Here is a 72,089-nt window from a genome sequence, read left to right as displayed (position 1 = left end):
TACATATTACTCATTGCACCTTCAATGGAAAACCAACAAATACAATAGCTTAAGAATTATGGTTACATTTCATAACATAACATCTCTGATCACAGATGTAGTGTATTCCAAAACCATCAGTTCTTCTTTTATAAAATTTGGACAGACAGTTTTGCTTTTGAAAATAAACACATCAAATGCACCATGAAAGTGACTGCTCTTCTATTATTAGTTCTGACGATGATAGTTGTTATTCCGCCCTGTAGGAATCCTCGTCTGGAAAAAGAAGAAAATGCGTAGAGACAGGAAATCCCTCTTGCAATATTGTAGCCTCAACAACTGTCTCATGCTGCAAACAAAAGTATGAAATACTGTCACTGCGGCGCCAACTCTACCGTTTGAACAACCGGGGCGCCCCAGTGTCAGTATTTCACACTTCTTTGCTGCAAGAGACAGTTGTTGATACTACAATATCGCAAGAAGGACCGTCCGCCTCTACACATTTTCGTTTTATTCACATTTCATTTCCGGCTGAGTCCTCAGCATTGGCCCGGGTTCGAAACCAATCCGCAGCCCTTTTCTGTATGGCGTCCCCTCTCTCTCCCCCTTTCCTCTCTATCTTCAGCTGTACTATCCAAAGGCAATGAGCCCAGAAATGATCTTTTGTTACAGCCAAAACGGAAGTACCCTAATCCCCCCAGTGGTATCCCAGTAGTAGTGGTGAAGCTGCTCCCTGTCTGGTCGCGGCTTCTCCAACACTTGTCAATCATGGTGATGGGCCATCTATCTTGAGATGGTGTGTTGCCTGAGGCTGAACTGACTGCCCTCTATAAAGCCAACATTAGCACAGTGAATCCATAGCCAATATGCAAGACAAGCAAAAAGCAACGCAGATATTCACATAAAGTGGTGAATGGTCCTGATCTGCTGCACGTTGAGCCTCTCTGTCCTTTTGCTTCTGATTTCTTCCTACCTCTGTTGATTGGCTAAACTGCCCTGCAATTCACAGCTACAACCAAGCTTTATGGTAACCTGCAGCAAAAGTAATCCAAAACATCACAAACTCCAATGGAAACCAACTGCATGTAGACAAATGATTTAAATAAATTTAAGACCGTATATGGATGCGTATATATTGGCAAATGGACAACTTGACATCCTTTTGCAAATTAGAAATGAGAAGATGTGGGGGAAAGGAAAAACACCCCTAAATTATTCTCATATCATTTCTATAGAGGAAATATTCGGGGAAGTCTCAGAATCTGAGTATTCATGCAGGTTGGAGCTTTTAAGAGATGAGATTATAGTTGGAGAGATGGTATTTGAATGTTGAATGATGAATCTTTTAAATCGCCCCGAGCATTTCTTTTTCCTGCGTAATCAGAGATCACAAAACGCATTATATCACTTCAACTGAAATGGGATCAGCTGTTGTATTGTTGTAGCGTGATTGATGAGTATTGTATTTTGTGTGAAAAGATATGGGTTAAGCCAGACAGCGTGTCATTTCTGCGGTAATGACGGTATTTGTGACTGACACCTTGTCAAAGTCTGGGTATCTCAATTAAAATCCACACAAAGACAATTCATTCAGTTGATAGTGTCTTACATTGTTGTTGACTTGATACTTCCCTACAAAGCCAAAAAGAGTAACTTTATATATGTCAAAATTGAGTTTTGACATCTGTTTTCCCATATAAAAGTTATAATCCCATAAAAGGTGTAATTTGAGGTGGAAAAAAAAGGACTACGAACTGAAAATTGAGAAATCTATTTTGATGATCCAACATCTTAGTAATTGAGCTTGTTATGCCACATAAAATATATAGCTAAATCTAATCATAATGGAGAAAATGTCACACAGGATGAGTTAGGGCTGAATGGTAAGAAGCTTAACAATAAGCTTAAATAGCAGAGAAGCAATACCTGCCATCTCTGTAGCCTCTGACTTCATAGGTTGTAATGAGATTTGATGTGGTTAATAGGCTTGTCACTATGACGATTCAACAAGAATGTCACAATTTTTTTTGCTAACATGATGCGAGGATAAACATTATTAAGGCTATTTTAATTACTTGTTCACATTCTATTTCCGATGTCTAATTATCTTTAAGAATTAAAAGTTCAGCGATTTTTTTAAGTATACTTGCATTATTATGCCATTCATTTATCACTATATGAGTGGCATTAAATGGTCTTAAAATGACAATAATACTGTTTATCGCAATTATGTGTCTGACAATATCGTCCAACAAATTAAGGAACATGTTGAAAGATAATGTCTGTTGTTACATATTTTGATACTTGTCCTGCCCTAGTTATCTTACATTATACACATGCCTGTACCCCTTATCCAAATACATACAAGTGGAACACAGTAAGCGGCACAACTGTTTAATAAAAGATAGTGTTGTGTACACTCATGTCAGCTCACAGAGTATATGAGCCAGCTGTAATGTATAATGTACACAAAGCCTGAAGAAAAGACCATGTGGACAAGTGTGATAAGACATGACAATCTGAAGATACTGAGATGTGCTTCACAGCCGTATTACAGCATAATATGCAAATAACCATCATGGCAGGGAGCAGAATCCCCCCTTTAGCCTTCACTATGGCAATGGAGCTCATCATGGAGCACCAAAGTGTCTAGATAGGTGGGAAAATGCTACAGGGAGGGTTGTGCTTTACCTAATGTAGTACTGAGTGCAAATTATTACTGGAAAAAACAGATGTTGACCTTAATATATGTCTAAATTAGAGTGTTAAGACACTGAACTCCAGGGATGTCTAATTAAACATGATTAAATCCTTGATTTCATTCAGAAATATTTGGGATTTCTCACCCCAAATCCCAAAACACATTGCAAGGCTCAAAGCTAACAGCTACAGCACATTGATCATAAAAGCAAAGCTAAATATAGCTATGTGTTGTGATTTATGCTACTTAATTTGTCACCTAATTTAACATTTTGTGACATCTAATCTTCATTTTAGGAAACCATGCAATCAAACCATAAATGCTGAGTAAATTGCCTGCATTATGAAGAACAACTTATGTCAGTTATTTTCACAAAAAGAAAAAAATGTCCTGCAATACATAAATACTGCCTCTTAACACGATGACTTTAGTTCTCAGTAAACAGGTTGATGTTTTTTTATAATAATACATACAACACAATAATATTCATAAGAATACCTGAAGCCACAACATCATCACAATAATCGTGATCATTATTATTTCTTAATTTGCTCCAGAGGGGGCACTTCACCACACAGAGCAAAGAGGGTAGTGGCTTGAGCTACTATAGAGACAAAACTCTGCATGTCCCCAGTTAAAGGAAACTGAAGACAGAGAGGTTAGTCCTTCCAGGCAAGTCAGAGTTGTGGTACCTGTGATTTGCTCTGTTGCCTTGATTAATTCAGCGCTTGATGGAAGGAGCTATCCACTGCATAGCAAAATGGTTAAGTCCTGGGAAATGGCTAGGAGTCATGCATTTATTTTCTTTTTAGCATGTCTTTGTGTGGGAGAGATTGTGGCACACAAGCTGTGCCCGGATTTCATACTATATGCTAATTCTTACTGGGTGGCTACATGAGAGAAAACCGGTACACTAGTAGAATAAAAACAGGTCGGTTTATATTAAAACATATCGGTTTTATATATATATATATAGTAGTACTGAATCCCATTCTCAGTCTATTTAACCTACATGAGGTTTTCAAGTGTGTAAATGTAAGATTGAAGATAATGCCAAAGACCACACAGTTGGGAAATAGGACCTTTGTGTGGAGCTAAGCGCTGTTATTGCTTTGGTAATTTCATTTTTACAACGTGTGTGTAAAAATAACAACCAATATGAATCGGTTGTTTATGAACACAGTGAGCGCTTGTAAAGAAGTTGGATAGACCCTGAAGAATGAGAAAAGCAGATGAAAGTGCCCTTTTTTTTGGAAGTTTTTACTCCATGAATAAGTAGCAGAACAGCTGATGCAGCAACACACGCAGCACAATAAAGTCCACGCACATTCAGCCCGTCAGACTGTTCATTGAAAATAATTGGGAGGGATAAAGATTGTGCAAGGCTACACACCCAGATTCAGGTCGACATTATAAGGTCAGTTATATTGTAAAATTACTTTTTTGCTGATTTTTCACTTTCCCCTGTTAAAGTCAATTGTGACATAATTACGTGCACGCACCATGACCGAGAGCATTGTAGAAACGTGTTTTGTCACACCTCTTTGGCTCATTCAGTGCCCGAAGCCGGAGAAAACAACTCCAGAGACTTCTAATTCAGTCGGTCAAAGCAATCCATCAAAGAGAACTGAAATTCACAAATCACATTTTTCAACTTTGCATCAGAACACTAATGGGGCATAAACTTCAGCTCCACTCAGAGTTTCATATTAACACACATACACAGCAATATAATGGAGGGAGTGCCATAGTTTGATTTGCTGGTTTGCTTTCCTCTTGGATTATCATTAATTGTTGATTCATAATCTCATAATCTCATAATCCCATGGTTTACCTCTCAAATATGTAGTTATTTCAATTCAATTCAATTCAGTTTATTTTGTATAGCCCAGAATCACAAATTACAAATTTGCCTCAGAGGGCTTTACAATCTGTGCACATTTAAGAAGTCTCCTCATGTCAATCACAACCAAGTCTGATGATCAAATGGAAATACAGCCTCGTATTCTTTAAACAGTAAAACAAAACATACACAAATAAAACAAAAGGCAAATACTGTGTCTCACAAAGTGATGAAAGCCGTACAGGGAAGCAGGATGTAAGAAGGAATTCCAATCACTCTCGAATTTTCCTGTTAATGCAGCGTATAAAAGGCCTTACACCTTGAGTAATAACAGGATGTGCACATTTAACAGAACAGAGTAAACACTCCTGTCCTCAGACAACCCGTGTTAGACCACATTTTTCTCCTCTTCATTTGCTGCTCCAGCTTTGGTGTGCAGTATAGTGTTGATCAAAATGTGCCTCTGATTGATGACATTTCCTGGTGGACGTGATGACATTTTATTTGGTGGTGAAAATGATGTGATGAGGAAAAATCTGCATTTTTACATGCTGTAATTCATCATACAGACGGCAGTGAAATGAACAAACCGGTTTTAAAGTTTAAAGTGAGAAGCATCTTAAAGTCACACATGAGCTGTTGTAATCCAGGTATCTCATGTGTAATACAATCTTGGTCACATTGTAGCAAGGTGCTACAAGGATAGGGAGCAAGGAGCAAGGATAGGAACATGATCAATTCCAAAAAAGCCCTTTTTCTCGCTAGATATGACAATGTGAATATATGAAACCATTAAAATGTAAGGATCCTATTTAAGGAACTTCTTATGGCTTCCAGGAGCTGCTGCTCTTTATACTTGCTGAAGCTGCACGGCTGAAAACACCACATAAGCATATAGTGAGGAATCTGTTCAGCTCAGCTGGCAAGAGAACAGCATTATCCCCATTAAGGTGCAGAGTTCACTGCCTACAATGTGTTAGTAAATTAAATACCCCATTAAGGTCCATTAAGTGGCGGAAAAAACAGAAAAAGCAAGATACAATATACAAACGCCCACACAAATGATAATTGTTGTTTTACGTTACTGAACAATGCCTTTAATCCTCTTTCAACAAACACAAATATCTACTCAAATCCAAAACTTTATGCTTTCTGAAATGACAGCAAAGATTAGGAAGCATCTAGTGTGGCGCATGTGAAGTTGTTCCAACTCATTGTTGTCAGTCTGCACTGAATCTGGTCAAAAGTAGTGCACAGAAAGCAGTAAATGGGTGTTTTAAGCCCACTCCACATAACAACGAAAGGATTTGACCTATTTCAACTTTAAATGACCCTACTTTCATCATTCAAATGAAGATAATAAAAACTTTTAATGAAGTCATTTTAAAACTTTATTCCATTGGAAAGGTTAAAGCTGGGGTAGGTTACTTGGGAGAAACCAGCTAAAATAAGCTAAACGCTAAAGTAAGCATTCTAAAGTATCCGACCGAAAAAAAGAATACCTGCCCCTTTCTTCTGGGCCATCCTCCAAAGCCAAATCTCTAAAACACATGACGGAGACCATTGGGGAGAAGAGCGCAGTCAAGCGTGTCAAAGTCAAAAGCAAGATTGGCAATCTTTTTTTATTTTCTCTCCACCTCTGCCTACTTGCATGCGTCCGCAGAAAAAAAAAAGAAACACTCTTCAAAGAAAACACAGCGTTGCTTACCGGTTGCCTTGCTCTGCAGCTGCACTTTTTCGGGACACCAAGGCAACTAGAAGAGTCAGAGGTGAGAGCGAAACAACAGAACTGTAAAATCGTCCTGCTTCCCTGCAGTCACTGGTGGGTAAAGTATATGGGCAGGTAAGCAAATGATTGGATAGGCTTATTACAGTCCTGTGACAGCCATAGATGCCAGATATTTTTTGTTTTTGTTCGAGCATTTGATTGATTTGATTATTGAAAACAGTTTAAAGTGAATTTCAACAAATAGTCTGGTCCAGAGGAAGCCATTTTGCAGGATTTAATCTGACTTCCCATTTAGCTCATTTAAATTAAGGAAATTGCTACTGTTGTCTAATCAAGGTTTAGTATCGTTACTGTTCTGACAATACGGATTGAATAAATTAACCAAATTGTTTAATGAAAATCATTTTTTTTTACAGAATAACTGTGTGACTAAAAAGTGTTGCTCAGATAAAAAAAAAACTCTGACTAAATCAGAAGCAGCAGATGTACAGTAGAGCTGTAAAAGATCAAGTATGCTGAGGAGATTGGATGCTGAGGTTGGGCAGCAAAGCCAACTTAAAGTCTACCAGGTAAATCAATGTGTTTGTTCATTTGTGGACAGAGCTTAAGGCGAGCAGTAAAGGTTTGTCTAAGGTAGCAGTTAGAGCGGTGAGTGCCTGCCATTGCTGTCAGCAAGTTGGGTGATACAGGTACACTGTAACCGATACTACTACTGGATGTTGTAATTTGTGCTTTGAGTTGCATGTTTGTTGGAATATTGTTTATAGTTTTCACACAGGTTACTTTTATATTTTGTCAGAGGTATTTTGTGGTATAACTGTAACCCAAAGCACTGATTGTAGCCTTGGCTCAGGGCTCCAGAGTATGGCCGTTCTGGTCTCACATGGAACCAAAACATGTTATTGGTCGGCGTGGAGAGCCTGACATTTAGAAGGTCAATCTCTGTGTGTGTGTGTGTGTGTGTGTGTGTGTGTGTGTGTGTGTGTGTGTGTGTGTGTGTGTGTGTGTGTGTGTGTGTGTGTGTGTGTGTGTGTGTGTGTGTGTGTGTGTGTGTGTGAAACCGCGCAAATAGTACCAGTGACATCACAACTTTAAAACATATCGGTAATTTGTCAAGAAAACTGCTCATTTCAGCAGTTGGGAGAGTGTGTGACACACCCACACAGATCGCAGAATTTTAGTGCTTGCTGCATTCACAATGTTATAAGTTAAAAGTACAAAAGTACTAGCATCAAAATATGCCTTAAATACGTAAAAGTAAAGTTATTATGCAGAATGGCCCTTTCCAAATAATTTATTTACTCTAGGCCTATATAGATGCATCAATGTGTTCATCACTTTATTGTTGCACCTGGTAAAGTTGAAGCTAATTTTACCTACTTTATTTATTTATTAATACAAGTTTATACTACTTAATAATACACCATAGTTTATAAGTTGATTTACATTTTGTATTAAGAATCGGAAAATGCAAAGTAGACTAGTTGGTAACTAATATTGTTCAAAGTGAATAGTACAATATTTCCCTCTGAGATATAGTGGACAAGAAGTATAAAGTTGAATAAGATGGAAATACTCAAGTAACGTACAAGTAACTCAAAAATGCTAAATGTACTTAGCTACATTTCACCATTGCTAGAGCAGGGGGTTTACAAGAGCACAAAGTTGGTTTATTTGCACCAGATTGATGCACTTGACTTTAAACTGTACAAAATGTTCTTATTTCTTATTTGCCCGGGCTCCACCCAACAGCCTCACAAAATCCAGTTGGAAACACTGTATGAGGGTAGTTTGTATGCAGGTGGGGTGGTGCACTTCATTTGCCCGCCTTGAAATGACATCAAAAAGTCTGTGATTATTATCTGATCTGCAGAAGCAGTTAGTTTGTGCCATTTTGCAGAATGCTTAATGAATGGTATTTCAGTAGTGTGTTGTTGTTGGAAATAATGACAATGCAAATTGGAAGAGGCGTTGGTTAATGACAATTCAGTGAGACTTTCTTTCTTTACCAGTATCCAGAAGGTAGAGTTGGTCCAAGATCTGTTACTAGATGGAGTAGCAGCTTGCCCTTGTGTATCACATTATAGTGTGTTATCACGTCAAGGATAATTGGAAGTGTGGGGGGAATACCAAGCGGGGAAACAGAGGACAAAATGATGGGGAAGGAAAAACTGTGAAAGCCAGGAACAATATCCAGGATGCTTGCACAGTAGATACACAGTATGTTACATGATCACAATATTAAGTGCATTATTATCCCACGATAAGATCAGATGTGCAGGCTCTATGTGCTGGAGAGTGTAATTAGAGGGAATTTACATCGCTCCCCCCAGCAGAGAGACGAGCCCTGCGGTGCGATGTGTGGACGACTAGACCACCGAGACGTATGTTTCAATTACGTCACTCATCTCTGAAGAGTAGGAACTACTTTCACGTGTTTTGCAGACACGGTCAATGCACCAGAGCCTGGAGGGATGGGACATAAATAGCAACTTTACTTAATGCACTATATTGTATTTTCAAATGAAGTCGTGGCAAGTGCATTTTAGTAAAAAAGTGTTCATTGACAGAATGAGAATACAACAAGCACTTTATTTTCAGTTCAGTGTGTTCTCTGCTGAATGACTATATGCAATGCAAATACCTTATGAAGTAGTTTTGATGCACCTAGTCTGCTGAGTAATCAATATGCGATGTACGTATTAGACTATCCAGGTGGTATGCAGCAAGTTGTACTTTCAGCTCTTTTTTTTTATATTGCAGTATTGCAATATATTGCAATGTGTATTGCGAAACGTATCGTGAGGTGCTTGCCAATACACAGCCCTAGTGGCCAGTGGTCAGTGTTGTCACCAAGATCAAAAAACTGGTGGACAGCTTTGAATGAATTGGACGATTATGATTGTGGACATAAAAAGGACGTGTTTCTGGTCTCATGTTATTGTCAGAATGAATTCACAAAGAGCTGACAGGAAGTTTAAAATGGATAACCTGCACTGCTCATTGCTTTTTCTGTGCTTTATCAACCCCCATGAGAACAATTATGTCGTATGAGTGTATTCCCACATGTAATTACTGTATCCTGTATCTGTATTCTTATAGCATGGTTATACATACAGCATATCAATGAAATGATGTGAAGGGGCTCTTTAAATATTCAAATATCCCTGTGAAATTGTGCACAATGCCCAGAAAATACCACCTTATATAACCACTTTGGAAGCATCCCAGATGGGAACAACCGCAAGCAGCTTGTTATAATTGCTCTACAAGAAGAAGTAAGTTTATAACAAGCCTAAATATGTCTTGCTCACTTAAAACATACTGGAGGCCAAAACATCCCGGGCCTCAGGCGGAGAGGTGAGGCAATGGTGGAGGCCTTGCAGTAAAGATAGAGATTCTCACTGCAGGATATTTGTGGAGTGTTAAAACAATATCATCGTTGCTATGGAACAGGAGCCCCCTGGAAGTGGACCATCTAAAATTAACATATACAGTATGACAAAACTGAAGTGCCTAGTGAAGCCCTGCTCTACGATCACAAAGCCTGGTAGTGGGGTTCCTCCAGGACTGTGGCCCCGCCCACACACTGTCTCTGTGCATATGTGCATAGTTAAAAGGAAACCATAAATACCAGGCTTACAGAAAAAAAAAAAAAAAAAAAGAAAATCACAGTTCCACATGACTGGCTCTGACACCTCGACTGTCATTTAGTTCGGTGTAACTAGGGGAGGGGAAAAATGCAGCAAAAAAAAATAAATGAAGCTTGCAAGATCGTGGCATGATGGCTGAATTCTCCCAGAGCATTTGAGGCGATGACACAATGGCAGTGCAACACTCAGCACTATTTTTAAGATGATCTCCAATGTGGTGTTATGAAATGATGTGCAGTCTTCCCTTTTCTTTGCAATGCTAGTGATGGTGGATCGACACTGCCCCCTGCTGGTCCCATCATGCACAGCAGATCACAGCGATAACCACAATGTGCATGCATGCTGTGCAAAGTAATCAGATGGCTTCTTTGCCATACGAAAGCATGAAATGATAGAACGCACTTCACCAACAGCTGACACAAGAGTAATTACAAAATGAGCGTAGCCGTCCCATAAAGCAATATACTCATCATGTTTGCCTGTTTGCTTTCCTAAACGCCAGCTGGTGTGAACACTTTTGGGCGTGTCTGTGTGTGTGTGTGTGTGTGTGTGTGTGTGTGTGTGTGTGTGTGTGTGTGTGTGTGTGTGTGTGTGTGTGTGTGTGTGTGTGTGTGTGTGTGTGTGCCCATTTGTTGACTGGTCACATATGGTAATTTGCAGTAAATCATAGACAATACAGCATCACTTCTCAAATAAAAAACAAAACAGCCCAATAGCCTGACAGACGCACCATATTCCCTTGTGTTCAATTTCACATTTTCTTTTGTTGTATTGTAGACTAATAAAGTCTCCATTTCTTATGTTAGGCTTTTTTATATTGTGTTTTTATATTGCCTTGTGTTTTTTATATCTTTTGTTATCAATGCCTTTCCGTCTGCCATGTTAAAAGCTGCATTGCAAATAAACTTGCATTTCTAAAAAAAAAACTGCTGACATTGTGGGCTGCAAGCAAGAAACAAATAGGTCTATAAAATAAAGTTTAACCTGAGAAATTTGGTTTACTTCATGGGGAATTTTATTTATTTATTTATGATTTTTTATAACTGATTTTACAAGAAACTGATACAAACTGTGCCGCTCCACCGCCAACCTGATGGTGAACAAACCCCTTACCATAACTCACTACGAGAACTTAAATCAGCATTGCCCCAGTGACACTAATGAAAGTGACCTATATGTTATATTGCTCTTTATGAAACTGAAATAAAGTGCATCAATTCTCCAGGAACCAGCTAGAAACTTGAATTTTAGATGACAATTTTATCTTCTTCGGATATATACTCAGTGTAACAATGACCTTAAATCACCAGCTTCCTTAACAGCAACTAATTTCCTACCAGTAGTAACTTGAAGTAAAGAGTGAAGAGAAAGGTAGCCAGGGAAAGTCAAGCTGCTTTTGGATTATATTTACTAATTCATCAAAAAAGGATGCCTGCTACTGAGCAAATGAACATGTATTATAACCACGACATGCTTTATACATGTAGGAGATCTAAGTTCTGAATACGCTCAGAACAAGCACACATTCACCTTAAACTGCTGACTGCAATTGTACATTTTCACTTACAAGCTGTCAGTTCCCCTGCTGTGTTTCTTTTCTGTGTTTTATCAGTGAAGTCACATTCTCTCTTTAGTCACAGATAAGTGAGAAAAGTGCAACATCCCTTTTATCCTCCATTACCGGCACAGCACAAACAGCCCTTTTTTTTCTGGGTCACAGAGGAAGTGAGAGAGGAGCTGTAGAGCTCTAGGACACATGACTCGTCTTGTTCCGTCCACAAAGGTGTGCTCACTGTTACCAAAGCCCCAATCACACTGCAAGTCTGTTTTTCCCATTACTTTAGCCTTATCAAAGTAACCTTTCCTCTACGCTAATCACAACCAAACTGACCTTGTTCTTGCCTTAGGGAACCTGTGAGTGAACACCAGGCATTTGAGCTGCGTAAAAGACTTGCCTTTTTTTTTTTTTTTTTTTTTTTCCATGTGCATCTCTGATATGCAAATTAATGCAGCAAGGTGCTCTTAAAATCTAATCAGATCATCGGTTCTCCAGGGGAAACCTTTGGAAATGTGGAGTTTTCTATTCTTAATTGTTCTTGAGTTATTGTGTGCCGAATAATGTGTCTGCAGACAGACTGAGGAAACACAGAGAGAGGGAGAGGAGAGAGAGAGAGAGAGAGAGAGAGAGAGAGAGCAGAGTAACGTGTCAAATATCAAATCAGTTTCATTCTATAGTATTGTTTTTACGTCTAATACTTTTCAGACATCTGTATTTTTATGAAAAATGACACTGAAAAGAGACTTACTTTGTCTACAGTAATGTGATGTGTTCTTCCCCCCATAGGGAGAGGGTATGAAGGGGTGAGCCTCTGGGGGGAGCAGATATCCAGACTTCCTTTTCCCTGCACTTCTTATTGTTTACACTACGATGAGCTGAGATGTGAGACTGGATTTGGAGTTGAGAGATGATATGTATGACCAGATTGTTTCACAAATAGCCAGTTTACAAGCTAATTTCAAACAAAGAGAGAGCTAAATCATTGTCAGACCATAGCCACTGGGTTCTGAGATTGCATTTTGGCCAACGCCTTCCGCCTCTTATGCTCTCCACATGGACTGTTTACCTGCATTCAAACCAAAGCCTGCTCAAACATGATTGGTCAATAATACCCCGGCTACGAAAAGAAACCATATTGCTTCCGATACTAAAATCTTGTCCCGTTGACGACAGATTCTACATGTGAATCCAGAATTTATAAAATGTATAGAGATCACACAGCGAGTGACCCACAGCAGACACAGTGGGTCGCAGAAACAATAACTTACACTCACCACTCTACAGAACAAACAGAGAACAGGTAAATAATATATGATATGGCTCACAGTTGTTTTCCTACAGGAATAATATATATCCCTGTGAGGACATAAATTCAGGAATTAAAAATAACAGAAAACAAATCCATTGTGGCATAATTTTTTGATTTCACTCCAGTTATACGCATTTTCTTTATTATTTTTAGAGCTAGGTCTGTGGTTTGTGTGTTTGTTTGTCTCTTACTAGATGTCTCAAATACATAACATGTATGTTGTGTCTTTATTTTGGAACCAAAGAAGACTTCATTCTCAGAATAAAGAACATCTGCAATGGCGCAATATTGTACTTGAGCTGAAACTATAAACCAGAAAAATAAAACGTAAATTTCCTCTGAGAGCATGTCTGAAAAATCAACAGTATGAGACCAAATTTTAATTGTAGAAGTTATAACAGCAGACCATGATTCAGCAGGAAAGCTGGTACAAGGTTATGTTATTCCACTAGATGGTACTGTAGTCTCTCTGTATTTCACTTGGGGCTGCAAGATGTGCCATCCTTCCTATTCCTCCAGCATGATCAGGGATGCTTATAACAGAATAAGCTTGTTCTGTAAATAACAACTAGCAAAATCTACCTTAAAGGGGAAAATAATAAATCCACCAATCTGTAACTGTGGCAGAAAGAAAACACAAGAGCTAGGCTTCGATTTTCAATTTAAAAGACTTCATTCAGAGTCTCGTGATGGTTATATAACATAAAATAAGAAAATAAAAATGATTCTGATGCACAAATGGTTTGTTGTATTTCTTCAGACTTTTCTATAATCTTTGCATTAAGAATTATAAAACCTGGCCAGTTTGCCTTTTTCAAAATGTCACAATATGGCAAATCTATGAAAGATTCATATAGACTACACTCTCATAAGATTTAAGTTATCATTTAGTATTGCTTAAACAAGATTTGGTATGCAAAGGCAAAAGATACAATCTGCTATCATTGACAGTCTGTTATATAAAAATGAACAATAGTCAAAACTAGTTGATGTGAAGTGGCAATCCAAACTCTAAAAATCTTTGCTATCGAGTCTTTATTTTGCTTCTTCATCGAGGACAGCAGTTGTAGTCACCTTAAATCAATGCAGGTCAGAACTGATTCTGAAGGTGACCAGATTTCACAATGGGGGGGGAAAAAGAATCAAAACATCCCTATGAATACAAACATCCATATGAATACAAACATCCATATGAATACAAAGATCCCACCAGGAAAGGACACAAAGTTCTCACAAAGCTCTCCCTTTATATGGAATGAAACACACTTGCAATGTAACCAATTCATCCATTGCCCATCTTTTTTTTTTACCATACTGTTGATTTGCCATATTTTGGAAAATGAATGAACACACATATTGTCCATCCATATGCTCAGTGTGTTGGGAAATCTGGAGATTTGGCAAAAAGATGGGTGTTTGGATCACACTGAGCCAAATCATGGCTAAATACACTGCTTCCACTCTTCTATTTTCATGGTCCTCATGCACATCCATGCCATTCACATTTTTTGGCATAGATGCGAGCTGTGTATTCAGCCATATTTTGGCACAACTGTGGGTGTTTGCAACATGGTGAGCGTACAGATGGACAGTGGATGGGGTTATGTAGCAGGAGAGGTTTGACAAATTTTGACTGTATGTTTTTGTTCTTCTCTGGGTCAGGAAATCTGATGTAACCAAAGTAAACTGAGCTGAGCATGGATCAGATTTTAGGGAGAACCTAACAACAATATACATATTATGGGTTTTATTATTTTCTAGTCAAACTCTTTGATTATTTATATGAGTATACCTGTGTTTTCTATTATCAGCTAAATGACTGGCTGGGCCATAACAAGAAATGAATCCTTTTAACATGAAGTGAGTTATAGCACCCTGTCAGAGGTGCAGAGATTGACCTAGGGACCCGGTAATTGGTTAGTGTTGATCTTGTGATATACACAGAATAATAATATTGATTAGCCCCTTATAAATCTCATCCTGCACGTGTTCCGGTGCAACGAAGGCTTCAGTGATCTTAGGGGACGCATCAAACGAATGATCACCATAAAGAGCGGGAGATGGAGATGGATAATGCTGAGAGAGAGCTTTTGCAAGGTAATAAAGGGTCCTGGCATGAATGAGAAATGGCCCGCGAAGCTTGAGCCTCTTCCTGTTACCGACTCCGTATAGATTTTTCATTTGTTTAAGTAGGACATATCATATGCAGGAAATACAACATTAGCTACTGTCACTGGAAACTCAACAACTGATGGCTTCCTAACCTCCACTGGGGCTTTAATGAACAGCAATCAATCACATCGTAAAGCCATAACACTATATCATTGTATGCTTATTTAGCTACGTTATATAATAAATATGCTTTAACTGAGAGGTGATATTGCAAGTTAACATTTCATTCAGACCAAGTATTGGTGTGATGCATTCATTTTTTCTTTACCAAGTCAGTCAAAAATCCTTGTACATTTGAAATGTGAACAAAGATTTGACTTTAACAAGCCCAGCGTGTAGCAAAGACATATTTAATGATTCGAAGTGACTGTGAGTTGAAGCACTTATGCAGCTCAGGCACAGTCATTGACTTATTGGTCTAATAGCCCAGTGCATTTACTAGGGGCCATCCAATAATCTCTAAACACTTCATTAGAGAGGACAAATTGCCATGTGGTTAACAATACAACGGAATACAAATTGCACAAGAAAAAACTCTATTGGGACAGTATGAATGCTGGATGAAGTCCACAATACATCTCTACACAATACAGAGACAAATCAATGTCTTTATTGCCTGTCTTTTACTTGGGATGGGAAATGTGACATGAATTACATCTGGTCAAATGAGTTTTTATTATGATACTAATGTAATCCACTGGGCACTCACAATTAATTAATCAGTCATGCTCCAATCGATCCAGTTTGCTGGCAAACAGACACTCAGTTAGACTCTCCTCCTTTATAAGGGCCATAAGCAATATTGGATGGGTCAAGTTTTCCTCTTAAATCCTTATACGTTTCCCCAAATATTTGAATTTCAAAGCATCTGATACAATACGTTAGAGGAAGAATATGATGACTATCACAGCGAGCCTTAATTGCAGAGGAAGTCTAATAAGTTATTACAAAGCACACAATATCCTCAGGACAAATCATAACAATTAGTCTTACAAAATACAGTTTATTCTCAGCACCTACTCCATGCTCAGCAGTCTTGAGTCAGAACTCTTATCCTTAATTATATTTCTTTAATATTCAGAGAGGGTTATACGGATTTCAAGATGCTGCAGCTCAGCCCTTTTCTACAGAATAAATAAATGAACCTGTGATTGAACTTGATATAGCTGCACTGCTCCTCTCTATACTTTGGTTTTTATACATGAGGAAGTTGCTGCTCGGGGGTTTCAGAGTGGCCTGAGGCAAACTACAGAGAATAAAGACGATAATAAATAAATGAAAGGTGGTTTGGCACTGAAAGGGCTTTGCTGTGTAAATTTGACAGCATGGCAATACAGCATGAAACAGACGAATCTATATTTTTTTAATGGGGTAAGATCCTGACACATCTTGAATTGTTTTTTGATCGATTCTGGTGATGTTTTATTTATTTTAATATTAGCACAGGTGGTCTTTTTTTCAGGTTGCCCACTTCATCTATGACATACAGGGCGCAAACCTGCAGAGGTGCCTTCAAGCAAGGCACTGTCCATTATAGATGCATTTCAAGTTGAACAGCGTGCATCTGTGTTCAAAATGACATATGATGTCTATAACAAGCTACTTTTAGTCCCATACTGCAAAATACTGCAAAATACTGTTATTTTACAAGCCCTCTTCTATAGATTTATGTATCTGTACAATCAGAACATCTTAATGTCGCATTGAAACGCAATATTACATTACATTACATTACAGTCATTTAGCAGACGCTTTTATCCAAAGCGACTTACAGTCAGTAGTATATTACATATCATTCACCCATTCACACACTGATGACAGGCTACCATGCAAGGTGCCACCATCAGACTCTAACTAACATTCATGCAACATCCAGTCCACACCGATGGCAAGCCTTCGGGAGCAACTTGGGGTTAAGTGTCTTGCCCAAGGACACATCGACTGCCGAAGCCGGGTATCGAACCACCGACCCTCCAATATAAAGTGCAAAACAGGTTGAACATTGATTTATTTTTTAATGATTATATTGGTACCTTAACGGTTTCTGCAGAATATCTGGACAACTGTAATATCCAAAAACCCTATACCCAGTAAATTCCTGAGTGCTACGTCTAATTTTATCACTAATTCACCGAACCAGTTTTTTTGGGGGGGGGGATTCAGAAAAACAAACTTTGATAGAAAAAGTTTTGTCAAGTTATCCCATTTTATATGTTAACTGCAATTCCAGATAAAGAAGCAGAATGATTTTGTTTGCCCAATGCCCAATTGCACTTCTCACTTTCAATCTGAGGGATTGAAACACCTTGAAACTTTTAAACATCCTACAAAAAAAAAAAAAAAAAAAAAAACAGTTGTAAGCCACCCACTCTCTCAAATTAAAGTGCTGGATAGATTCCATACATTTGAAGAGTTGAGCTGAGAGGAGGGGAAAAAAGACCTAAAGTGCCTTCAGGGAGGTACTGAGACACTTAAAAATCTCTGCAATTTAGCATTTCGATAGGAGACACACTTAAAACGTGTTAAATTCATACTTAGGTCACATACATACATAATAGCTATTATAAATGTTGATTTTTTTCCACAGAGTTAATAACTGGATCGAAGCTTAAATGCTCTTACTGGTGTAACCTGCTCGCTGCTGGCCATCTCTTGTAAATGGAGGCTGTTAATGGGATTATTAAGGCTACTGTGCGCATATGACGTCACGCCCTCACTGGTTGCATCCCGACTCCTTTCGGTTTGTCATCAGAGTGGAGGACAGACCGGATCACACAGGGGGGGTTTGCTTTTTTGTCTTTCCACCTCCGAAAAACGGGATTTTTTATTCTTTTTTCTTTCCAGTTTTTGGGGATGTATCATTTAAACAAAGTGCTTTAAATGGTCATTTAAAGTCAAATTGATTTAGTAAGTTGGACTGGTTTGGTTAAGTTTCACTGTGATTCCCTCCCGAATCTATCTATCTATCTATCTATTTTTTTTTTTTTTTTTTTTTTTCTCGGCTGTAAAGTTTTGTCCTTCAGTCCCAGTGATCGGCTCCGTTGTGGGTTCACAGCCCGCCACGCCGCCTGTGTGACCGGAGGAGGCTGATGATCGTCTCAGGTCTGCACGATGCGGTCTTAGCTGCTGGACTCGGGTCTAGACTCTGGATCCTCACTGCTGGATCTACAGGATGCATCAGCACATGAACTCGCATTATGTCCACCTGTGTAAACCCCAACGCGCAATGATTTTAACTACTTTTTTCATGATGTTGTCCTTCCCGGGTAAGTGATGCATTCATCTGTTGAATTTATATGTTCAGGCTATATATATATATATATATATTAAAAAAAAAAAAAAAAAAAAAAACTGCTTCCTTTACAGTTCAACTTAATGCAAGCAGCAAAACACAAAACACATAGTGCAGTGAGGACACACATGGCTAAACAGACATGTAACACATGGTTATTTGATCTCTTCTGATTGTTGTGGCATATATATATATATATATATATATATATATATATATATATATATATAATATGCCGCAGACTTCAGTCTCTCTCTAAAAGCATCACTATGAGGTGAAGTGGTAGCAAATCATCAGATGTCAAAATCAGAGAAGAGATGAGGAGTTTAGTTTTTAAACAAAATTTTGAACTGAGCCATGTTGGTTTTTAAAAAGCTGACTTTTATATGCAGAAAGTTTGTTTGCATATTATCTAATGAAGTGCTCTCCAGTGGAAACCATGTTAATTGGCTGATCGGTTAAGCCAAATAAGCCAAATGAGTTCACACCTGGAGGGCAGATCTTTGTGACTCTCTCTCTCTCTCTCTCTCTCTCTCTCCTTGTGACTCCCAGACTCGGTGTTCACCTTGAAGGGGGACGGCAGCTCGTCCTCCCGGCCCGCCCGTCTGGACTGCGTGAAGGCCAGCGAGCAGTGTCTGAAGGAGTCCAGCTGCAGCACCAAGTACCGGACGATGAGGCAGTGTGTGGCGGGCAGGGAGAGCAACTTCAGCGCGGTGACCGGTACGGAGGCTCAGGGGGAGTGCCGCAGCGCCATAGACGCAGTGAGGCAGAGTCCTCTCAACAACTGCAGGTGTAGGAGAGGCATGAAGAAGGAGAAGAACTGTCTCCGGATCTTTTGGAGCATCTTTCAGAGTTTGCAGGGTACGCAGCACTGTTTATCCTCATGTGATTGACTCATGGGATCACTAGAGATGGTGGGATTTGTAAAAGTATCCTTTTAGAAGTGCAAGAAGTCCTGCATTTGAAAATGTGTTAGTGGATTTTTACAGCAAAAGCATTGAAACATAATGAAAGTATTAAAAGAAAAAGCACAGCACACTTTATACAGGCAGATTTAGTCATTTTATCTAATATTTTTTTATTATTACATTACATTACAGTCATTTAGCAGACGCTTTTATCCAAAGCGACTTACAGTCAGTAGTATATTACATATCATTCACCCATTCACACACTGATGACAGGCTACCATGCAAGGTGCCACCATCAGACTCTAACTAACATTCATGCAACATCCAGTCCACACCGATGGCAAGCCTTCGGGAGCAACTTGGGGTTAAGTGTCTTGCCCAAGGACACATCGACTGCCGAAGCCGGGTATCGAACCACCGACCCTCTGATTGGAGAACTACCTTGCTCTCCACTACGCCACAGCCGCCCCCAATACAATAATACAATATTAATATTGTGTAATAATCACTTTTGCATTAATATGTATTAGGAGCTCTATTTCCACTAGTAGGTGGTGAAATCTGCAATGATGCTTCATTTTTAAAAGGTAATCACAATATATGCTTTAGGTATTCAATCTAAAACTGTAAATAAATGGTCAGATTTATGCATAGGAGTGAAATGTAGTCAAGAGTAGATCAAAAAGTGAAATACATTTTTAAAGTACAAGTACCTAATATTTGTATTTCCCTCGAGCGGTGGCATACAGTTACTTCCACAGTGACTTATTCCTCCTTTTCCTGTAAATCAGTCAAATTGCAGTAAAACACATTGTACTGGTTCACCTATGGGAGACAGAGATAAATGTACTTGTAACACAGTGAACCTAAGCTCTACCTTTCACATAAGTCCTATTTAGTAATTACATGACAACACACCGTTTAAAATGTCAATACGAGTAATTAACCATGGATACCCATTTAGTGTAATTGATGGGCTACTGTTCAAGTATCAGATGACATCCACCCACACCACATTTACGTTTACACAAACGTACACACACCATTTCAAGCACGTATTGTTGACAGTCATTTTTTTTTTTTTTCCCATGCAGGTAATGATTTGCTGGAGTACTCTCCGTACGAACAAGTCAATAGCCGGCTCTCGGATATCTTCCGCTTGGCCCCCATCATCGCTGGTAAGACGCTGCTTTTGCGCTACCGACATTCCTCAGGTTTGAGTCTGGACATTGTGGAAAGTTAAGTCCTTGCATACATAGAAGCCATTACTTCTCAGTCGTGCTTTAAACCCAGCTCAAGTCACCACATCACTGCTAAAAATCTGTCACTATTTGACAACCACTCTTTTCTATTGCTGTGTGGTTTCAGGCTGCAGCTTTCAACACCCATTATCCATCACAAAAGCTTTTATCTGCCGCTGTGACCCGCCGTACACAAAGCAGTGTAATTTAGTATATTTCACATTCAGCTTTCAAAGCGATGATGAGGGGTTTTGCATGTTGTGCCACTGTCACAGTACTAATGCTGGATGTAGCATCTGTGAGTTAGTTTTCAATTTATTATCCTTTCAGAGTAAAGTCTGTGAAATAAGAAAGTGCAAACAGAAATGTCGCTCGCTGCTTGTTGTTGCGAATCTAAATGCCATATAAGTCCTCAAATAGCCACGGAGTGCAGGTGGACTTGGGAGCGTACACCTAGGCAGGCCCATATTTAGATCTCACACACATTACATACACAGAGGAGCAATTAACCATCTGTCTACAATCAACGGCACTGATAGAACAAGAGCTGTGTGTGTGTGTGTGTGTGTGTGTGTGTGTGTGTGTGTGTGTGTGTGTGTGTGTGTGTGTGTGTGTGTGTGTGTGTGTGTGTGTGTGTGTGTGTGTGTGTGTGTGTGTGTGTGTGTGTGACAAGTGCAGCACTCTCTGGCACCCTTCAGTGTTGGGCTTTCTGGCTGGAGGAGGGCATCTGCCGGCACTAGCCAGCTACCATTTCAGTGAAAAAATGGTCATTCGATTTCTCTCCCTCTCTCTCTCTCCCTCTCCCTCTCTCCCTCTCCTCTCTGGCTCTCCCTCTCCCTCTGGCTCTCCCTCTCCCTCTCTGGCTCTCCCTCTCTGGCTCTCCCTCTCTCTGTCTGGCTCTCCCCTCTCCCTCTCTCTCTCCCTCTCCCTCTCTGGCTCTCCCTCTCTCTGTCTGGCTCTCGCTGTGATTGAATCCACTTAGCGTATCAAAGTGGCTCTGCTCCACATGCGCTGACATAATGGCTAACTGTATTTTAAACAGAGAGTTAGAATTTTTTATTGGAATTCGGATTCCTCTCCTTTGATTTCTCTTCTATCAAAGTCAGTGACTGATGGAGGACATGGCAGGTTAACTTCACCAATCACCAATGTGTATGCAAGTTTGTAGACAACATAAATCGAGGTGCAGAGTTGGAGCTGGAGCTGAATAGCAAGTTTAATGTATAGCAGTGTAAACAGCCAAAGGCTCTAAGAAAAAATAAATCACTTAATGGGTTAGATATCAGGAATCCATTTGCCATAAGTGACCTCATTCCTGTTTGCAACTAAGCCAGGCCTCAGGCAATCTGCAGTGTCAAATAATGCACATGAGAGTCCATACCACGTCCCCTGGGTCAACTGCTGACACACGATGCTCACTAGTGAATGGCTGAAAATCAATGTTCGTTACTATAAACATTAAGACCATTTTTATTCCGAATAAGTTTCAGCAAATCACATTTTATTAAACAAGATGGCTATGAAATTAGCAGATGAAGACTTTTTTAACCCCTCCACCCATCCTGTTTTTGATTTTGAATTGGATTTTATGTAATAGCTTTACAAGTACATATGTCTTGCCAAGTTTTTATCATATTATATTAATGAAATTACTTTACATAAATATCTATCAACACAAAAGCAACAAGACAAAAAAGAAGAGTCTGCATTCAATGGCACTCAATTGCCTTCTGAGTCTGAGCATCAGTGTTTCGAGCTAAATGCTATCGACAATAAGCTAACATGTTCACAATGACAATTCTAAAATGCTTATGTTAAAGATGTGTGTTCACCATGTTCTCCATCTTAATTTAGCATGCTAACATTTGCTAATTAGCACTAAACACAAAGTAAAGCTGAGGCTGATGGGAAAGTCCTAGTTTTGCAGGTCCAAAAGTAAAGTACTGGACAAATTGCATTTTTAAGATGAAGATGAGGAGATCACTTAAGGGATTACAAGGTATTTTCTTTGCGGGATGTCTGCGATTAATTCAAATAAAAAAGGTGTGACATCAAAGCCAGTAACTGCTTGAATATAGTCTCCAGGAGCTGCTGAAATGAAATGCTGCATCATTTATATAAATCAATGAACAAGTGCCTCTCAGAGATGTAACACAATGCCCCTAGCAAAAGGGAAAAACAGCTTCTGTACAACGCATCTCCGTTTATGCCTTTACAAATAATTTACTGGGGTACTTGAGGCCATCAACAAGGAAAACTCAAAGTCTTCTCTTAATTCCACTGAGCTAAAGAAGACTTCAGATGATTTCAGATGGACATGCAGCTTTGTAATCCCGTAGCGAGAGCTAAGAAAAGGACAGACTGCTGCAGGGTATATCTTGTACAATCACATCACCACCTTAGTACTGTAAATGTAAGACACTTTCTAGAGACTAGATGAACTGATTCTGTATTTCCTCATCAAGGATAACCCCAGTGGTAGAAGATCACTTTACATCCCAAAAGGGTCTTTGGAGTAGCACATACTAAGCTTATCTCATGTGTTCTCAATGCTGACCTTTGAAAATGAAGGAATAGTTGAAAGCACTATATATATCTCTACATGTATATTTGAACGTGCATATGTAGATGTAAATCAGTGTTAGAGCCTTAATGAATACAGCCATGTCTCTACACAGACACACCTCTTATGCTCTACAGTATTTCATTTCATAAATATGCAGCTCATCGTCAGTCTTACAGAGAATCGAGTCGAGAAGAAGAGAAGAACCCTAGCATGATGCTTTTCCGTTGCAAAGATCTCCAGAATAATTCACTGGGTCTAGTTGCCTGAAGCAACAGACTCATCCTCTATAGTCTTTGTCCTCTGCCACTGGCCCAGCCTGCCTGAGAACTACAAACAGCTTCAGCTGAACATCAGAGTATAGAAACACTTTTAATCTTCTGATCCTTTTTTACACTAGACTGCTTTCGGCCATATCAGCGAATCATCCGAAGGCATTTCCTTTCACACACTTCCCCTTTGTTTTCGTTCTGCCCCTCTGTGGCCGCAGAATAATGCAATTTATTGCAACTGAGTTAACCAGAGGGGGCTTGAAATCCAATAATAGACACAAGTTGTGGATTAGAAGTTTGAAATTCAGTTATATGCTGTGTAATCAGATATTAAAACTCGAGCATTCAGTGGCATGAAGTGTAACAAACTTTATCACATTTATTAGCGTGCATATTGTATTTCATAGTATTGCCTGCCTCATAACAGAAAGCATAATACATTTGTTTTACATAACATTAAATATCTGAACAGTGCATAAAGCACTTGTAGATGTGTTCACACAGGGAAACTGTGCACTCAGGGGTGGACACAATAACACCAACATCTGTAAAACAAAATCTAATCTAAGATGTTTAAGGACCACCAGGGCAACATTAATTTTATTTTATTAAATCACAATAGCAAAAAAGTACTTCTCCGGATATGAAGATATCATAGATTGGAAATTTGCATGTCCTTAGAGTAGTTTACTGTGTATTGAGGCTACCGCCTTAAAATATTGAGGGGTAACATACCTGGAGCTTGCTTTGCTAAAGTGTTTGACAATTGGATTTAGCCACATCATGCAAATAAAAAAACAATGATCATATAAATCATGGCGAGAATGTCAAATATTATCATCCAAGTGGATATTCAATCATGATTGATATAAGGGAATGGCTAATCGTGACTTTTAGATAAGAAAATAAAAAGCTGCCGGCTGCAGGTGAGACAGGTTGATGTTTTCGATCAAATATTGAATTATTTGATGGGCGCTAACCACACCCTGTAACCACACACACAACAACACATGTACACAAACACTTAATCATTCTATCTTTGTGCATTTCTGCTGCATAAAGGCCCTCATCTACATGCAAATCACCCTGCAAACAAACCATACATCGACAGTGACATACACATCCTCTCAGTGCCACAGGCCTTTCTTACGTTACTCATAGATAACTGACTTTCTGAAAAACAGAAGGCACCCTGCAGTCATAACCATTGCACTATATGTCCAGTCATCTGAACCTAAACCTTATCTAATATCAGAATCATGGTGAATATGGCAGACATGAGCAATGTAGAGGGTATTGCACTTATGTTTGAATGAATTCAGGATGAATGACTCTGGAGGATTAAATGGAAAAAACAAATCTGCTGGTGTGGTATATAAGTAAGATTTAGCTAATTACATGGGTGCACTTAATAATAAATGGGTCTTTGGTCTGGTCGTAAATACTGAGATACTGGCGTGGATTTAGGGATGCTGGCAGGAAGCCTGATAGAAGGCAGGGTGCCATGAAGGATTGGGCCATGAAGGATTGGGCCCTGACCACGGCTGTTTTCTTTCCATTATGGGAGATGAAGAAGGCACTAAGTGGAGAGATACATTAAGGAGGATTAAATAAAACAGCAAAGAATTTATACCAATAATTAGGGCTGCAGGATTATGGCCAAAATGACATTCATAAAGAAATGATTGATGAATTGTGCAGCCCTACCATTCATTTATACAGCATACATTAATCTGCAATATAGTTATGTAGCAGTTTTAAGTCATTTGGATAGTGAATTTTGAGGGAAATAAAAATGAACTGTAGAATGGACTGGTTTAGACATTTTGTTTAAACATTACATGTCAAATATAAATAATATACACACTTTTGGCTGCAAGATGGTTGAACTCAGGTGAAAAAAGTTTTCATTCATATTTGACCTCTGAAAAAAGCACCTCACTTTGTGCTATATTATAACGATCTGCAAAACATCTGCATAACAAGGTTTGCTTATTGATGCCTGGAGACAATGCTACAGAAAGGGATGCAAGATTAATAACCTTAATTAAAGAAAAAAAAAGATAACTACATTATAACCTCATTTCAGGTGTTGCTTACCTCAACCCAACTCAAAACTGTAACAAACGGAACTTAGAAGGACAATGTAATTCAAAACAATCAATATCATTATGTCTAACAGAAGTCATGTCTGCACAACTACTGGTACCAACTTTGTTCTCAGTGGCCAAAAAATGATGGTCATGTTCACTGACTTAGCTAACAGTTTTAACTGACCCTGTGCAGTAGGCTTCATAGTAATCCACTTTTTAAATCAAGATCTCCATGCACACAGCTGGCACTTGAGGTTTGTTCTGATGGCCCCATTAATACTCTGTATCACTATAAACTGGGTTCCATGGATATGGGAGGATTTACTTGTCAGAAACAGATAAAAAGTGCAATTACATGACCACATGGTCCTATATTCTTGAATTACATTCAGAGAAGAAATGGAGAGTAGGGTTGAGCAATTGCTTGACAGAACACTATCTATAACTACTACACTGGGATTAAACCTTATATAGAGAGGAGGTTTAAGGACTGCACTTACAGGAAATGATGTTGGTGCTCTTTACTCTATGTATCCTGTACAAAGAGATGATTAATCCATCTAAGCCTTCATCTACAAGCAAAATAAATAAGGGGATTGCACACTCTGATTCATGAGGCGTGGGAACTCTAAAGCATGCAGCCTTGTTCTGGAGTTTCTTGAGCTTCATGCCACACAATCTCATGGCCCACCTGCAGTGCTGTTTGCTAGTGTGATATTAGGTATAGTCAAGTCTTTTTGCAATGGGCTTCATTTTGTTTTACAATTAGCGCTACACAGCACACACACAATAACATACACTGGCTCGGTGAATATACTGTCAATCACCAATTGTTGGGCTGACGGTGGCCAGTTGGAAAATTTAAACATATCACCCAACCCAAGTATATACAGTTCTGAAGAGGCCAGACGTTGACCTTCAAAGATACATTTGTCTAGGTCCAGACTTCACCTCAACTATTTTTAAAAGCTCATGGTCCAGTACTCCAACACAGATGCATGCCATGTGTCAAATAAGCTTAAACAATTTGGCTGATGCAGACTGATCTGAAAGATTGTTTTCAGAATTTGAATAGGAAAAATGAAAAATGTTGCTCTGCTAAACATTCACTCATTTCATAATTGAGGGCATGACACACACTGGACATCTTGGCAGCTTTACAATAGAAGTTTGGTTCTGAAAGTCTTGTGTGCACTATAGTGAACACAGCCCCCCAGGACCCCATAATTAACCTATTCTCTGAGAGTCATGTTTAAGCCTACCTGGCGGTCTTTCAAAAGGTCTTTTGTATCAACCTATAAGAGGTCAAAGGGTCAGATTTCAATGTTTGCTACACTTGCTTGTCATTCGGTCTACATCAATGGCAACGTGGTGGCCTTGCTCAGGGGGTGCAACTGAAGAAGGCCAAGTCAGATTTATTTTTTCTTAAGCATGTAGGTCTTTGAACAAGATATGTTCAGACGGACATATAGGATTGCAGTTCTTGGTATGCACTTATGGGTCAATACATTAAGGACACAAGAAACCAAAGTTATGTTTAGTTAAATTAATGAACATATTTTTGTTAAATGAATGAAAATATTGGTTTAAATTATATATTGGAACAGTATTGTCCACAAATCACCTGTTTTGTAGTTGATTGGCTTTTTCTTAGAGATCCTTTTAGATATTTCTGGCATTTCTTGCTGCATTTTATAGACAACACAACAAAAAAGACTGTAGTATTACAGAAATGAGCAAAGATTGTTTGATTACAGTCACAGTTCAAGCAGCATAGAACAAACCACAGACAACTAATATCAATCATCAACAGAGCCTGTTTATTCGACGCATTGCCTAGCAATGTCTCCTTAAAATCACATCTCTATACAATGAACCTGCATTGTGAATTATTACGTTAGCTTTTGACCTTTCACAATTAAGTTTCAAATGAGCTATGGGAGAAGTTTTGCAGCGTTTTTTGTTTTGTTTATGTTTCAATCTGTTATCGACCGTTATCCATGCCAAAATATGTTTCCCTCAAAATGTAATTGAGAGTGCAGTTTATTTGTATGGGAACCTAACAGGGTAGCCTTGCTCATGTTATACTTGTTAAGTGAAGATGGACTTGTACTCCTGTTGGAGATTTGAATAAAGTAATTGTTAATCTATCATGATTCTCCCATGAACTTGAATGTGGTCTTGGAGTCAGTGAAACATGGATCGTGACGAAACGAGGATGTGAACTTTAACTTCGCTTATTAAATGCAAAAATGCTTCTGATAGAAACATTTATGGGGTGTAGGGTCTATAGGGAGTCACACTGTGACCTACAGCTTCAACCCTCCTACTCATACATAGCCAGGCTGTCTGCTGCATGCACACACAAACGTATACATCCATGTTTTAAACCCGGAGTAAGAATGTTTTAAAAGGTGCGGTTCTAATACAACTAAGGTGAGCATTTTGCTCTCAGTTTCTGTTATTGAGGCAGAACCTTCACACCTATGGCTTGAGAGCTACACACATCCACTAAAGGATCACAGTTCACATCTCTAGGCACTTGTCAGATGTAAGTAATGGCTTTGGTAATATGTGATTAACCCTAGGTTCAACAACATATTCAGATTTAATCATGGCTCATTCTGCGGTGCATGAAAGGGTGCAGTGAGCTTCAATTCCACCTCAAAAGGCAGATTTACAGAATTCATTCATCCATGTCCAGGCTGAGGGTACAGTTTGTTTTACTGTGCAGAACTCAGTTGAGCAGGAAGGACTTTATACCAAAAAAATGAGATGTGAGTCATTATGTTGGCCATGGAGTGTTTTTCCTGTGCTGAGATGGAAGGACTGGCATACTGGGATGGAATTGGAAGCAAATATGGGTGATTTGGTTTCAAACTCAAAGTAGGGAAAATGGAGTGCCTGAGCAGCTGTTTGTATTTTCTCAGCGCAAGTTTTATTGTTTTCTGAAAGGCTGAGGGCAACAAGATCCCCTTCAAATTACATGACAAGAAACACACAGGGGAATAAACTAGTATTTGAGCTCTGAATATTAGGGTTTGAGCTTTCTTCTTAATCGGAGAGATCGGTGTGGTCTAACTGTGGTATTTCTGTTGCAAACATAGGTGTAATGACGTCTGAGAGTGGGATCTGATAACAACCTGAACACCATTTAGCATGAGAATTTGAGTTAAAACATGTAACCAAGCAACTGCAAAAAAAATAGAGCAACTGGAGCAACAAATTGGTGCAATAACTCATAATGAAACCTCTGTAAAAGATGTCTATATTCATATAATGGTGTGTCGGCTGCGTTCCACAGGGCTCCCAGCTCTCATACGGATGCATTTTTTCAGTTTCAAAGAGACTTACAGCCAATTATGTAATTCTAGTATAAAATTATGAGGAACTAGTTTTAGATACATAAAAAACAGAAATAGGGGCTATTTTTTTTAATCTTTAAGCAATTGGCTATTGCTTAAAGACTAATTCTGGCTACGACTTTGGGATAAATAGTCACTTTCCATCATTTGGATTATAATCCATGTCAATAATGACATCATAGATTGTATTTTATCTTCATAAGAGAGTATTTTCCAATGCACCTAAGAGACACTTAGAGACTTCCTTTGTACTATGGATAGTAATGTGCATTTCTGCAATGTCATAAAACGGTCAGGGACAAATTAAAGAGGTGAAGGTATGACATAGTTAAACATGATGGTAGAAATGAGGAATGTAACATCCCTTTAAGAAATTGCTGTGCAGGAAAATATTTTTTCATGATTCCTTTCTTTCTTTTCACTTAAATTTACTCTCAAATATTTCTCTCTCTCTCTCTCTCTCTCATCTCATTCAATCAAGACTACTTTCATTTTGAAGAACTGATCATTTAGGATGTGTAAACAACAATGTAACCTGTGCAAGAAAGCAATCATTCTTATACGAGGAAATATAAAATGATGTATCTCTCTTCTTTCTTAGTTGAGCCTGCATCTACAAAGGAGAACAACTGTCTGAATGCTGCCAAGGCCTGTAACCTGAACGACACGTGTAAGAAATACCGCTCGGCATACATCAACCCCTGTACTAGCAGGGTGTCTGCTTCTGAGGTCTGCAACAAGCGCAAATGCCACAAGGCCCTACGACAGTTCTTTGACAAGGTAATTAAGCATGTTCATTTTGAGAGCTGCTCTTTGTGTGTTTGATTTTTGTCTTTGCCGCTCAAATCAACGAAAACAAGATGTCAAATGTCAAAGCCATTACCCGAGCCATTAAAAGGTGTTTTGGGGGATCTGATTGCAGTTGGAAAGTGCTTTACCACATAAAAGTACAGTTCTAAATGCACCCAAAACGCATTCAGGACAGATTGTGACCCAGTTGTCTAAACCACCTCCGGGGGTGGTCTGGGACAAGTTGCGAACCCATTTAACACAAGTATCAAGGCAATTGCATTTTAAATGCACTTACAACAACCATGTGGGTGGAAATACGTAGTGCAAGCCTGAGCATAATGCAGCCTTTCTCTCAAACCTTTCAGAGAGAGCGATCTCAATCAGATCTCAATGTGTTCACTAATAACCAAGTGTTCATTTAATCAGGTAAAATCATATCTGGATATGAGACACATTTTAATGATAGATGTAAAGGGGGTCTATGTTCACGTTTTGTCACTATTTAACTGCAAGGTATCTATAAACCGGGAAAGGTAAGTTACTCAGCTACTCTATTACATGCGGAAGTTGCTTTGGAATTTGAAGATCTCCTTTTAGACAGCGAGGGAGAGGACAGTTTTGCAGATCTAAATGGACACCTTATTTCGTTTTCTTTCCAAAATAAAGGTTCCACCTAAATACAGCTATGGGATGCTGTTTTGCTCCTGTCCAGCGGGGGATCAGACAGCATGTGCAGAACGTCGACGACAAACAATCGTACCCGTCTGCTCCTACGAGGATAAAGACAAGCCTAACTGTCTGTCTCTTCAGAACACATGCAAGACCAACTACATCTGCAGGTAAGAAGGCAAAGAGGGATCCTTTATCGACTTCATCTGTTTTCCAAATATACAGTCTAATGTTCTTCATTCTGGTGTTTGTTTTTACTATTATAAATGATTGAACCATTGCTTATGAATGTGAAAAAGCACTTATCCCTAGTTCAAGCTTGACATCTAATAACAGCACCAGGAAATTAGCATCTATAATTTGTATCTCTATTGTTTTTAGGTCAAGGCTGGCAGACTTCATTAGCAACTGTCAGCCAGAAGCTCACTCCATATCAGGCTGTCTGAGGGAGAGCTACGCTGACTGTTTGCTCTCTTACTCAGGCCTTATTGGTAAGTTCTCTGAAGCATTTTAAAATCACGTCAGAATTTTCTAGATACAATATAAAGCTACACTGGTAACTGGACCTAAAGTTGGACTACTAATGTTTTGGTTTTATAAGGTTTGCTCTTTGCCCGTGTTGTTGCTCTACAATCTGTGGAATCTATTCAGATGAACTGGCTCCAAGGCACTTTTTCAAATCATGTATTGTACATTATTTGTTGTCAGTCTATCGTTTGGTTATCAAACTTGTTTCTATTTTTTTGTCTTTATTATCAGTATGATTAGAAGTGATGTATACACTTCTAATCTGGCAATTAGAAGTGTTTGGACAATTCACTTGTCCACACAGCTCCACTATTTAAAGAATAAATTCACATCTGTTAATGTCAAAAGTTTGTCTAATTATAAGAGAAAGTATGTCATGAATCTGAAAACTTAAACCATGAAAACACACAGACTACACATACTAAGGTGTTATGTACTAGACTACAATGTTACACAGGGACGACTTCCTTCTAGACATGTATGTGTTACCTGCCCTCTTTTTAACAGTTCGTTCACAGTGTTCATTACAGCACTTTGCAGAAGTAGAGCTTTTTTCCTTTTGTTCAAACTTTATTCCATGAGCAGCTTCCATTATGTAGAAAGGAAACCTGTTGAGTTTTAGTAATGAGATTTAACAAAGACCAATTGCAAACTCAACAGGCATACATTTTAATCTATGCCATTCATATTCTACTTTACACAGGTAACACCCTCTAATGTGCCCCCCTGGCTTAACCATTCATCTCTGTCTCTGCACAAAGAAATGTGCACGTACTTGCACAGCTAATAAGTATTAGCCCACTCAATCCCATTCTTGGTATTAAGAATCATGCTTTTCAAAGGCAGTGAATCATGAAGCAACAGGTTGTTGTGTCAGTGTAAAGGCAGAGTGTACCACCCTTTTGCCAATATAGCCTATTTATACGGTTAAAGCCTTTTGTAAAATATAATTATATTAATGCATAACACAGCTCCACAACGAGGTACCCTGAAAGTTCTGTAAAATGTGTAAGTAAAGGCTCCCTATAATAGTGAATAAGCTCACTCTCATTGGCTGATCTGAACATTCAAATTTAAGGTTGAAACCAAAAGAGTCCTGAGACGAATGTAACAATAACTAACATGAGTTCTCTTTTATGCTGCAGGTACGGTGATGACGCCCAATTACGTGCGATCACTTGGTATCAGCCTGTCGCCATGGTGCGACTGCGGCAGCAGCGGGAACAGCAAACCAGACTGTGATAGATTTGCAGAGTTTTTCAGCAACAATCGATGCCTACGTGAGTTCCAGTACTGCATGGATAATGTCCCTTCCAACATTGCACTATTCTTCACAGCATGAGGTCAAATTGACCATTTGTATTGTCTAAATTTAAATTGGCCTTTTGAGATTATAGACTGGGAGATAATGACCACAAACTGTAATAGTACAGTATATGATGGTCTATCATATGTTCTCCCTACATATACAATTACTGTTCTAATCTAATCTCTTGAGCATTTTGTTTGTATTTCCTCTCATATGAGTTGTAGTCAGTGGCCTTTCCACATTCATACTCCAAGTATAACAGCTCAATTTTAATTGAATGGCAATGTCCTAAATAACTCATGCCCAATCGTTGTTTTTTTTTATGATTAAGACTAGATATTACAAAAAAGAGTTTTCACCCACATTTTTTTTTTTTTCCACAGGGAAAGGTATCTGCGATTAAATGTCAAATTAATGATATTTCAGGGGGTTATTAAGTTTCATTTTTGTAAATCATAGCTATTATAGGCAGACACTGCTTTTAAAAACGCTCCCGAGAAAGGTCAAGTAATTTAGTTTCCTACACAATTATCTAAAGTATCAATTATAAGCAGCTTTTAGTTGGGCATGGACAAAATGTTTTGGGCCATGCCACTTGCACTTATTTCCACGGCAAGGACAAAAGACATCTGCTTTCTCGTTAGATGTGCACACTATATTATTAAAAAAGAGGCTCAGAGGGCATGCTGCAGGATAATGCTTCTTGCATGTAATTATACAATTCCACAAACTAATGACATTGAATGCATATTTCTTCGTAAATCCGTACACATTTCTCACTTTCCCTATCATTTAACTATGTACGATCCAGTAAAATACAGATTGTGTAAAAGCATTAAGAATGTCACTAATTAATACACTATATTCTTGCAGGAAATGCTATCCAGGCATTTGGCAATGGTACTGATGTTGGAGTCTGGCAACCTCAACCACCGATTCAGCCTACAGTACCAGAGCCCAGCATCACTCGGAGGGGCAAAGGCCGAACCAGTAATGGACTGGATTCATTAACAGACGTGACCAAACTGGATCTTGATGAAGACTTATTATATCACATCTGTGGGACCTTACAGGTAAAGCTTTTAAAGGACAGAGTTAAAATAATGGAGTTGCAGTGTTGGAATATGGGAGGTACCTTTCTTGCGTGAAGACAAAATCAATGCATCATTTTTGACAAAATTAAAAGTCACCAACTAAATGTCTCTGTGAGAGCTGAGAGCAGGATTGATTGCATTTATCCTAATTAGTTTAATGTATTTTTAATGTTATTCTATTATGGCTCAAAAATACCTCAAGAGAAAGCCCAAACTAATCTAAAGATACAAGCAACAGTATGACAACACTATCTCGTCCACTTAGCAGTACATTTTATTTGACTGCATAGTATTTACTGTATATGCTGACAGACAACAATATAAACTTTTCAGTGGTATAATCAAATCAGGTAGCTCCTAAATTCAGTGATTTCTGACTGTCAGCCAGAGTATACCTTTACTGATCTTATTAACAAAGAAAGTATATTGTTCTTATAAAGAATTCCTATCTGAAACAAAAGGGTACAGCTACATTGCAAGGCCATTACTTCTAATACTGTAATACTTTAAATTATCATAATAACTAGCCTACTTATCTTAATCTGTGTTTGCTGTTAGTGGCTGTGGCTATTGACTTGAAGGGAAATTAAAAGAACAAACACGAAATTCTTTCACACAACAACAAATGTTTTGATTAATTTCCAGACTTTTCATCCCTGTGAATTTTGAAGGCTTCAAAACCTCTCTAAACTTCTGAGAGAAAGTGCCTGAATCTAAATTGAGAGCTAAATATCAGGTAGAGATCTCTTCAGAGCTTCTGTCTGAGTTTTAGACATCTGGCTCTGTCACTTTGATGGATCAGGGATGGTTTTATGATGGCGTGCACAGAATCCCCCCTCCTGGGCAGAAAGATGAGACGTCAGCGTGGAGTCAGAGCCTCCAAAGCTGTCATGTCAAAGCTAATTGGTTGCCACAGTAACATCAGAAATGGCCCGAAGGGTTAGTGTGTCTGCTTTTGTGTCTGTGTGTGTGTCTGTGTGTTTTTCTAAGTGTGCGCGGGGACACAGTATCATTCTTAGGATATACCACATTGTTTGACTCCCAGTTTGTGTTTACTTAAATTCCTGTTAGCTTTGTCACAACAATAGCTGCTCATGGGTAAATAATAAAAAAAATGCTGCATTTGAGCGTAATTACTAGTTAACTGATTTGCTCCGACAGCGTGTCAACAAACATTCAAGCCACTAAACAATTTAGTAGCTGCACTGGAGTTTCTGTTCATATTACTCGATCGACCTCAGAAGATGCAGTTGACATGCATTGTTAATGTCCACATTTTCAGCTCCAAAAACAGTTTTCAGGTTAAGTATGAGGTAAACTTTTATTCTCAAGAAAGAAAATAATCCTGAGTAAACTCCTCATCGGCTGAGGAAGGTTGTGTGATACGATCCAATGTTTGTCCAACAGCTAGCTTCCTAATTGACCTTGTGGTGACATTGTTATGTTATTTAGAAAAAGTAATCATAGTTTTTTACTGTAGACTGACATATAGATATAACTAATTTAACTCAACATGTGTCTAACCATATGCATGAGAACACAAATCTGAAAAACATCGTAAACAACAAATTCCAATGTGATTTTAAAAAGTGCTACCGGAAATGTTCCCAGCAGTCACAGATAATACCATGCAAATTGTAATTAGTTTTGTAATACCAATTGTAGAAAATCACTTCAATGCATTGATTATGACATTTTACATCATAAATTGCATGTTTTGCCTGAATGTGCTTTTAGGTACTCCAGCTCCATTGAAAGTGTTTGGCTTCACCAACACCTTTCAGACCTCTGCTATTCTCTTCTGATAAATACCATGGGGCTATAAATGAGATGATATCAGATATACTTTAAGGGAGACAATCTATCATATTGGCTTTTAATAGCGATAATATGATTTATCACTGGTAAAAGTATCCTCCAGGAGGAAAGACCTCCTATAGAGTAGTTAATCACTCTTCTCCAGAATACTGGTTCATAGAATTCTTTCTACTTAAAAACCAATGCGTTGGGTGTTTATTATATTCCCAAACCACCACAGAGTCACTTTATCATTTTCTGTACTCCATCTCTGTATCTGTGAGTGTGTGTGTGTGTGTGTGTGTGTGTGTGTGTGTGTGTGTGTGTGTGTGTGTGTGTGTGTGTGTGTGTGTGTGTGTGTGTGTGTGTGTGTGTGTGTGTGTGTGTGTGTGAAAATGAAAGTGGGTGTTTTTATGTGTGGCTGAAGAGGTTTGGAGGAGTCTGGGAAAAGTTTTTAAATTTATTGAAATGTCATAACCTTGAGCTGGCACAAACAGGGGATCTAACACAGACAAACTTTTACACAAACACACACACACACACACACACACACACACACACACACACACACACACACACACACACACACACACACACACACCAACACACACACGTCTTGCTCAAGGCGGATGATTATACAAAGAGGTCCACGTAGGTCCAAACTGTGCGAATTGGTGGGCACTGAAAGCATTATCATAAATCTTATTGTTGTGTATTTTGCTGCATAACTTTGGCAGTGGGAGTTTGACTAGACCAGTAATGATTTTGCTAGACCTTGTTTTACTTTGAAGGCAATGTCCTTCCTTTAGACGCAGTTCAACTTCCAGACAAAAAACATTTCTTCATTCCACTACTCTGAGAAATGAATGATACGGTCTGCTCAGCTGTATATTTCAGAGAATATTTGAACCAACGTCATTGGCCAGTCTGTGATCTTGAAAGACAAAAAATAATGAAAGTGGAACACCATGGTATTCATTTAACCTCAACGTCCTGGGTTCGCGTCCGGTCTTAAGACCTTTGTTGCATGTCATACCCCCTCTCTCTCTCTCTCTCTCTCCCCACATTGCAAGTGTTCAAACATGCCAATCTCCCTTTTTTTTCTTCCTTCTAGGCCCAAAAACTGGTGTCAAACCTAACAGTGGATACTGCTCAATGTGTGGTAAGAATTGTTCTACTCTGTTCCATTTGAGGTTCCTATGGGGGCCCAAACAGTAGATTTATGAGGTCGATGAAGATATTGATATTTGAAATTTACAAAAAAATGATATTATAAAGATATTATAGCAAATATTTGAATCTGGATCCCTTAAATTTGGTTATTAAAGAATGAAAATGATGCACTGTGTTCAACATTTTACAGTAATCAAAAAAGAAAGGCTTGTAAATGCTCTCAAACTTTTAATGCAGTTTTATTTTATGCAAATTGCGGCATTACATTTCCCATCTTAGCCATATGTTAAAACCTTTTCTAGTGTTTCAACACTGGAAAAGGTTTTATATGCACAAATTTAAATTCTGCTGGAAATAATAAATGATTTGTGACCTGATTTTGGAGGCCAATCTGTATCACAAAATTTGCTTTGATTGTAGTTATACAAGCTTAACATGTTGTGATCCTGATTCATGAATAAAATCCACAGAAATAACATTATTAATTAAAGAAATCTAAAAAATTGCGATCTTTCCACCCTGTGTAATACTAATACTGTGCTCTTTTCCCTCAGAACCATCAACTGGATGAGTCTAGTAACTCAAATGCCAACGCTAGAAGCTCAGCAGCTGAACTCTCCTGCTTTCACTCCTCAACTGTGCTCCTCTCACTGGCCTTTGCTTTGACGCCAATGCTATCACGGCTTGACAGTTTCCAGCTGTTGTAGGATCTGAGGACTATGGATCAACACTTTTCTCTCAAGAAGTGATTCCACTCATTTTTGATTTAGACATTTGACAAAGTGTGACACCTGCATTTTTTTTTCTTAAAACGGGAATAATCAACACAGCACGCTGCGAGTGCTGACATCAGACAACAGTGGATTATTTCTGAGCAGTCCGTTTTGAATGTTGCTGAACACAGACCTGCTGAAGCTGCTGCTGAGATATCAGCTCATTTGCCTTCCATGCCTCGTGGGGGCAATTTGGTGACTTCAAGAATCAGATCCAATGCTGAGGAACACTCATTTTTGGGGGAGTTAAACTCTGTGATCTGAAAAGCATATGAATAAATTCACTGCTTTGGAATGTGTTGCAATCAGTGCACATTTTACTGAATGGACTGAAAACCAGCGTGCTGAACAGTGTTTTGGGGATAGAGTGGATAATTCCTGTATAACTGTGCTTGGATTTGTCCGGCCAATAAACCTGCTTTAGTTCAACAAAAGAAAAACTGTGTTGTGTAAGTGTTGTATAAAAGTGCTGATCTATATTATGTCACAAGGGACGACTAACACATCTCATAGACACAGTAGATGGAATAATAAATGTTTAACTCATTTAAGATCCCATCACATTTTGTATCATCAAAGGACAAAGACATATCAGCCAGAAGAAAGTAACAGTTTCTCTTCTTCATGTTCGGTACTAGGCATAGACCAGTTTTTGTAGATTTATTTGATTGCTATGGTTGTTTGTGGTTTAATCACATCGCCTCTGAAAGAACATTTTGTACATATGATACATAAAGTGAACACTCTATAACAGTACGCTGCCGTTAGCTTGTAACATATTGTCTGTAATGTTTTTGGGAGTCTTTGTTAGTATCTGTTGACTGAGGCCTGTCAGCATTATCCAGTGTAACTCTGATTTATAAAATGTGACAGGGTATGGTTCTTTAATCATGTGGTTAAAGATATGACTGTTGTGTGGTTTCATTTTGTTATACAACTGCAAAGTGCATAATGTTATCTTAAACAGTATTTTTTTCATGAGAAATAGCAAACTATCTGTAAGAGCAAAATGAACATAAAGTCTTTAATGGCAAAAACGAAGTTAAGTTATCTTTCTGTACTACTGAGAGTGAAAATGTTGTGATGGGTTGATACATTCTTTTGGTAGAGAGATAAATAAAGAATGTCTACAAATTCACAAGCAGAGAAAATGCCAAAAGACAAAAGCCAGTAGGCATACACTGCTAGCGATTACTACTGATGCAAACAAAGGACAAGACGAAAACACTTACATAGTTATTGTAAACTTAATGAAACCCTTATTATTAAATACATTCAAAGAATGTACAACATAAAGACAACAAACACTGAAAACTTGTCTTTAAACATACTTGCCATTTCTTAAAATGTGTGAAATGTGCAATGTGTCTGTAAAATAACTTCAAGATATTATCCCTGTAGACATCTAAATGATGCACACTATAGATTGTATCAGATTTGGGGTTATTTTTTAAAGGTTTTGGTCATAAAAATACTGTATCAGTTGTATCTAATTTGACCTATAGACATGACCAGGGAAAACTTGAAGACATCTCAGCCGGTTTTATGTACAGGTAGCCTTGAAAAACATTAAAAAAAATTGGTTATCTGTTCAGTGTTTCCCAAACAGCTGAAATAAAAATGGTGAACAGTGACTCATGCTGGTTTCTGTAATCAACAGCAAACGATACCTCCTGTGTTTGGCTCATATCCTTCCCTCTCCCCAATGCTAGTTCATCTGTATTTTTAGCTACTACCAGGGACACTTGTAGAGGAGAATCATGAGATAGCAGCAGGCAGACGGGCCGCTATTGTCAGTCAGATCACATCAGTCCCAGTGCGGAGTGACACAGGCGGACAAGGACGCAGCCTGCAGAGGACAGACCGCTCAGTGGACAGGACGGGGACACGTCTCGCCAAGAATATGACACACCTGTTTTGGCACAGTGATAGAGTACTTGACCTAGAGAGAGAGCCTAAGATTTATTAGATGTGTCACGGAACTGAAAAGGGGCAAACTATCGTCCTCATGTTATACATGAGAGGGAAAGGACACATTCAAAGTGATATATAAGGGATGTGGTCATTATAGAGAGATTCAAACATGTGTTTGTAATAAATCCTTGTGATTAATTGTGCACTCATTCGGAATCATTCCAAATTTTGGGTGGGAAATATGGTTATTTGCTTTTTGGCATAAAGTTAAATGAACACCAACAATATATAGCTGCTTCCTCTGTGCCATAGAGCTTTATTGCTGTTAAAAGAATATATGAAAAACCACACTAATAACTGACGTATTACTTCGGCTACCACAACAAATCTGTATCATTCCGCGGCTGAAAATAGGACCCAAAAAATACAATTTACTTGATAAACCGACATATACCAGACCACAAAATGTGAACCACGGTTTCGGGCTTGGTTTCAGCACTGTTACGCTCTCATCAGCAGCCTTATTTATATCAACAATTTGACACTAATTAAGCACAGGGGTTTTACAAGTTTGTAGCAATAGCCAAGACTCAAACACTGGTACTTCTGTCACAATATTCAAACCACTAAGTCATGTATCCTATCCATTAACCAGGCATGTTACACCATAAGCATGTTGTCCGCTTGACACCAAGTTTGACATTCTAAAACTACACACATTTATTTCACACATCATTGGAAACTAAAAGCCTGTGCCTGCGTTGTTTGCTACACACTGCACTCCATCAATTATTAATGACTTGCCCCCAGAAAACACCTGTGAAAACACCTGTAATCCAATAAGAACTTAGAAATCAGAGCTTGAACACCATAAATATAAAGAATTCAGGTTCGCTCATCATGTGAACACTAATAGAGGCCACTTTTGGAAAGAGAGTTACTGTAATTGCAGTGCTGTTTACACTACAATACAGTACATATGTTCACGTTATCTTCAGTTATCTCATTATTTGACTATTTGAGTCTACTCTGATGAGTATATGAGTATTGAAAATAAACAAATTTGTTTGTTTCTCCACTGCATTTGTGTTCATAGAGTATATTTACAGCATGCTACAAATGAAAATGCTACAGACTGAATGCAAGATAATAATGTTTTATACTTACTTATACTTACTTTTATAATCATACACCATCAGCGTGCAGTTGGCATGTGGAAAGTTGTAATGCAAAAACACCATTTTTAATATAGTTTTGAATGATAGTTTGTTTTGCCGGAGATGTAATATATTTTGTATTTTGTGTATATGTTTTTTTGTTTTTTGTGTTTAAAGTCTCAACAAAGATGGCCCTAGTTTCAGAAATTGTGTTTTAGCAATTGCAAAAAAATAATGTGACATAGAAATAAAAATAATGGTGAACATGTTTTGAATGTGCAAGCTGTCAGTAAAAGTTACAAATAATAATGTTTACCAAGCCATTTTTTTTTTTTTTGATGGTTCAATTTCCTTGTGCTTGCTCATTTAAATCATGTTTTGAATGTTTTGGTTTCTGAAAATGGATTTTAGAAAGACACTCAAACAACCAAAGCACTACCTAAATTATCAAACTCTTCTTTTAAATCTGGTACCATTACATTCAGAGATGTGACTGACGTTAAAATGTAACTACTGAGGTTTTTGGAATGCAACTCACATCATGGTTGACTGAAGCCTCCAGACAAGAATAGTTGTCATTAAACCTATGATAAATATTATTGCTCGCCAGGTTTACTGTTCCCCTGCCATAAAGCCCTGAGGACTAGGAGACGGTGTTTAGAGCCTCCCCATCCCACAACCATAAAACCACTGCAGGTCTTCTACTCAATCCAAATGTTCACCTGTGGCGTAGATTAAAGAGAGTGCTGATAAAACGGTTCAATCATAGCAGCGCTGCCTCATAGAGATCACATCTATTTACTGCAACTTTGACCTCTCCTGCAACATTGTTTCAGCACCTCCAAACTACTCTGTGGATTTCACCTTTTCCATTAACCAGCAGAGCAGCACCAATTTCACTTTATTGCTTTTTTTTTCTTGTTGTGTCCAAATGTCAGGGTGTGCCTGACTTTTTTTCCCGCAGTAAACACTCCACGGTATCAGTTATTTTGAGATGCTTCCCCTCTCATCTTTTCCAGAGCAGTGTAGGGGCAAAGATAAGAGATGATAATGCTTCGTTGATTGCACAGTGAGGCAAAGACCATAAGCTCTACTCGACCGAAGAGATGGAAGAGACAGACAACTTTTGCTTAAATGACTTGATGGATTAAGAAAACAGACAAAAGTAAATATGACAGAGCTGGAGATGACCTTTTAAGTAGGCTTGAGAGAGACAGGTTAACATCTTGACCTCAATACGATTTGATCACTTTAGTCTTAATCCTATTTTAAGAAAAGTCAAACTGAATTTGCGGCCGGTAAACTGTGGACTATACAGCAACTAAAGATTATTGTCACAGACCAAGATGACAGCTTCACATGTCTTGTTTTGTCTGACCAACAGTCTAAAACCCAGAGACATTCAGTTAAAATGATAAAAAAAAAAACTGTCAAAAAGTAACAAATCCTCACATTAGGGAAGCAGGAACATTTGGTAGTTCCACTTTTAACCAAAAATGATGAACGATTTATCATTTCAGCACTACTATACAGTAAACCTGCATGAACGGTCAAAGACATTTCAGTTTAAGAAATTCCGCATTCAGCATGAGGTTGTGTAAGATAAATATAAACTATTTAGATTTTGTGATACGGTAAACTGACGACTTATCATCTGACATTGTGTCATAGGGTAGAAGTTGGACTATCATTTGCCACAAACGATCTGAAAAACCAATAACATAATTAACTGTTCAGGTTATTTACTTAAATGGGAACTCAAAGTAAATAAAATGTCCTTCTGTTTTTTTTTGCTAATTTACCCATGACTGATAAAGGTTTGATTCAAGTTTCTAAATTCTCTAACGAATATTACCCACTGTAGTTATTTCTGACACTATCAAAAAATGAGAGTCTGTTGTTTCTCCTTCCAACCAGTAGCTAAACACTTATCTGTGTGCTTACTAAGGTGTGTATAAAGTGTCTTTTTGGTTTAGTCACAATTGGCTGCTTTTTGAGCTTACACCCACTTCATCAAGGAAGTACTAATCCGCTTTAATACTGCATAATGCCATATTAGGAATCTCCTACTCCTACTGCAAATTTGGTCTGTCAAGTATAACAATACATTTACACATCATTTTGCAAAATGTTTCCCCACAATCGTTATTCTTTGTCTGTCAAGAGTGACACAGATTTTGCAGGCAGTATTGCTTAAAGCCATTACATCTGAGACCATGACACAGTGGCTATGTCCTTCATGGAAAGGGGTGTGCACCCAGCTGGTGGCTAATCATTACGCAAACATTACACTTTGAATGATTCTAGTAAACCTTGTGTTTTCAATCTGCTAGCAGACAACTCACATAGCAAAGATATATTTTGTAAAACAATATTTACAGAATTGACATTTGGCAACTAGGCTCTGATGTTGTCTCTTCCCACAAGCAGAAAACAAGTTCAGCAATCAAAAAAGGAAATCAGGCCACAAGCAAAAATATCGGTTACTGTTTAGTGAATGCAATATATAAAATCCCCGAAAAGTCAGATATGAAGCAGATGTTATTAACTCAAACATATTCAACTCAAAAAAATATTGTTCTGATTTGTTTTGTAGCATTGATAAGCAGCAGATGACCATCAAAAAAATGAAGTTATGACAAACTTGGCAAAGTGTGCAGCCGAGTGTAGCAATGTGATCATAGAAAGAAGCAGCTCAGCACTTTAGATGCAATTATGATATGAAAAACAGTAGAGCAAGACGCCGCATAAACCCAGCACATATGATGCGTGTAGAGAAATTGTGAAAATAAAAACGTATCCTAAGAGACAATAGTCATGTTAAATTAGCCATTAAGCCAACACTACAAATAAATAGTTATGTGTATAGTCTCTGTGCAAGACAAACTATTTCGCATCCATGAAGCCAATAAACAATATATCCCCATTCGGTGATACAGATCTGAGTTTGCAGCACAGACTGTAAGCCAACAGACCCCACAAAACAACAGGACAACAGCAAGGGGGGGGTATACTGCAAATCACACCCAACAACACTCACAATTGTCATGATACTTACATGAGTACTCATATTTCACTTTAATGTGAATCAATATACCATAATGCACCTGACAAAACAACCAAAGAGGAATAAGCTCATCCTCAAGAAGAATAGCAAGCAAATAGTGCACACTTTATGTAATGTTAGGTGGCAGAATGAAAGAAGAAATGAACAACCAGCAGATGCCAAGACACATCTGAGAAACATGAAGAGCAACCAACGTTTTCCAACCGCCCGGGGGAAACGAGCAGCTTCCAGATTTTAAAAACAAGTATGTGGCTAAAAGCTGGCAGGAAGTCCAACTCAGACACAAGTTTTCCTCCAAAAAAGAGGTCCAGGAGTGAAAGAAGAGTATTTTTGGAGAGCAGCCTTAGCTTATAATGCCACATGTCCCAGCGTAAGCTTGCAGTCTTTACTTTAAAATTACAAAGGAGTCTTTAAACGAGTAGCTGAGCAGCTAACATGTCAGCTTAACTTTAATGGCAGTTTAAAAGGCCCGCCTTGTCGCAGGCGTGTTGTTCACGTGATAAAATACTGTAAATACGAAAAGCAGGTAGACGGAAATATCCACTTTAGCCGAACATATATGGGGAATATAAAAATGAAGACTCCCAGTTGTCGAAATGTAGCTAGTACACAGGTGTCCACTACCTGGCGCCAAAATTCCTGCTGCCATTGCGCGGAAGTTCAATGCAGATGACGCCCAATATCCTAATGCAGCAATCAATACAGCTATCTGAAGATAAACTATATAGCCAACATAGTTTCTTGGTATCTAGTACACCAACTGCTGAAATATATACCACGATAAACTATAGAGTTTATTAAATTTATTTGGTGTGACTAAAGGTAATGTGATACTCGGGATGCCCGTTCTTCCCATTCTGCCAGCAAGACTTGAATGCAGCATTGATAGTGTTGAACTGTGGGATCAGTGCCACCTGGTGTTTGACTGCTATGACATAGCTACTATATACTTACCGGTGCTATGTACTGTGCTATATTAGTTCAAAAGGAACTTATCCGACGTGTGACAAAGTCAGTTTAACAGTTGCCTAAATGATAAACAAGAATAATGTAAAATCTTGTTATAGATGCCTTAATATCTTCCTTCATTCTCATGAACCACTCACCTATTTATAATTTACCTTCAGCCTCTGTCGAACTGTAAGATTTGGGCCTCTTGGTCTTGTCTCGAAAAATAAACTAAGAGCAACTTCTGCAGCCACGTTCAAACAGTCTTTGCTGCTATTCATAGAATCAGAAATATTGTATAAAAAAAGCAAGAATTAGCCTCCTAAATTAAAGTGGAATCATCAAATTAGTTTTGAAAAATGTTCTTTCCAAGTGCTTTCCAAGTATTATATCATGTACTTAACTGAGCGGACACAACTGACATAATAATGACTTTGAAACAATATTGTACAATGTCTTGTTTAAATAACTATTACAAGATTTTCCTCTTAACTTCTAAAGAACACTATATTTTCCTTACAAAAACCAAAATGTGAATTTCAATAGCTGTAATTAGGAGGCAGAGGCAGTCATGAGCCACAATAAATGACACACACTACCTCACAGATATTAGTTCATTTATTTAACCCTCCCCATTACATAATAAGTACACTTACATTAATATATCCTAAAGTTAAGGCCTGGTCAGTTTGAGCTACACTGTGCACTGGCATCCAAATTCTTCCAGCAGGATTATATCTGTCTCCTGACGCACCCCCATGAATTATATTGCTGGAAGTGACAGATTAATCACCATCTCCTGGTAACATTGGAGACAAACCAAGACAAAGGGGAATACAAATCCATACTCTTCCATCATAAGTGTGCATAATCAGGGAGCTCAAGGGCCTTAATTTATGCACTAACGCATGTTTTGCCCTGATTTAAATCCGCCGAATGCGTTTGGTAACTCTTAACCTGAGAAGAGTCAGTGTGACCTGCCGATTTATTTATGTAGTGCCATCTGGTGGTTGATCTAAGTGCACGGGGACAATTTACGCAAAAAGACAAAGTCAAGGTCTCCTCTACTTTATCCAATTTGTCTCAGGAACATCGTGTAATGTTATCAGGGCAACAACAGAGGAAACTGAATTAGGTCCTATTTATAAGGACGAAGGGACAGACTGTGACATTGATACACAGTGATTTGACATTGTCACCGGAAGAGAAAAACAAATGTGAGTGAGAGTGTTTTGTCTGAGCAACTTTTCTTTTCCCCAAATTGTAATGTAGCGGGATCAAGTTGAGATTTCAGCTTTGAATAACGATATTGGGTAATTTATTGGTGAGCAATAGGACCATCAGGGTTAGACCAGACTGGACGTCAGTTTGCCAACAGTGACTCAGGCTCGGCACAGCAGTCACTCTGAATATTTTCAGCACATCCCTCTCCAGCACTTAGCAGTGACCTCTGTTCACTCAACTGTCATTTTGAAAAATAACACCCAGTCACACTTTGCAACAGCCAGCAGCCTGTTTTGGTCAAAAGCCCTCAGATTTTAGTGGCTTTCCTGGAACTTTTTCAGACAGAGGGGCCAATTAGCTCGCCCTGGCTTTCACATGCAACTATTAGCAGTGTACAAAATATTATATATATATATAATATTATGTCTTCATAAAGGACCTGCTCAATAAGTGTGTATTTGTGCATTTAAAAGCAAACAACTCAAAACAAACCCTAGATAAGGTGTGCTGCATTAGATATCTGTAAAGAGAACTGTCATCAGCTCTTCTTGTGTTGAATCTCTCATATAAGTATAGTATATGAGTTTCATATGCATGCCATAAATCTTCAGCCATGTTATGAAGCTTTTGTAACCATTAACATATATAAATAGTTTGGAAATTCATGTCTCTATCCTGATTTCTTTTAGCACAATGCCTTCTGAACCTTTTTCTACGTAGCTATCAATTTTGTTTGTTCATCATTCATTATGTGACTATATCGGCTGCTGCGAAAATGGCAAAAGTGGCACTAATGTACCTATTTTGAAGACGCGTCTATGGTGAGCGTCACTAAAACAGCAGGGGAGGATTCATGGGAGCCATACGGCACTATACAAGAGGGACCAGCAGACACCAGCGCAATAAAATTGCAAAGCACAATGAAGCCGCCCGACCACCTGATGTGCACACAGGGCATGTAGACTCTCTTTTTGAACAGATAAACTGAGGGGAGGAGTTAAGGTCAAAAAGCCCTCTTTTCCAAAATGCATACGTGGCGCTTAAGAGTGAAAAGCAACCCGTTTGATTGGCCATGCAGTACGCAATCCCTTCATATACACAGAGCCACTAAATGGGTTCATCTTCTCAGCTTTCTCGCCATCAACAGCGTTATAAAATAGCCACCCTGCTTAAGGGTTCTATAACAGCTTTCCTCCAACAGCCCCTTCAGCTAATCAGTATACTGTTGAGTATAAATGAGGATTATCCAGAGTAGCTCTTTGGCAGGCTGCATCCCCTCTTCTTTACATCTTGGTTAATGCACACCCCTGATGTTGAAGAGGGAGCACAAGCACTCTGAAAGGTGTCAGCACATTAAAGGACAAACCTCCTAATATCAGGCAGATTTTTAAAGGAGGCAAATGCAGCAAGCTTTTTGTCACGTATAGTCTGAGGTGCACCTTGCTTGTGAAATGAAATTAAAATGATAATAAAATATAATTTGTTTGCTTGTTCCAACTGCATGTCTGCTGAATATTAAAGGCAAAACTAACATGTAACTGGACCTCCAACCTGTTACAATAGAGATGTAATGATAAACTAAGACATTGCTTAATTCCATTTGAATTTTCCTAAATAAGAATTCAGAAAATGCTTAAAATCTTAATTCAGTCTGTGATTTAAGGTCAATTAAAACAACAAAAAAAAAGTTGAGACGCTTCTCTTTAAATAGAGAAGAAGAAATAATTTCACTAGATACATATTTACATACATTAGAAAAGTGTTGACAGAGTGTGGATGGCTCACCAGGTAAAGGCTGAATCCTTACAGTGGGCCCGGATTATAAAAATAAAATAAATAGATTAGAAGAGACTTTCTATGTCATTTTTTTGTTGTTGTTATTGCAACCCTCACTATCAATTGCTTTTGTTCACTACCTCGCAAAGGCACAAAATACACCAAAATTCAGGTCTGGGTTTTATAGTCTCTCTCTCTCTCTCGAGACACTTTCAAGTGGAACAATTATCTTTAGCTGAGGCAATCAACCAGTGTTGAAGACCGGGCAACAGAACACAATTACAAATTGTAGGTTAAAGCTTCAGAGGTAGAAGCACCAGACAGTGTAGAGTTCAATGCCTGTACTAGAAGAACTGTATGTGAAAGGACTCAGGTGCACAAAAGATTTTCAGGTATTTTTAATTTTTATTTTCTGGCATGTTGTCCACCTTTAAAATACACTGAAGATTACTGATATACAGTTTACCATCTTTTTTTCACGGTACAGTGAGACCCTGATTCCTGTGTAATGACACTGTTATAGGATTACTCTACAAACACAAAATAATAACACATTAGCTGGCATAATATCCTTATGAAATGCATCATAACGACCACTTTGCAACAAAAAGCAAGACAATGCCCATATAGTCCTTAAGGATGCACAATTCAAAAGGAATTGACATTAAAACAACTGATTTAATTCAACAATAAAATCAAGTTAAATGCAATTACACAGGAATCTGTTAAATATCAAAACAAAAATATTAACAGAAATGCTCTTTTTTTCACAAGTGTAGCAAAAGACTTACAGTTTATCATAGATATAATAGTAACAGGTGACAAGGCCTAAAATAAATGATACTCTCTTGCCGTTCAATCATAAAAACCTGACAAACACGTGAAATCTCAAGAGATAAGAGCGACAAAGACTCACATTTGTTCCAACAAGACACAGTACAGCTCTGGGTGGAGGTTGGGGATAAAAATGGTCATCAGCTTTTTAAAATTCTGCAGATCAACACGTCCCCTCGTTCCAAGGAAAGCCAAGGCATTATAAAAAGGTAACTCCTTGTACTCAAAGATGGAAACAAAGACAAAGCGTCAGAGGACTCTTAAAAAAACGTACAAAACAAACTAGTAAACAGCCAGAGCGACGTGATGTCCCTGGTCTCATTTTATTAAACAGACGCCTTTCTCCAAAATGGCATCCGCCCACCACAACCAATCCAAGAAACAAGTTCAAAAACTTAAATCGTCCAAGTTGCACAGCAAAATGACACAATAACAAACTACCGTAAAGAATCAACCAGAACTGAGATGTTTCTCACACTGGGAAAAACTAGTCTGGATTGTTAGAACGAATGAACCTTCCAGTTTGTGAATAAAATGCTTCTATGTTTTCTTTAGTTTTTGGAGTTTTCCATGCTTTAGTTTGATGACTAACGGTTTGTTCGTGCCTCCTCCGGTTCGCATTCTTCACCCACATGCCGCTGGTAGTGATTTCAGTGTCTCTGCAGCATTTTATACATGTACTCCACAGAAAATACAGACTTTAGCTTCAGCTGGGTGGATGATACATATGTACAGTAAATGCTTAAAACAGATCATTAATGGTAATTGGCAAAAAAAAATACTTGAGTTGTCAAAAGACTGTCGTGTGGCCACGGTGTGTTACAAAAGAGTCCTGACCTAGCGCATAGCTTTCCCCTGGAAAAAAGGCAGAATGATTTCAGTCCATACAGCAAAAGGCTTCGCATAAGAACTAAATGCTTTAGCACCATAGAAAAACACTTGTTGGCAAGCAGAAAGAAGAACAAAAACCCATTGGCAGCATGTGCTGGATATCTACCAGCCATTTTTTTTTTTTTTTTTTTTAATATATCCTCTCTTATATCCAACACGGTGTGAGGGAAATCAGTTAAACTCTGATATAACCTAATGTACAGACACCTTTGCTTTTCCCTCATGCTGAGCGAATGTTCAGTTTCAATAGGTGCAGATTCTCCTCATTATTCTGTCTCTGATGTCACTTATCAGGCAGGTTCCTTGCCGTGATGACTACCCAAGCTGAAGGGAGGAGATTCGGGCTCAGTGTGTGGAGGAGAAAGTTGTTCCAGAGATTGGAGAAGTAAGTAAGTCATGTGAACAGAAGTGGATTTATGCGGATTAGAGCGAAGGGGCAGGAGAGGGAAGCAGGGTTGTGCTCTTGTGGACTCGGCAAGTTTCAGTGAAAACTTGAGTGGTAGCAGCCAAATATTATCTTCCATGTCTTGTCTCTAGAAAGGCCTCCAACTGGGACCTGCTGCATATTGGAACATTGTGGCCTCAGGTGGTATAATAAGGGACCTGAATGGATTGACGGGTCGAGACTCAGACGCAGGTGCCTTGGTGTGCTGGAGGAAAGGCTTTTCGGTTCTTTAAACCCAGGGACTTTTCCTTAAAATCTGATGGTTTCTGCTGTGAAATGTCTATCAGCGCACTGGCAACGACGATTCCTAAAGAAGGAAAAAGAGCAAGATAAATGTGAGGGTGATGGGGAAAACGAGCGATTTACACAAACTGCTTTGTTCAGTAAAAGAAACAAACAGATATTAAAGTTGTGTCTATAATAATTCAAACACCTAATCTTATGTAGAATATTTTGCCACTTCCAAAAGCAACATTTGTTTCTTCCCGTTAGGATTTGAACCACGTTTTCAGTAGGAGCATGGTCGTTTAATATATAACTGATACAAATATATGTGTTTGTGGAGAGACATTTGCTGCATGTGATCGATAGTTATAATATTTCTGATGGTGTACATGATGGCTGTTTGTGATGTTTGAAGTAATATATTTAATATAGAAAATGATTCAAATCAATGAGTCCCACTGTGATCGCTCACTCAAAATATAAAATATTTACACGAACAGACTTATGGTCACCGAGTCATGCTGAAGGTGTGTGTGTGGTGAAATACGTGCAACATACATACACAACCTGGGCTGAGCGAAATGTTTACAAAGTAGTTTTACAAACCTGAACAGAACTTCATTTTTCAGTATAAAGCAGAGTATGGTGGGTGTTCATTGTTTCCCTTCACCATATAGACATTAAGACAATATGTCTTGACTAAAATGATGATGCCAGTTGTTTCTGTGTGTGTTACCTGACTGTCCTGGCGGAGGTAAGTCTGAGAGCCCAGAGGGGAGACGCATGAGGACGGTCAACACAGCAGCTTTACCTCCGGAACACGGCTCCATCGCTACAGGCTTAGGTGCACCCTGAAAAGAGAGAGACAGCAAAAAAAGAAAAACTGATTTTAAACACAATTTCAGGATAACTAAGAAAGGAATGAACTCTCCGAAAACTGAAATATACTCCCTGGTTTATGTGGATTTTACTGTAAAAAATAGCTATATCCTATTTCCTGAACTGACAACACCAAAAACAGGAATTTGTGATAATGTGTGAGAGACAGGATGTATGATAGAAGCACTTTGGTCTTTAACAAACCCAGTTTAATGCAGTCACACGTGGACAGTCTGGTTAGTTGAGAACCAGCAGACCAACAGTCTCTGATATTTGCTGCTGCTGCTGTTGCTGCTGCTGCTTTTAAGACGAGAAACCCTCCTCCTGAGACAAATGGTTTGATTGGTCTCACACAACAAAAACAATTGTGTATATGTGTGTGTTTGTGTCCTTGTCAGACAGTCTACGGGTTGAGGCAATGACCTACCCCTCTCAGTAAATGGCCAAAACTGCTTGTCTCAAGCGTGAAAAACATGTCATCCTGATAATGAATGTCAGGGGTTTCACAGCATGTTCTGGATGAGGGGAGAGAAATTGGGGAATAATAACGCGTCTGAATAGAATTTACTTTTCTTTTTTTGTGTCTGGCTGAATTCAAAATGGAGATGAGAAAGTCAGCAGAGGCAGAATGGTAGAAAAACATGGACGCACAAGCACACGCATTAAGACAAGGGGCAAGACACTTAACCCCAAGTTGCTCCTGAAGGCTTGCCATCGGTGTGGACTGGATGATGCATGAATGTTAGTTAGAGTCTGATGGTGGCAGCTTGCATGGTAGCCTGTCATCAGTGTGTGAATGGGTGAATGATATGTAATATACTACTGACTGTAAGTCGATTTGGATAAAAGCGTCTGCTAAATGACTGTAATGTAAAAAGAACAGAGAACCAGCAGTGGGATCGGCTCTTTTGTTTTGACATGTTCCACTGGAATCGGTTGTGGGTTGAAAAATACAAAAACACTTAAATCTAATTTGTGTATTTTGAATGAACACTGACTCTGAAAGCCTCGATAGACAGAATACAAACAGCATGTTTAGTATAAATGATGGAGTCAGAAGTTACATGCAGATTTGGAGTAAGTGGAATCTTGTTTCCTGTTAAGCATTCAGTGTAACTTCCCATGCAACTTCCAATAAAGTTTGCCTTTTCAAATGCCATAGTTCACAACTACAGTCTGCCTCTTGTTACTCCGTGATATTAAAGGCGTTAGAAGCATTTTAACATGATGAACCTCATGATACAAACAGTTATGAATTAACATTTCTCAGCACACAACAGATAAGATCACTTCTTTAGCAAATAATGGTCAAATATCTTTAAAACAACGTCTTAAAGATCAAATTATATTAACATGGGCCAACTAAAAGAAACTACTGAATGTTGATTCTGAGATGTATTGGTTTTGACCTTCATGAAAAGACAAACCTATTTCAGGAATTTGAATAATTTGCTGAGGTTATGAATGCTGTCAAGATTGTCCTGGGTTATTTTCCATTTGCCTGTACTACTAATCACCTGGAACTAATGCAGAGGGACAGAAAGATGAGGTGAACGGAGAACGGGACAAAGGTGAGCCAAAGCACAAGAAGAAAGTACATTAAATGTGACAGACACAAACTCTAATTGTTAATCAGTCGTTTAACGGGTTCGAAGAAGCCCAAACGTTTATACAGTTTGCACCCGGTCGTATAACTTCACGTGCATACATTACAAGGCCTCATTTCAAACATGCACCCTTTGACTACGTGTGTCATTTAACCAGAGTGTGTACTTTATCTTTAGGACTGATTAACATGCAACCCTGGATCAATTGTTAGGACAGAATAGGTACATTCAAGTCCAAGCATCTTTAAGTCTGCACTTCAAGTCTAGTTTCATATGATGTACAATTATATATTTAATATTCTGAAAAACTCACAACCTTCATAGGCACCATGTTAAAAACAAAGAATTTCAAACTGATACTGTACATTCCTGTATTGTAGGCAGTTCATTTGTGTGCATTGTTCCTAAACCCAAATAGGCCATATGATCAGAACTAAGAATTCTCAATCTTTTCATGCATATTTCTGAGTCAGAGGCCCATTCGTGGATGTATCGTTGACATACAGAGCAATTAAATTGCCGGGCCATCTCATGACCATTCAAGTGATCCTGCTAATGAACAGCTACATAAGCCGTAGTCATGCAAGGGAGCTAATTCAACCTATGCTATGAGTTTTGATTGAAGCAGATTTCACTGCGAGCTATATTTACATGGACCACTGGGTGAAACATAATTACAGCTGTTCCAAACAAAATGAATAACCCTAAGGCAAAAAAATGTTGGTTTGAAAGACAGAAGCTGCAGCACTGCCGTGTAGTATATGTAGAAATACTGTGAAGTACTTTGTGAAGGTATAACAAAAATGAAATTCATGTCTATTTCAACCATACTACCAGAATGGTTCTGTAGGTGTCTGTTTGTTCTCAACACCTGCTGTAGAGCTTGAGATCAAAATATTGCTTTAAATTATTTGAGATAAAAACCTACGTGCTTTGTGGGTGTTACTTTTTTTTTTTTTTGCCATGTCATCAACATTCATATCTATCCTACTTTTTCTACAAAGTTCTTCATAGATCTAGCCTCTTAAAAAATAAAAAGGCTTGACCTCAAGACAAGATGATTTGACTCCACCACTTTCAGAGTGCAGCGCCAACAATAACACAAACTAACTAAATGATCGAGGCAGCTGCAGACGAGCAACTCCTGTGTTCTGCGAGCTAAAATTAGTGCTTTTGTCGAGAGAGTCTTTGGGCTTCTAAGAGAGCGACATAAAGGCTTTAGTTCTCCGTTGGAATGGGCTCTCTGACGGCAAGGTAAGGCGGGGAACATTTTCTGAATATAGCACTTAAGCCGATATTGATTTTATTCGTGGGCCTTTTTTTTTAGGCGTCTAAAATATGTTTCGCTGCCGAGCCTCTCCACAGCAGTACGGCGCTCTGCTCCCGAGCCTGTTCTCCTGTCTGCTTCTCAAAACCGGGGGCGTGCCGACTGCTATCAAATACACAGACTATGGATTTCATACAAGCCACTTCAAAAATCTCCAAACTTTTCCTTTAAGTTGTTAATATAACTAATAATAGTTGCAATATAAATGTTGGTATTATTAGTCGAGCAATTATTTCTTGTTATAATGCCTCCTCCTCTTTCAATTAGATGACCAAATGATGACTCCTCTATTAAGCATGCAATTAAACAATACATTGTTTGTTGTGCAATTTTTACCCCAATGTCAATGATGTGATTTTTTGCCATTAAAGAATAAATAGCACATTTTTGTTTGTTTGAAAGGCAGCTTAAAAAAAATAAAAATAAAATAAAAACCTTCTTTGTTCCTATATCAATCTGGGATAAAAGAAATATTCATAAAATGCAGAGGGAAAATAAAAAAACATTAATAAATCATTTCATTCATAGGCATTTTAAAACTGCTGTCTCCATGATCATATCTTTCAAAGGAGCTTTACACCCTGCATGTTTACTACGCATTAACCAAGATGCATTGGGGTTATTCATAACCATCCCAGCACATAAACATGCATACACACACACACACACACACACACATATACACACACAATGCATGTGCTTTCCTTTCCTCCGCTGACAGGTGTCATCCATCATACTAAATGTCCGTTAGTGGTTCCATATGTTAAATTCCGGCCGTAGTGAATAGAAACATCTGTGAGAAACTAGACCTGCAGTTTTTTGTGGCCCCGACTGGCTTTCTGTTCACGAAGAAAAACAGCTGCTGACATCTTGATCACTAAAAAGCAACGACCATCTCTTAGGGTTTAAACAAACCGAAAATGGAGGAAATGGCCACGGGGGCTGTTTCTCTCGGACCAGCTGGAGGGTCTTAGTGACAGAGAGTTGGTAATAATGAATGCAGTGAGATCAGTGCTGACAGTATGATGAGAGAATAGGGTCTTACATGTTTCCATGTGTTGGAACGGGTGTGAGGGGTCATTGTGGTGCTGCAGTCCCTCTCTGTGGTCTTGCTTCCTGTGCAAGCTGCATCATCTATTAGTGTGGTTATTGTTTTCTAAAATCTGCTCATAACTTTATCCCTAAAATAGCAAACAATTCAAGCAAACCTCAGATTTCCAAACTGATATATAAGGTTACAATAACTATAAAATGTGTCTGCAGTTTAAAGTACAAACAAAGCTGTTAAAACAAAAAGCAAACCAGTGATACTAGCGTGACATCAGTGTCCTCTTTGACTTTAACAATAACTAAGTGGTGCCAGATGCTGACCAATTTACCTTTATAAAAGATAATTAGGCTTGTTTTGTTTTTTTTATGGTTCACCCTCAGCTAGAGCCAAGGTAAGTGATGGAGCTGTGTATGGTCCAACATATGCATTTGCACATTTTAAACTATGTAAATTATTCTAATGGGACGAGTCCAAAATACACTAAGATGTTTAAAAAGCTGTCACGTCTATGGCTAAATATGACTCTAAGCTTTCATATATGTACAAACACATCAGTTGTAGACGTAGCTTCTTAATGCAAATCATTTAAACAGCTGGAAACTTAAAATAGAATAAAATCATGAATCTAGTAAGCAAACTACTGCATGACCTCTAAAAAAAACACACATTTTCAACAGAAAAAATGTGTGTTTTGCCTTTGCTTCCCTGCAAGGTATGCTTTATGACCTTTCAGAGAGTACATAAGATATTCATGTTCTATTTGACGACTGCACGTCTGGAATTAACACCTTGCCTACGGTAACGCTGGCGTCACACATCGTGGAATGTCAGTTGAGACCATTTCTGGGCCATTAGAAGCCACTGGAAAATATTTTGTGAATGATTAACCAAGCAATACTTGATTAAGAGCTGCTCGGTGAATTAGATGTATGCTGGATTCACCATTAAGACTGGCAATCTAAGATGTGTTTTGAAAATACATTTAGGTAATAAACTGGGAAGGAATGTTTTGTACCCTTGTATGCTGAGTTTAGCTTTTTTTTTTTTTAGGTGCTACTGAAAAGCATTCAGCATACAGATGCCTGTGAAATAAATGTAGGACACAAGCATGTAAATCGGGTTTCGCGGGTGTTTTCTGCGACGAAACTTTCGCGGCAACTTCCTGGAAGGCTGTACGGACATCTCAGTGAGATTGAAAGTCAAGCATTTAAGGGTTCATTCCGCATCTTGAAAGGGTCAATAAGCAGAAGACTGAAGATAGTTTCATCCAGTTATCATTTCCAAAACAGCTTGGGATATTGTCCACAGTGAAACTCTCCAGTGGATGCAGAGTCTCTGCCTTAATGCGCTCTAGAATAAGCGCACTGTATTGTTGTTGTTTTTTTTTCTTTTTTGCAGAAATGGGAGGAACACTTCTGGAATACATTTTTAAATAACATATTGACAAACGCGTTCCACTGACAAGTATGTAATTAACATTTCACTTTAATCTAAGGTAAAAGCAGTGGTCTCTAAAACCACTCGGATTGCGACTGTACCTAACTGTTTTAAAAGTTCAACTCAAAAAGTGCACTCAGAGAGCTAAGAAGCATTGTTTTTCTCCTCTCCTGCTCTTTACATTGCCCTTCACAACACCATAATGCACGCTGAGTACCACTCAGCATCATACATTAATAGCTAATGTAGTGCCTCTTTCCTGGTTGCCACAGTGATTTTATTTCTCTCAGCTGCAGGTGACACGGAGGTGGCTCGGGCGGAGGAAACACTGTTGGTTCTTCGATGTTAATTTGAGGATGTAGCTCCCCATATTGTCCTGAGCTACGCTTTTATCCCATGTGTCATAGAGCCCTAGACTGTGCTCTCGTTTTTTCAGTTTGTATGGGAGGTATTAGCATCCTAGGAATAAAGAATGTGCAAAAGCACGCCAGCACACAGGGTATAAAGAAGAATTAATACAAATTTGAGTGCAAAATTAACCAAACAGAATATTCCCGGTAAATAACCAAGGAGGACAAATAAGGCTCAATTAAAACATGCCCACCGTAGAACAAGTACAATAATAAAATGTTCCGTGATGCTTTTCAAAGTAATGACCATCTTCTTCTTTGCAAGAGGATGAAAACAAGCATGAAATCTTTTTTTTTTGAAGTTTTGAAAAAAATCGATATAAATCATTGTGACATCACTTCACATAAAAGATTTATAACATTGATTGGAAAACGTCAGCAAGTCTGTAGCCCCAATTGCTGAATCCAATTCATATAAAGAAGAGGGACACGGGGAGAAAGGACCATCACTGGCAGATTTCTTATTGATGTGGTTGAGTACATCACAATAAGGTCCAATTATGTGGCACTACTAAACTATTGTATGTATGTCAGTAGAAGCTTTTATAAATCTAAGACTTATTGTATCAGATGCCTGTGCAAAGATGAAAAGACGGGGGTTGTATGGTCAAACTTTTTGGTGCTTGTCAAGACTCCAGCTTGTTTGAGGTAAAAAACATGTGATGGTGGAATTTGCTAACAGGATGTGACAAGAATCAAAATGGAAGAAATCAACAAACTGGCAGTATGAAAGAGTCCAGGAATATGGTTACACTACAACCACCTTTTATTGCACTCACTGGAATATATTTAATAACTGTGTGTGTGTGTGTGTGTGTGTGTGTGTGTGTGTGTGTGTGTGTGTGTGTGTGTGTGTGTGTGTGTGTGTGTGTGTGTGTGTGTGTGTGTTTGACTCACATCAACCATGGGCTGCAGCAGCTCTGTTTCTTCTCCTCTGGTGTCCAGTGCGACCGCAACTGAGGCAAATGGACGACTGGCCATCTGCTGACGCTCTCTCATCAGTTGCTTTAAAATCAAACACAGATGACCGATGAGCTAAACGTAGAACGCACTCTCTTCAAACAACAGATAGATGTTCTAAGGAGTAAGAAATATGCATTGCGGAAATATTAATATATGAATACTTAATAGCACATACATTATATACATTTATTACACCTGATAAATATAAATATAAATCACTCAAACACAATGCATATCTAATTAAGTTGAAAAGACAATTCAATTTCAGCTCTCAATAAAAGAAAATTTAAAAAAACCTACTGAAGTTATCCTGTTACACCGAAACCCTAAGTCACTTCACGTGCTACTCAGTTATTGCTAGAAGTACGTATGTAGAGTATAATCTTTTTGTACCCCACCTTTTTTTGAGGATTTACAGTTGTGTGATCTATAATTTTATAAAATAATATTATATAAGATAAAAACACGTTTTTTGGGAAAATCAAAATTTTCTATCCAGTCAATTCACATAGGTACCAAACTACTGAAAACATTTTGTAATATGATGCAAACTACAGTGATACAACAGAAGTATAAACCATCACTACTACATATACTAGGGATAGGAACTGACTTGAATTGATCTTAACATTCAAAACTGACAATTTTCTAATTATCAATCTATATTCATTGATTTGATTAAGCAGCCTAGAATTTAATATTAACTGTGATTATTATTCTACATAAAGTATACATAACATAGCAATGACTCTCGCTGCGCAGAAACGCTGTGTTTAGGTTACTACCTAAGAGTGTCAGTTTTTCTGTTGCTTAGACTGAACAGAAAATAGCCCCACAAATCAATATTGTAAAACAACTAGCGCCATACTTGCATCAGCAACACAGTGTCTGATCAATATCTAAACAGGCTACCATTTTAGCACCAAGGACATCACTGATTGATATTGGATTTGTGATGAGCTTAAGCGTGCTGTATTAGGATCTAATTGTACTTCAGATTACTAAGCACATCAAGCAGTCGTGATGATCGGCCTTATGACCTGCCCCTCCTTTGCACTTTATTTTTTTCAAAAAGGCTCTATGTGCGCACCAGCATCTATACATTGTAATACAAAAAGTAATACGAATGCATTTTATATCGTACATACGTTAATAAAATTCAATAATTTGCTGGATGTTCTGGGTTCTGTGAATCACTTAAGGGAGTTGTACGTACGAATGTAAATAGACACGGCAAACACAAAACGGTTAGCAACTGTAATTAAACATGGCAAAAATGTCAAGCTTTTGATATCGCTAGGAGCTGAGGTGGTTATCACGCGCCTGCAATTACAATAATATCTTAGAGTTTTTTTAAGCATCTCCAAAACCAAAAACACAAGAGCAAAAGTAAGGCAAAGTAAGGAATTAATGAATTAATTGGCGGCTGTGGCACATGAGGTAGAGCGCTTGTCCCGTAACCACAAGGTTGGTGGTTCAAACCCCTCTACCGGCAACATGCCGAGGTGTCCTTGAGCAAGACACCTCACCCCAAGTTGCTCCGCGGGCGCTTCATTGCAGCCCACTGCTCCTCCGGGATGGGTTAAATGCAGAGAAATAATTTCCCCATTGTGGGACTAATAAAGGCTTAATTATTATTATTATTATTATAACAGTGTTTATCTTCTGAAACATAAGCTGCAAACGTTAGCATGCCATCCACCCAGCGTTACTTCAAAAGGCCAAGGAGCATTTCTACTAGCTAACATTTGTTTTCATCATTCTTGTAATACGAGGACTAACTACCTCAAGCGTCTTTCTTTCAGCGTGATATCATGTGTCATGGAGTGCCTATTTAAGACACCTTTTATAGGGGTCTCATTTTTAAAACGTGTCAGGTGGAGACTTTAAAAAGTCAGCCAGAGACAGTTTCCTCAGGTGAGATGGAGCTAATGATAGCTTAAGAAGCTAGCTAGCAACAGCTGATACAATCTGCCGGTGACAGTTGTCGTTTCAGCAGACATAGTGATGGTCATCAGCTCGAAATGAGAAGCCTGCTTTTATCTCCTGATGTCGAAGATATCATGTTGGTAAATCCACCAACTGTTATCACTGTAAACTGCATGTGCGCCAAACGATAGCGGAACGCTTGAGAGGCATAGCAACAGTAACTAAGGGAGTGCAGCAAGGCGAACGGTCAATTGGCCAGAAAACATCGATGAGGCCTCGGTAAAAATAAGATAAAAATGGTACAATAGTAGGAAGTAACCCTTCAGCTCATCCTTCAAAAGAAGAAGTACACTCATCAATAATCTAATATTATCCCTCTAATACAACTGAGTGTCTGTTTGGGTCAACGGAATTAGATTGTGGAGCTTTCTCATGGTCTCAATCCTGAATAGGAATTTGTCCTTGGTGTAGTAATGAACCCTGATATTCTTGTGTCCAGACCACCCCCCCCCCGCTCACTCTGAATTGAATTAAGTATTCATTAGTCTGGCTATTAATTGGCAAAATTAAGATGAGGTCTGGAGAGGTTGATAGCATTGTACAAGCGAACAAGTGTGTGTCTGTGGGGGCGACTCTGCAGAAGACGCTTTGAATTAACATCTTTAGGAATCAACGATTCCATGTATAAGACAGGTTCAGAAAAAATAAATTGTAAGTCGGAGTACCGTTTTCATTCTTTCAAATACTGTTGTTCTGTTGAGGGTGTACACAGGAAAACATTCACATGGATGGAAATGGAGGTATTCAATTAAAAACCCTGATTAGATATTTGAGAGCCAGCAGTGACTCATTACTAGTACGTGCTCAAGCAGTTCAAAACAACAGATCAAAACAGCATGTTCTCAAATAACGCTGATATTTAAAAAACCTTTTAAATAAATGCCCTCCAACCCGTCTGGAACACGTTTGAATGGCAAACAACAATGCAACTAAATGTATTTCATTTCCATGTTCTCCTTTATGTTCAACTGTAATAATTAACATTGTCAACACATTGTAACATGACAATAATAACATGACAATAAAAACCTGTGCAATACATTACACATTACACTGTGCAATAATAGTTGAAAAAGTTAGGTTTTTTTTCTGTCTGTAAATATAATATTTCAGTTATTGTTGTTTTTTCTACTGTTTTTTTTTTTTATTGCTTATTTATAATACTTGTTTTATTTTATTTTTTATTTTTCATTTTTTATCTTGTCTTCTTCTACTATGTCTCTTGTGTGCACTTTACTCTACGCTGCTGTAAGCCTGCTGGGACTAATAAAGGATTATCTTATCTTATCTTAACATGTTATAGCTGCTGTCTACAGATTTTTATGTTATGTTAAATAGTGTAAAACAAACAACAACAACAAGTGTTTATTATACGTCACATATCAGCTTGGCCATCTGCATACCATATATGGAACATATATTGTTGTGTTACATATTTGTCATGTCTTTCAACTCTCTTCTATCAAATAAAAGCAACAAAAATGCAAAATGGTTAAAAACGACAAATACAGTCGTTGTGTTTTAAATATATTCTATGCATCATAAATATTGCATTATTTGTGTCGCTGCATCCCATGTTGAACGCTCAAACATTCCTTTACAGACAAGTTGTACAGACTCACTGATGGAGAGAGAGTGAGAGGAAAGTTGAGGTCATTTCTATGTAAGAACTGTTTGTTGAATCACTCTGAAAACATTTCCCAGAGGGGGCAAAGCTGAGAAAAAAACAACAGCCATATGAAATTGAGATTGATCACCTGATTGATTTTCCTTCTTGTGGCTCAGATTTTTAAACTTTAAATCTGAGGGGCCGATGTTATATTGCTGTACATCTCTACTATTAAACATCAAAACCGATAGATTTGAGCTGCTGGGCCACCGAAGGTCAAAATGAAAAACTTTGCCCTTTTCGAAAAGATAAAAAGCAGGATTGAGGGCCCGGCGGGGTTGTTGCAAAACAAGAAAACAGCTCAGGGCTTAATATGGTCGCCACCACAAGAGCTTCAAATCCAACAACATTCATCCTAAATGTCAGATAGCAGTAATGTTATTTATCATGTTGCAGAATTCATTTAAAGCAACAAAGCGTAAGAGGAGAGCAGAAGCTAAGTCTGCTCTGTGTCCAGCACAGGCGTCAAAAAATGTGCTGGGTGGGAATACAATCATTAAAAAGGGCCAGAACAATACCGGGGAGATTCTGGTAATGAATACTAAGTTAACTCTGCAAAAGCAAGTAAAGGTTTGTGCAATGACGGACAGATTTTGTCGGGAATACAAGCTGGAGCCATTCACGGTTGTGATAAGGGTGGGCATGCAGTGCATTGCTATGCAACGTGATTAACTTTGCAAGTGGGTGCACGAATTATCTGTCCTGTGAATACAGAATTTTGTTCCCTTCATTTGATTCCATAAAGGGGAGAGTGTCATCCCGTCTTTGAGCATATTCGACTCCCTAAGCAGGTCACTTTGTCCTTTTTAAAGATCACTGGCTGTGCACACAGACCCTGCAGAATTAAAAAAAAATCAAAACATAACAAAATGGAAAATAGAATTAAAATAAATGCTTTAACAATCTACACACCCACTGGGATTAATGGACTTCAATTAATGAATATATCCTGTATAGTAGACTGCAGCTGCATAACACACTGATATGATTCTGGTGTGGTTGAGTGCTTTTGTGTAGGCGGAAGTACAAAGAACTCATTAGGAATGGGAATAATATGTATTGTTGTGGTAATAAGATACGTAATAAGGTTGAATTCTTATAAAATATTCATTTAATGTTACCTTGTCGTATTTATATAATTCAGTTTTACTCATTAGTGTAACTGCTTTTGAGCTTCCAAGGATATGCTACATCCTAAATCAAACTCCTAATCACAGGTACGCTCAACTTTAGAGGAAATTATTAGAGTGCAGCGTTAAACTGAACAAGGGACAATCAAGGTGACCAGGAGCTTAAGAGGGGGATAATCTTATTATAGCAATCGATGGCTGCTGATTGAGCCATTCAAGGGAAGAGCAGAACATGAGACAGCAGTCTGCAGACTGACGTGAGGATTATGTGGTTAGTAATGTGTTGCTCTCAGTTTTATCTATGCAAGCATATAGAACATCAGATAAGTGGTCTTAATCCAAATGGGTTGTTTACAGTAGTCATTTTAAAGTAAAGGCGCACGCTGTCAGCATATAATAAAAAGTGTATTTTACAGAATAAGTGCATCCAGTACAAATTCAGCTCTGAATGACAAAAAGGCTAGCAGGGGTGTCAGCGCAGAGGACAAATAAAACAACTATATGGTTTTCCGGCAAAAAAGGGAAACCTGGCTCAAATGGACTGCAGTGCAACTTTATCTGCAAATCAAATACGTGCAACCAGACATTCATACTGGAATACCTTGTAACGTGGGCGATGTATTTCTGTATTTCTGCTGCATCACGGTTGTCGCGACAAAAGACAAAAATGATTGTCTCCATGAACCATTAAACTTGAAAAAGAGTGGGATCATTCATCCTCTGGATACCATAAAGGTATGTCTAAGATCTAATGCCAATCCATCCAATAGTTATTGATAATTTAGTCTGAATCAAAAAGGGGTGGCCTGACTGACCGACAGTGTCATCCCCAAATGCATGCTGCAAACATTGCTAAATAAATTACAGAAGATAATGGGACCTAAACTACTTCAGTGATACACCATTATGGACAGCATAGTCCTTGCTCTTAGCCTTAACGTCCATCACTATCTTGTCATCAGCCGACACAACAGGAAGTTGTAAGCCATCAGTTACAAACTGGAATGACCAACGTCATGGCCGGGACCACTTTTATGGGCTGAGGATGGCTTTACATAAACAGATGATAATTAGTTCCCGAAGCATCAAGTAAATGGAATGCTTAAACATGCTGGTGAAAAAAAAAAAAGGGAAAAAAAAGGTCCTATTTATGGAAGCCGCTGTTCAATAATAGTTTTGAGTGCTTTTAGAGTGCGGGTAAAACATCACCGCTCAGCACGGCGGCCCGTACGTATGTAGCGTGTGTGTGTGTGTGTGTGTGTGTGTGTGTATGAAGTGTGTATCGGCACGTCTGTATGCGTGTGTGTGTGAGAGAGATAAGGAGAGAGGCGCCGCATTAGATACATCCGTGTGTTTGTGTGTAAATCATCTTCCGTGTTGCAGTCTTGTGAAATGTCAGCGCCCCCTCCCTCCCGTTCCCCCCACAGGTAGCTTCAAAGAGGTCAGCGCTCCTCGTCCTCCGTGGCATTTACAGCTGTTTGTCGTTTCATCCTTTGTCCCCCACACCCCCACTCACGACCCAAGTCTGGTCACCTCTCCTCATCTAAAAATTATACAATTACAACAGCTGCACCTTTGGAACAAGTCCTTTCATCTCCTGCCAGAAAAAGAAAACCTTTATCGTATTAGTCCATTAGTGTGGTGAAAGATCAGCTTTGTTAAGAGTAAGTTTCTACAAGGAATGAAACATTTTAGGTCTCTGAGAGGCTGTTTATGGTAATTATTCTGACTTCCAAAATTACAGACAGACACTTCCAACTTGGTTATGTACAAAAACTCGAATGTGTTTCTAGTAAAAAATCCCCAAACACTCGGTTATGAAAAACGGTTTCATATAAACACATTGCTTTTTACATCGAGCACAAACCAGAAGTACTAACACAGATTTCACACCAGGAAGCCAATAACAAACATTCAGAAGTTCACTCAGTATCAGACATCCATATGTCACTGGGCTGGATCAGTGACTAGTCATTTGCTCTTCCGTCTCTAGAGGCCTCATTAAGACTCGTTTATTCCACATCCTTATGTTAAATGGGGACTTGTGAGCATTAGAGGGCTTCCGGAACCAAATCCTTCCTATATTTGGACAAGCTTCGTAAGTGCATGGGCTGTTTAAAAGCTCTTTCAAATAAACTGGACACATCGCTCAGTGAAGAGCCAATCAGGTCACCCAATGGATAAGATAGGCGGGGACAAATCAGTTATCTAATATCCTTCAACACTTGGTACTGTCTCAACACAAGTGAGTTATCACAAGTTCCACTAAAACTCTTTATTAGTACTCTATTTGACAGAATGCTGTATGCAACCTAAAACACTTACTATTTCAACCACCGTTGTAAATGATTCATTATGACTTCCATCACGTATAATTATTTTTGTTTGAATGCTGGATAATTTGAGGCAGTTAAGCTGCTGAAAATACTCCAAAAACATAAAAGAACACTCCACTAACATAGTGTTCCACTCCTTGAACTTTGTGTGATTCACATTGGACAGCAAAGAAAAATATCAAAAGCAATGCAGCACAACCAGAGATATTGTCTTTTATATTCCACTCATTCTTCTTCCCTCTGAAAACCTGGTGCCTACATTACCCACAAGGCCAACGCAAAAGTAGGCAACAGCAGCTTGTAAAACATGATGATGAGATAAATGATAAAAATCTAATAAACTGCAATTGTAAAGAAAAAAGACAAGTAATAATAAATATCAAATGTATGTAGGTCCATATGTGAAAGCAAAATCATGGCAATGATCTCTGTATATTATTTAGTCTAAATATAACTATGGCTCTTTACCTTTGAAGTGACTTCCTTTACATTTAGGTTATTACATCATCAATCAGTTCAGAACAACTGCAGTTAAGGTTCTGTTAACATCTTGCATCCAGTGTGCACTTTGAAAAAACAAACCCCAAAGCGAAGAGAGTCCTTTTTGGATCACATAGATGGATTTGCCTGTAATTGTCCTTTGAGCAGCCAATACTAAAGGACAGAAGATCTTCTTTTCTCTGTACTATTTTAAAGAGTGATTGATTATGTCTGCACCTGTCAGACACTGATAATAGATTTTATCAAACAAAAGGGAGAAAAGGATCCAAGTTGGAGGCAGTTCACAGGAGTGTTTCAAAGCTGAAACATTTGTATTTTTAGTTATAAGAAAAATAAATTGTATTCTAAAAATGCTTAACTTTGCTGGGATCCTGAATAGTTACGTGTTTATCAGTACGAATGGTGGTTGATTGGAGGCCTGGATCGACATGAAAAGCTTCCATAGACTGCAGTACGAGTCGTGCAGACTTAAAAGCAGTTCTTCAGTCATTTGACCTTGTAGCTACAAAAAACATTTTCAGACAAGTTCTTACATAAGTGATGCACTGGACGTCCCATTTTTCTACATAAAACCTATTAACTCTGACAGCATTAAGAATAGACCTTTACTTAACCAGCAATGATAATAATCAAAAATGATTCAACCCATTTAGCCATTATAGAAATGTGGATGAAAAATAACGCCACCTGAGAAGCTGTTAAAGACTACGTGCAAAGCTAAGTAGCCATAACAGCACTGAAGAACACCCTTGAGGCTTTTACAGCTTTCAGGAAAAGGTGACCAACACACAGCTTCTCTTCAAAAGTAGGCCATCTGAAAATGCCACGAGGAACCTAAAGGTATGGTTATTTTCAGGTTCATGAAGCCACGTAGTAGAAACCTTTTGTGTCAAAAAGGTTTCACTGCATAAGTGATCGAAACTACATATCTTTAGCTTCTCGGATCTCAGGTTGTAGCTACAGGTCTTCAGCATTTATTCCATTCAAACCTGGATTAATGTTGCATTTGCAGCAAACGATGGCTGGTAACAAATCCCAACGTAATCCCAGAGGATTTACATTTTTTGGATGGATTCATATTAAGAAATAAAAAGAAAAAAATACACGGCAACAACTTTGACTGAGCTTTACACTAGAATTGACAGGCTGCAGGGAATGTGCACTCAAATGCAGTGCATTATTACACAGCGGATGCCTACTGTATATTAAAATGTGTAATCCATTAATTCATAGGTACAAACTGATCTGTCATCAGCAAGCAAATCTTTGAGGCCTTCTTTCTGAATAAAAAGTATTTTATTGCTCCGTTGACAAAACTTTTCTATCACCTGAAATTAAGAGATGAGTGATTTTTTTTTTATTTATTTAACTATTTATCTATTTTCATGTGGCAGCTGAAGGGCAGTGACAAAACAGATGACGAGAATGCCAAGAGCAGACAGGAAAAGTGAGCAGAATTTCAATGACGTGAGCCCATCTGCCTGCATTAATTTTTATTGACTTTAATTCTTTGGATAGGCATGATTCGGAGTCACGGTAGCTATCACTCTTGTTTATTTTCATATATCAATTAGAGGATATAAAATTGGGATCTTATGATTATCAATGTCAACCCCAAAGGGGGAATAAATTGTGGGAGCTTTATTAGCAGACTGCAGGTTCATAAGGCTGGATGTGCACCAAATAAAAAACTCCCTGCTATTGAGTATCAAACAGCATCTAGGAGAACATGGGGTTCAGTCTGAAGAGATGGAAATGATGGACGCTCCTACAGAAACCAGGAAGCACCCAATGCAGTTTGGGTTCATGGGAATGAGGTGAATTTATATGCATTTGCTCTCTTCCTCAATTTCCTGCACCACATTCTTCTTACTCTCTTCTTATTTATTTCTGCTGCCAGTCATCTCATCTTTCACCCCTTTTCATGCCCATCTTTTCTCAACTCTATCTTTCATACCAACACTGAATATTAATCATTAGTTCCATCCCCTTTTCCCTATAAGTCACTGTATCTCTACTTGCTTCTATCAAACACTCACTCCACTAGTCAGCTAAACTTAAATACACCTTTTATTTTAATTATCATTTTTTTTACTTTAACCATGTTTTTCATGAGAAAATAATTAATCAAAAACTGGGACGCCGAAGCAATTCTTAGATACTGATCTTCTCTGAACGATTTGCATCGATGTTTATGGGATAAAGCTGTTTTGAAGTAACTACTTTCTACAGGATGAACTGGATATTATTTAAATATATCCACGTGTCTCAGGTGTACGTCGCGCGTCAACAGAAAGTGTTTTATGGACTTACTTCTCTCCGCCTTGACGCCCAGCAGGTCTGTTTGATCTTCCACACCACTGCAGCCACCAGGAGTAGTGATAGAAAACAACTGGAGTGAAAGAGAGGAAACAATGTCAAGCAAGATGAAAACAGCTGTCACTGAGAAAGTTCACACACATTTTCTTTGCATACAAAGAGATGACGACCCTCTGGTATTTAAAGCTTTTTTTGTTTCGTTTAGATATTGAATATAAACGTGCAGCTTAACCCAGGACAGGTTCATGTTGAAATGTAAGAATCCCCATCTTTACATTATATGCTCGTTTCAAAAGTTCAGGTTCTACATATTCTAAAATACTCTACAAAGCTTTTATTTTTGTATTTAAATGTCTTTTTTTTTTGTGTTTCCTTGATATATTAAAATAATTACAATATTACTGGCTGAACCAGTGTAAACCTAAACATTCAAAGTTTCCCTTTAAACTTAAAAAAAAAAGACAAAACAGAGGAGATGATTCGAAGCACATTCATGGGTATTTTGGACGATTACTTCAATTAATAACCCAAGAGTAAAATCATTAGTCAAGGGAAATTCAACAAGGTCCGAGCGCTACTTGGATATATAAATATGACTGATTGAGAGCTTCCACTTCATTATCCTGATGACAGATGAGAGTGTTAAGATTATTATGTGCTCAAGAGACATTCTGCACTTCCTAAGAGCTTTTTTGAAGCAAGATGTCGCAAACTGGGCACTTTGGTACAAATATATATGGCCAAATATAGAAAAAATACTTTAAATGCAACTGATCATTTACAAGCATGTCGTCATCTCCCTCTAAATATTCTCTGCTTGCTGAATTAGACTTGAACACGACCCTGTTCCTGACGGCCAAGAACAATGAATCACATTTGGATTTGAAACCCATACTGTAATATGACCAATGAGCCCATGTCTCCGGGGACATGCAACATTTCTAAAAATGGGCGGCCTGGTCCACTAAGCACATTTCACCAGAGACACTCCACTAGCTCTGATTTCACGGACCCGTTTCTTTGATATTTTAACTTGAGCGGGCTTTCAATTTGCCGGCCACACCTGCTGGATTCTTAGGTCAGGATCTTTGAAGGAGGTGATAACGTCTGTGGGAAACGTGATAACACTTTGAAAAATACAGCCTCTCGAATAAAGCAAAGAGGGGGTTACCAAGCTAAAGGAAAAAAAGAAGAAGAAGAAGAAGAAGAAGGGAAGTGGGATTAAAGTGTTGAGTGACGGGAAACTCTGTGCTTCAAACATCTCGCCATTGCACGTAGAGTGTATTTTAAAAAAGGTGCACAAGCTGGGAACCCTTTCATTCTTTTCAAAATACTTGCACCATATTAGAAACCTTTGAAGATAACGGTGATTGAAGGGGGGTGTTGTGGGGGCTTCAATGACATTTACATGCTGTGGAAGTGACAAAAATCCCTAGACAGATGTTTGGCTTTCATCCTCACTATTTTAGACAGCAAAGAAGCTTAAATCCCCTTTTGCTTCTCCTTCTGCTGTTAATAAAAGGAGTGAAATCATTCATGTTCGAACGCCTCGAGGTAGTAACGGACAAATATATAATTCTTTACACAAGGAAGCACTCAAGTTTTCAACAAGTAGTTATGATATGGGATAGGTTGATTTGTAAATCTAGTAGCAGCAGATGTGAACTGTCACTCAGCAAAAGGAGGAAAGCAAGATATTAGGAAGCTGTCGCACTTCATAAGTTAACTGTTGATTCATTAATCTCAGACAAATCCCATTGCTCTTTAAAACATCTTAGTCAACAGCCAAATGTCTCCTTTTTTGACGTCTCACAATGCGTAACTAAAGAAAATTGTCATTTGACCAACAGGAAACTGGACCAAATGCTCATCTCTGTTACAGCAAGGCTACAGTTACCACAAGGGAAGGCGATCAATAATATATATAGCTGCTGTCTACTGGCTGCTAAAACATGATCCAAGGTGCTTTAAAAAAAAAAAAATCTTAAAAATGATTAAAAAAATCCTTTCTTGGAGTATTAAAAATATAAGTAAAATTGTGAAACATAAACCTAACCTTTAAAAGGCATATAAACATTACATACATTAAGTTTTGTTTATTGTCATTTGACCTTACCCATTTTATTTATGAAGTTCAGTGATAAATAAATAACGAGTGCATGCGTGCCTCTTAAAAAGTCTACTGCGTGCACATATATCGGTAAACACATAGCAACACTAATATTTATGTGTATACACTAAGATATATTCTGTATATAAACATACAGATGTGACTGGAATGACTCTGGTTCATTAGTATAAATTAGACCCTGGGGCTCCTCTGCAAGTACAGTGCAACATCCAATTAGCCTGTTTCTACAGCATCTTATCAGAACGCATGAAAACAGTCAGATTCTAATTATATTACAACTTCGCAGTGCTGTGCAAGTAAATGGTGTTCATGAAGTCAATAAGATGAAGAAGCAATGAGGAAAAGGAGGATAAAAAAAAATACTCCTGAACGGCTCGCAGTGGAAAAAAGGTGAGGCGATGTTTGAATAAACTCAGAGGAGAAAAACAACAGGAGGAGGAAAAATAACGCTTGTTCCCAGTCATGGCGTCATTTCTTCACCCTCTATCTCTCATACAAGGAGGTCGAGAAACCCTGTGGGGTGATATGACATTTTTGTCATCAGGCTGATTATGTTTCCCGCAGGTTCATCCCCTCCAAACCGCCCTCACACGCGCACGCACACACACACACACACACACACACACACACACACACACACACACACACACACACACACAACTGTTTGCGAATGCGTCAGGGCATTTCACTTTTTCCTATGTTTATGGGTCAGTGAGAGCAAGGATGCAGAAAAGACTCAAGAGCATTAGTATAACCTGCATAACAATGGGAAAAATAAAGGAAGGAAACAAAAAATACAATGCATACTGATGGAAAGTGAGCTTGGCAAACAGGAATAGCTATGTGATATGTACTGGATGGCTGGGGGAGATTTCTATTGGATTAAGAAAGCAAGTTTAAATACACTAATATAAACCATGTTCATTTGTTTCTTTAAAAAAGACCCAAACTGTTTTTGTTGATGTTGCTATGCCCCGATTGTGACCCTTCTTAAACATGGTTTCCTCTGCAAATGATACAAGTAGCTGTCAGACACATTTTAAGATAAAATAAGCTCCGTCCTTCTCCCCTTTCCTTCCAACAATTCCTGAATTTGGCTGTTCAACTGTAATTCGATCGGATGGAGGCAGAAGATAACTGATAGTGTGACAGCTTTTCTGGAAAGTTATTGTGGGCTGGGCAGTGATGGGCAGGTGCCTTGGGCAAAGGCTGTCTTATATTCCCACCTTGACAGCTACACAGATAATATGTTCGTCCATCGGTCTACTGTGGGAAGCACACCAATACTGCACCATTGTCAGTAACTATCAGTGTTAGGTGTGAAAATAACCGTCCCCACCAATGACACTGATCTAATGATTGAAACCAACTTAACCTCCACTGATTTAACAGATCTGGTACGATTATAGGAACCAAAACGTCGTGAAGGAACCCCTTTGAGAGCTGCGTCAAAGTTTTTTTTCAAATGCCAATATTTAACTTGAAGCATACATTTTCCAATTATCCTCACATCCTCTCAATGTATTCAGACTTTGCTGTGCTTTTGAGAGAACTCAATTGACTCATTTCAAACATTTCAATGAGAAAAATATTTCTATCACAGCTCTCAGGCTGAAAAAATCATTAAGAGCCCCTCATATCTTGATGGCCAATGCCTTCTCCTTAGATGGCACTCTACAGAGCAATATGCACCGATTTAAATGGTAACCGGCTGCGTCATTCGCCACTTGGGGAAAAAGAAAAAAATCACTGGCTTTGAAGACGCAAGAAGCATTTACATGTAATCGGTTACCAGAACAGGCTCAAGTAAATCAATAAGCCCCGAGAAAATGAAGAGGTGGTGGATCAACTTCTGGATGATGCTCCTTGTCTGATGAGGAGCTAAAACAAATGACAGAGTGTGTGAATTTAAAACGAGTGCATATTTTTTTGTCACTTACCTGAAAAACGTCACAAAGAACTGGACAAGATCCATGATACTGTTGTGTTGGGAGAAGGCAATCTGTGTGAGAGGAAGACAAGAACGAGAAATTACAAAAATTCGGACAAATACCAGGGCAGTTATATCAAAATTAGTTAAAAAAATCAGTTATTTAAAAACAACTAAGCCGCGTTGATGGACACAATGAACAATTTCGACCTTTTTGTACTTAACTTGAGTATTTCTATTTTGTGTTTGAGACGTCTACTACACTACATCTCAGAGTTTAATATCATTCTTTTACACCATAACTGTAGATTATTAATACAAATTAGCATCAATAAAAACAGTATAACAATTTAAATTAAATGAGCTCCTTCTTTACCAGCGGCAACATTAAAGAGATAAACACATTAATGCATGAATAATCAATATGCAATAACATAACATTATTCTGAGATAGGAAATTCTGCAAAATGAGAACTTGGTACTTAAGGTATATTTTGACGACAATACTTTTGAAATTGCACTTTAGAAAAATGTTCAAATATTTTCCTGCCAACATGAAATACAACATACTGATGGTAAAAGAGACTTTTGCAGCATTATCAGAAGCTTTTTACTTATAATCTGTTGATAAAAGTTATCTAATTCTATACAGGAAACACCTAATTAAGTTATCCCACTTTATCCGTGACATCGTGTAGATATGGTGTTGACAGTTTAAAGTCTGCAATAAGAGCAGAATGGACCATCTAAAGGTCACTGACGGGGTTTTGTGTGTAATAGCTTCTGCTTGTGGTAAAAAAAAAGAAAGCTTTATGTTTGTAGACAACTGCTTTCCTTCAATTGGTCAGACATTTTTGCATTGATACATTTTAAGGAGTTAATTTAGATACGTCTTACATAATGTATGCAGAGCCAACAACAGTCCTTTACAGTGGAGGATTTTGGACTTTATTCTATGGAGTCTGATTTAAATGTTTCACATGTGGTCCTAACTCTTCTCCGTTTTTCTTTAATGACTTGAGGACAAAGAAAATACTGACTTATTCAGATTTTTTTATGATTCTGTTCCAGCATTTTCTTCTATTGAGTAAAGGGATAAAACAACCCATCTGC

The 72,089-nt window shown here is 38.4% G+C and overlaps 2 protein-coding genes across 2 annotated transcripts in view; one reads left to right on the top strand and one right to left on the bottom strand.

Annotated features, from left to right (window-relative positions):
- The first annotated feature begins 18,170 nt into the window (after positions 1-18,170).
- On the top strand, positions 18,171-36,750 carry gfra1b (gdnf family receptor alpha 1b). Its single transcript, XM_054599285.1, has 10 exons — positions 18,171-18,210; positions 18,789-19,097; positions 20,242-20,325; positions 29,283-29,461; positions 30,140-30,312; positions 30,524-30,633; positions 31,816-31,950; positions 32,853-33,052; positions 35,985-36,032; positions 36,598-36,750. Exons 1-10 carry the CDS (start codon positions 18,171-18,173, stop codon positions 36,748-36,750), a joined length of 1,431 nt encoding a protein of 476 aa, XP_054455260.1.
- Positions 36,751-49,095: 12,345 nt separating this feature from the next.
- The window catches only part of atrnl1b (attractin-like 1b), a 58,745-nt gene continuing 35,751 nt past the window's right edge, over positions 49,096-72,089 (bottom strand). Inside the window, exons 25-29 of the mRNA XM_054598748.1 lie at positions 70,987-71,048; positions 66,910-66,988; positions 56,906-57,013; positions 50,034-50,148; positions 49,096-49,379 (exon numbers count right to left, since the gene is read on the bottom strand). Of these exons, the coding sequence (XP_054454723.1) occupies positions 49,255-49,379; positions 50,034-50,148; positions 56,906-57,013; positions 66,910-66,988; positions 70,987-71,048 (489 nt within the window). The 3' untranslated portion in view covers positions 49,096-49,254. The remainder of the gene's footprint in view (positions 49,380-50,033; positions 50,149-56,905; positions 57,014-66,909; positions 66,989-70,986; positions 71,049-72,089) is intronic.

This window comes from Anoplopoma fimbria, chromosome 5 (assembly GCF_027596085.1).
Source record: "Anoplopoma fimbria isolate UVic2021 breed Golden Eagle Sablefish chromosome 5, Afim_UVic_2022, whole genome shotgun sequence".
NCBI classification, from domain to species: domain Eukaryota; kingdom Metazoa; phylum Chordata; class Actinopteri; order Perciformes; family Anoplopomatidae; genus Anoplopoma; species Anoplopoma fimbria.
This window is presented reverse-complemented; position numbering and strand designations above follow the sequence as displayed.

Coding starts and splice junctions, on each gene's coding strand:
- gfra1b (XM_054599285.1), top strand. CDS start 18,171: ATGATTTTAACTACTTTTTTCATGATGTTGTCCTTCCCGG. Junction 30,634..31,815: donor CTCTTACTCAGGCCTTATTG/GTAAGTTCTCTG, acceptor TTTATGCTGCAG/GTACGGTGATGACGCCCAAT. Junction 33,053..35,984: donor ACATCTGTGGGACCTTACAG/GTAAAGCTTTTA, acceptor TCTTCCTTCTAG/GCCCAAAAACTGGTGTCAAA.